Here is a 60,948-nt window from a genome sequence, read left to right as displayed (position 1 = left end):
TAATACAGTACTGAACTATACTGGTCATGGCACTGTATTTCCCTTCCTCCACACTACCCTAATACACAGTATCTACTTTGCTAACCAACACAGTACAGTATCTCCTTCCCCATCACTCACTCTAAAATATTCAATATATCTTCCAATTAGTTTTAACTTTTCCTGTTGTATTTGTCTACACAGAGTAAGATGGTTAAAAAGTAAAAATATCCCTTGTCAGGTATATTAAATACATAAGTAATCTGCCCATTAGCTGGAATCCTTGGTCTCCAGAACTCTCCAATGGGTGGAATAGAAATTGAGACAGAAAAATTCTCTCCATTCTGGGCATGGGAATGAGTTTCCGAGAATGAAAATCAGGCTCATTGCATTTTCTGGAAAAAATCTGAGAAAATCTCTCCAAACCTCTCCATTCTGGGAGTTCCGAGAGATTGCATCATGCCCCGATGTGTCCCCACGTGCTGAGCGGCATGGGTGGGTTAGCTGCTTGGGCAACTTGCACGCTTAGTTCTTATTCTACTGCCATTGTACAAGGCTAGCTGTTAAAGCTATGTTAAGATGTAAAAAGTGATTACAGTTACATATACTATACAGTTACATATACTCTTCTGTACATTCAGCAGAGTGGACATTGTAAGCTGACTGTAGGCTAGTGTGTAGAGGTGTATGTATTGTATAAAGTAAACCCTCAACATTCACAGGGGTTAGGTTCCTGAAAAACACTGTGAATGTCAAATCCAAGAATGTTAAACTTAAGAACTTATGGGAAAATTGGGGTTTGGGGATCAACACCCTCGAACAGGTACCTTTTATGAATAATAGTGTACATGTTAAATACAGTAAATAAAATATATGTAAAAACACAGTAATGTACTGTAAACACTTATGAAAATGATGATGATGATGAGGAGATATTGAAAGGGAGTTAGGTGGATGTGGGGACATGCTCTATTTTCTCCATGTTAGTGTCACGGGTTTGAAGTTACTGTAGCACTTTTTGGGGCAGTTGCAGAGACACTTGCATGAATAATTGCCTCATTTTCCCAGATTGAGCTCACAGTTGACTCATTAACATCATAATGGTTTCCCACAGCTGCCGCACTATCACTCCGAGCAAGGTGATCAAACAACTCCACAATTTTACTTAAAATAATAATTTTCTTCTGCCTCTTTGCACTTGATACACTCACCCTGAGACATCACTAAGGACAAAAAAGTCACCAAAAAGAGCAATAATGGCAGAGCTGCAAGTGTTACCGTGACGGACGCAGGAGACTTGAGAGAGCGTGGTGTCCCGCATGATACGGTCCTGTACAGTAAACACAAAACACGGACGTCCCATGGACTGCGGAGATACAGGAAAACATGACCACAAACAGTGAATAACGAAACCTGCCCGTGAATGATGAGCAGGTATACAATGGTTCTACCCGTGAATAATCAAATTTACCCCAGTACCCTAAAAAATTCTGGGGATGTGGGATTTTTTCAGTGGATGAGAAATTCATCTCAATACCCGGAAATCTCTCATTCCTGGAAGAGCTCTGCACCAATTATTCTGGCTAACAGGGATATCACTGTGGTGTATCTTCACTTACGTGGTACAGTATTATGCTTCAATTAAATCTTATTATTAAGACTCATTTGGGAACCAAGTTGTACTATATGATATAAAAGTGATGTTCATAGCAATAGGAGTGAATTAGATCGATAAGAACGTGGAAACAAAAAATATGACGTAAAATCCATAAAAGAGTTAAGATGTGTTGAGAGGTCCTCTACCAGTTGAATACAGGTAATTAAACATAAAACTTCTTAAACCAACTAGCATGAAAGTTGTATAGTTGTGAATGTGGGTAGACTTGTGTAACTAGATCAAACTTGGTTATTAAATATGAAACTGATGATAAATAGTAATCAATTCTGGTTAATGTTAAGAAATTTAATCCAATTATCATCAAAGGATCAAATCTACTTACTGGTATATACTGTATTATCAAACTACAGTACCAAATTTAATTTTTGTGAAAGAAGCAAACCTATTCAACATCAAATAACCAAATTTAATCATTTATTGCCAAAGACTTTCTTCGTTGATCAGTCTCCAGTCACAGTACTAAAAATTACAAAGAATGGAGCATTAATAGGAAAAATTTCTTCACTGTGAAGACTAAGGACTCACTTTACATACTGAAAATCAAAGTTGAGGATATGGACAAGTATATGTGTGTTGTTGTTTTAATCCTTCCTGTCACTTTCTAAACTTGTCTTGCACCAAACTCCGTTATTTCTTCCGTGTTTGAAATTTCTCTCCCTTTAAATCCACCTCAAAGGTGGGAGAAAATAAAGATTACTAATAGATCATTAATAACATGTAAGTGTTCCTCTTAATCCACTGCATATAAAGGTGGGAGAGAAGTAAAGATTATCATATTGATAGACAGACAATTCCTAAAATGTAAGAAATAACCGAGTGAAGAAACAACAATTAACTTTTAAATGAAGAACATACAATATACTGTATCAAGATCCATATTGTGGCAGTACATAGGTTTTAAAATGAGTGACCAAGAACTGGCCAACAGTTCTCACTATCGACCACTTGGGACCGGTAATCACTCAGCTGACTAATAAAGCTAGGTAAGAGTATTGTGGAAAATGTTATATTTTCTAGTGGAGGTGCAATAGTTAAACAACAGAATTTATTAAAGTAATCCTCAAAGGTGGTGCAAAATGGGATGGTCTTGATGAATTTCCTGTAATCACCAACGTTCTGACTAGAGAAGAAATATATAGTCTCATTCACAAGTATCAGCATCGATGAAAAACTTTACCAGCAACATAATTAACACTTATAAATGTAAGAGTTAAATGCCAGTTACTATCTGGCCAGAGTTTACTTCAGTACCTTCTTTTCGTTATCTGCTACAACAACAGTACTAAAGAGGCAAACACTTAAAAAATAGCTACTCATGACCATGTTGCACTCGAAAAGACTATTTTGTCACATTTAGCATCACATAAAAATTATTTACTTGATATCTTTACAAAACTGATGTCTTTTCATGCACATATAAAAAGGAGCTCTATTCTGTAACTATTTGGCTTGTTCAAAACCTGAAAAGGTATTACCATAAATGAGCTGCAAGCTTTTGATTACACAAAGCTTGAGAAATGAAATGCAAATGAGTACAAGTTGTAGCTACATGAAGTAATAAAGTATTCAGTCAAGAGAATTTTGTTGACAGTTGAGTGTCTCCTTCGACGAAAATGCTAATTGCTGTACAGTACAACATAACTAAGACAAATGCTTCATTTCAACCATAACAACTAGAAAATAGTTTTACATAACAGAAGTAACTGTCAAAACAGGCAATGATTTACCTGTAGTTAATGTAAACTTAGAAGTTAGGAAGTTTTAATTAGTGAAGTTATATGTTGTTATTTCGTTCCCAGCACCAGGTAGATTCTATATCCTAATGTTCATTATTTCTTTGGTTGAGACACACGTACATGTCTGTTATAAACACAATGGTGACTCACCCTAACACCTGAGTCGTGGTACAAAAGAGTCATTGCTTATCACTTAACATTTATATGAAATATGACATATAAATACACTACAGTATAAAAAAAAAAAAAATTATGAACTTCTAAAGTGTCAATTGCACGTGAAGCTTTTAACGGCCATCATTTAAGTACGGTACACCTAGATGTATTACAGAAATGTAAAATTATTAGCTACATGTGTAAAATGCAAATAAAGTACCTGTATTACTTATTAAAAAGACCAAGAAACTGGCAGTACCTCAAGCACTTCTCCACTGTATGAAGGGAACACTGGCTTGTAATACACTTGGTTTTCTAGTTTTCACTGTGAAGAGTAAATTCTAATATCACTAATTCATGAGCATCGTGGTTTCTAATACCATACAGTGTATGCAATTACCCTTAAATTTATTATGATTACACATTTATAATTTGTATAATTAAGATATGAATACTGTACTGTACTGACATATCCATATACTGTACAGTACAGTAATTCATATGCATTTGAGGAGTAACTGTACAGTACTGTACTGTTCTTGGCTTTGATTTTACTTGAACAAATTACAATTATTATCCACAGTACTGTAAAGGGTCATTCAGATTTATACACTGTTCTGTATTTCATTACACTATTTATAAATTGATAAGGTATATAAATATCCATCTAATCTAAAATTTAGTGAATATGAGGAGTACTGTACTGTTAATATCTGTAGTACAAATATACCAGTACTGTACCTCTATACTGTACTGTACAGTACTTCAGTCTTTCACTAAGGAATACTGAATAGTGTATTTTACAAAGGGTTTTTGCATTACTGTTGTTCTTCTGTTGCACAAGTATACAGTAATAGGTTTTTTACTTAATATAAAACTGCATGTTTCTATATTAATAATCATTGCTATAATATTGTTTTTGATGTACAATACGATTTATGTCTGTATTTAACAAACTATGTTTATTAAATTATTTTATTTATTTAATTTTTCAAGATTATGCTTCCTAAATTGTCATTCACAAAATTTACCAATACTGTACTGTACCTCATTTGTGTTATCTTTTTCTCATGGTGACAGTCTCTTCTTGATCTTGAATAGAGAACGACGATACTTACCGCGTCACCCTTCGGCTTGCTTCTGTTTTTTCTTTGGTGAATCTTTACTGTTACTGAGGTCAACATCTTGATTTAAACCAGCTTCCTTCCCAAACTCCTGCTGGCCATCACCCTATTGAGATTATGTAAAGTTCTGTGTTAACAAATGATAGTTTTACCCTTACCTTTGAGCAGAGTGCATCAAAGGGGACTGGGAGGAAAAGTGTTGCAAGTCAAGTGTAGACCGCAAGAGGAATGGATTAAGACAACAAGCAAAAATATCACTCATACTTACTTAAACAATACAGTACTTATACTTACTAAATATATTAAGTATAAGCAAGTATGAGTGATATTTTTGCTTGCTGTCTTAATCAATTTCTCTTGCAGTCTACATTTTACTTTAATATCCCCTCCTCCCTTCAGTAAAGTTTCTGTATCCTTTGATGCAATCTGCTCAAAAGCAAGAAAGCAGCAAAGATAATAGTCTGGTGACAATCTTGTCAACATTTTACTGTACTTTCACCATAGAGTAGTACTGTACAGTATTTTCTATCAGTTATTTACAAGGCAAGTACAGTATAGTCATTAAAACTGATACCATTTCCATTGCATAAGTCCTCTTAGATGCAACTAACAAGTATACAGTATAAGCATTTTTATTAGATTTAAATGAATCACACGTATAATATGAATTTTTTTATACAATGTGTTGAAGCAGAATGAAATTTTTAAAGAGTTTCCTTACTTTAGGATATGTGGTACAGTACTGGAGGGCTGTGCAGTAGTGTAGGGTAAGTAGAGCCAGAGCCTGAGTTCGAGCATCACATTGAGAGATTTGAAGTGCTATGCTGGCTCGGGTCAGAGCATCACCAGCTTCACTGGCTTCTCTTTCTTGTCGTGCTAAGTCCACTCTGACTTCTCCTTCGCCATCAATTGATGTTTGCAACTGTGCCAACTTTAGGAACCAATGCAAGATTTAATAATATATAGGAGAGAATTAATTTGATATTTGAAAATGGCACTTTAGAAACACCACAAAGCACCTATGTATCTGCCTTATGAAATGTTATAAAAAAAACTACTTTGTACTTTACAGGAACTAGTTTTAACCAAAATTAACATTACGTAATTCTAAAGCCTGTAGTACATGTATTCATTGACATAAACACTAATTAAATTATGACTTCAATTTGCTTTTTTTGCTTCCACAAGACATCCTAGTACTGCACTGTACTGGGGATGAGAATTTTTTTTTCAAGAAAACATGAATTTAGTTGTGTACAGTATACTCTCACAACTGTAAATTTATAATTAGTAATAATCAAGCTAATAATGTATGGGAAAAAATGTGAAGCTTTAGCAACACTGTGCAGTATTGATGCTAGAATTCTGGGCTAAGAACCAATGATCATGGCTATATTTAACAAATTAACCCATCTCTTGCTGTCTCTTCAGTAATTATACAGTACATTTACCACTTATAATTGTTGTTATATAAGCATGGGCTAGTTCAGACATGTAATAGTGAAGGGATTAAATTACTGCATCTAATTTATTCAAGACTGTCTACTTAAAACACAATTAATAACTGGAATATAGTCATTCTTACTGTTTCATTGATTTTCTCCATACGTTCTGGCCCAGGTAAGTGTGAGTGTAGATCCTTAGCTGAATCTCTGGCTAAAGTGACCAAGCGCTCATCGTGTGGGAAGAGCAGTAAACGGTCTAACACTGATTGAATGCTGTCTCCTTCATCCCAGTCGACTACAAATAGGTTGGAATTCTCGCTAAGAGATGCCTGTCAGGAATAATGAAACAGGGAGATAGGTAAGTCAGTTGAAATTCATTAAAAAAAAAGAGCATGTAATATTTTTTATCCTCTACAGAATGGAAGAGGTACTTGTTTATTTTCAAAAGCCAGAAAAATTAACTTCTGTATATTTATGGAAAACTATAGAGGAAGAGGGTTGATAATCTAATGAAAATTTCACATACAGGATGGAGTCTTTGTGCCTAAATGATAAAAAGGTAAATCAGAAAAATAATAAAATTTTTGAGTGAATTTAGTTATAAAGTAAGGAGATACATGTATTTAATTTTGTTCCTCAACAATTAATTCAAGTTTAAAGAAGAAAGAGAAGGAGAAGGAAGGTTTTACTCTGCTTTTCTATTTGATGCTCTCTGTTGAGTGGTACTTATTATAGTTGCTGGCAGCCGGGGCTGATCTTTGAAACATCTATACCTCCCCATGACATTCATTACCCTCATTAAGGGAGATTAAATGTTAGGGTTACCCTGTAGTGGTAGGAGGTCTAATTAGAGTCTGTGTCCACCCCGACAAAGCTCACACACTCATTTACATTTACTTAGATCCCAGGACCAATCTGCCATCTTGGATAACATCTAGTCCTCAGCTGACAAGAGTTAAGTGCTTTCACCTCTTCTGACACTTAAGGATAGTTGTTAGGGACTACTTGTACTGACAGTTTTAGGTGTTATCATTAGATAAGATTAATATTTTGTCTTGCATATAACACTTAGTAAGGTTCGTTTACATTTTATCCACCCTTTCTGAGTCTGAATCAACATGTTAGTATTAGCAGCAGTAAAAGAAAGAGCAGACAAATGCCTCAGTACACCTTTAAGGTAGATTTGTATTATTAGTACTTAGCCCAGTTCCAGGCAGGGCATATATAATGCCCACTGTTGTTGGGGTTCTGGATACTGATAATAGCGAGTTATCAGGTTTGGTTTAGTACCAAACTCCATCTATGTTGTGTGGTTGGAGCAGCTTTCCCAGGGTGTATAATTTGTCTAGTCTTAGAGTTTTTGTAGCACCACCTTCCACTTTTCAAGCTGGATGTTGTAACAAGAGCCACTCAGTGGAGGGTATTAGCTAAAAATGGGGTGATCCTAAAATCCGATCTTGTAAAGAAAGCCATGGCTGATCAGCCTGTATACCCTCCCTTGGGATCATGCACAATCAGCTGGGAAACTTAATATGATCCATAATGGCAGGTTGGTCCTAGAATTAGCATTGATGTAGCTGGGCTAGTGTTTGTTCTGACTAGGTGGACATATGTTTAGATTTTGCCTCCTGCCCCTGGAGGATAAACCTTTGTATCTAATCTTCTTCATTTGAGAATGATGAATGAGACAGAGAGAGATGAATGGTTATAGGATAAACCCACAGTGGGGAGTGTGCAGCAATGAGCAACTCGTCTCTGTGGTGTGCTTTGCTAGAAAATAAGATTTTAGGATCAATTCCCATGTATATAATAGGTATGAAAAAGGAGACATAATCTCATATTACACAGGAAATTAATGGAATTAAGAGATTCTTTGTTATTACATGTAACTTCAATTAGGGAACTGGGTATTCTTCTTTTTTCTGCAGAAAATCCATTTAAGGAATAAGAGTAGGATCATTTGCCTCCCTACATAGGAAGAAACTTAAAATTAAATTTATCTACTAAACTGCAAAAGTATTTTAAAATATAACAGCGCCACTTCAAACAAATTGTCCATCTTCCCCTATATAAGAATAACACATGCAGACATTTACTAAAACGATTCCTATTCTATTCTCTTTTTAGTGAAAATCAATACTCAAATGAAAAGCTCAGCAAATCATAAACAAACAGCAATAGTATCTATCTCTTTACTGCATAATTATGTAAGGCTCAGCAGTATGATCACATTAACAAAAGGTGGGATGCATGATGAGTACAGTACAGTATGCCACTAAGTCTTGCAATTAAGGCTAACTTGAATAACTCTCTCTCTGATAGTTCAGTATAAATCAGAGAAAAAATAGAAATTATTAAAATTTCACAGCCAAAAATTATATATACAGTATACATACATACACGTGTATATATATATATATATATATATATATATATATATATATATATATATATATATATATATATATATATATATATATATATATATATATATATATATATATATACTTCTGGGTCAATTGAACCCGGCAAAGTGAACCATATAACATATGGGATTAATTGAAATAGAGACCGGGCCAACCCCAAACTCCACTTTTTCAGACACAATACCTCGTTGTAGTAAAAATAACTTCTTAATGATGGTATGCACACACAATTAATAATTAAGAGAAATATCAATAATATTAGGTTTTTAACACTTACATTAGTAGAAAAGATGGCTGGGCACACGGGGATGGGGGGTTGGTTCCGAGGCAGAGGGCAGATTATTGGCCCTCACCTGTATCACTTGTATCACTATCCACCACAGAGGCTTGCAGGGCCTCTTTGTCAAACCCCTCAAAGTCCATAAGTCCATATCCTCACTATCATTATCACTATCACTGACTTGGGCCGGCTGTGGTGGGTGGCGGGTGAAGAACTCGGTAATGTTTTGATGACTGGGCGACCTTGTGCGCACCCTGCTCGCGCCGCTCTCCGCGTAAAAGGGTACACACACCGCGGAAAGTGAGCATTCCGTGTTCGGCAGGGTACCGCGTAAACGTGGAAACGCGTAAAGTGGGACCGCGTAAAGCGAGGGTTGACTGTATATACATGCCACTAAAAACATGTACAGTACTTTTAAAAATCTGCACACTGCTTGGTCCCAAGGTGTTTGTATTTTTAAGCTTTGGCTGCTTTATGCATACTGTACTAAGCACATAATCTCTGTCTAAAACAAACAACTCTCAATTTGTACACGTTTTCCTATGGGAGTATTAATTTCCCTTTACATGTTTTAATTTGGCATGATACTTTTGTAGGAATGTATTCATCATATTAACCAAGGGAGTACCTGTATATATACAAAGAACATTCACATTATAGTTGATATATTTTGTGCATGTGTGTGCATGTACTGTGTGTATCTTGATGTACATATAACACAAGTACAATACAGTATATTATTAAGAAAAACAAATTCTACTTGGGACCTATTAAAGAAAAAAGCAGAAAATGTCTGTGACATGACCATCAATCATTTGGAAATTCGGAAAGATCTGGAAATATATGTTCAAATGTATTTATGTTAAATATATTAAACAAATAAAAAGTGATCATGTTACAGTCATTCAACAACTACTCCTACCTTCCTACTATGCTGGGGTGAATGGGGAGGGGAAGGGGGAAGTGAACGTGAGAGTGTTCCACCAGGGGATGGGTTTGGGGGGGCCAGGTTATGGGCTGAGCCGGCACGCTTCAAACTACCCTTGCTGGCACTCGCCACCTGAGCAAGCAGGCTGCCGAGGGTACGGCGTTGGGTCTGTGGAGTGCCAAAATGTGGGAGGAAAATTTGTATCATTGATGAATATTTACATGGCTCATATTTTTTTTTCTGAAACCATACATTTCATTGCATATATACTGTATATACATATTTACCAATGAGACCCTTTGAACATCCTCTTAATGTTAAACCCTTTTTATATTATCAATACTGTTCAAAACATAAAATATTAATTTTGACAAATTTGTAAATACGATTGGCTCCGGGATGAAACAATTTCAAAGCAAGGAGAGGTTTAGAGTGCATTCTAATTTTGTGTCTTCAATGGCTGTAGAAAATTTTCTGTATAACAAATTAAACTAAGTATGAAATCATCAAAAATATATATTTTAGGAAACAGTAACATAATAGTGAGTAGAGGACTGAGAAGACAGAAAGAAGCTGAGATAGATCATTATCATAATGGGCTGCAGGCAAATGAGTTCCTGTCCTAAAAGGTCCAAACTAATTCTAGTCTGACCATTAGGACTGAAATCCATTGTTTGGGATCAATTAGGACTGGGTTCCAGTCCTTATGATTATTTTTATGTAGATTAGGGGACTGAGGCCTATTTGACCAGTAATAGTGTTGTGTACAGTACTGGAATGTCTTTTCACATACAGGTATTTAGGTATGGGTACATATATAAATTTTTCCTTATGCATTAAATTACTGGCCATATCCACAACTTCAAAAGTTAAAGACTCATTAACAATACTTGACATAATTCTGAACAATCCTACATGACAATTTGGAAATTACATTAAGTGAGGTGGCAGCCCCTTGCTTCAAAATACAGTAATGAGTGGAAAGGACGAGGAATAAGTTTATGAAAACAAGGGACTAAGGAAAAAAAGGATAGAAAGATATCAATAAGGAGATAGATGAAGAGAAGGAAAATGACATTAAAAAATTCTGTTGAGTCAGGGATGTGGTGCTACTGTGTCAATGTGTGTACCAACAGTAACCATCGACTGCAAGACTTATTACGCTCTAAATAAAACTACATCAATGGCGCTACTGTATCAATGTGTCTATCAACAGTAACCATCAATGGCAACACACATACTCCCTAAATTTCTCTACAAGCAAACAACCTCAACTGATTTACCATATTTCTTGATAATACTGGTACTGTATAAAAAAAAATTAAATACATACACAATATCCCAAAGTGAAAAACATAAAACAAAACAAGACAAAAAGATCCGATAAAACATGAGGACATATATAGGCTGCCACAGGACCAAGGTGAGTCATTCTCCAGGATGACACACGCATGGTAAAATATGGGACATATTTGTTTCTTATATGTGAGAGGCAGACAATTGACAACTATGATAACTTTTGCCAAACCTATTCAACAGATGAAGAAAAAGATACAGGTTGACAACCCTTTATCCGAAATTCCAAAAACCGAAAAGCTCTAAAAACCGAAAGTTTTTTGTGGATCTTTTTTTTTTTTTTTTTTTAAACAGGAATTATTAGCCCACCCAGGCACAGATCACTGACCCACATCAGGGCCTGGGGGCGAAAATGTAATAGTAATAATAATTATAATAATAATAATTATTCATAGTAAATAAATTTTTTAATAAAAATACACCAAAATAAAATAATAATAATAAAAATAATAATAATAGTAATAATAATAATAAAATATAATAATATAATTAATAATAATAATATTGTAATAATAAAATAATAATAATACAGTAAAGAAATACAGTGACCCCTCGTTTAACGAACACCTCGGTTAACGTAATTTCGATTAACGAACTGCCTTCCATAAGGATCTTCAATTCGGTTAACGAAAAAAATTCGGTTAACGAAGTTCTTACGAACCGACCTCAACATGTTTTCGCTTGCACTGACCGGGCAACCAGCTTTAGTATCAGTCCGCCAATACATTAATCGGTTCTAGGGCTTAAATTCCTTACTATTTTAGTAAATATCAAGAAGTTTATACTATTCAATAATTTTAAAAGTTTAATATTCAATTTTTTAGTCATTTTAACAATTATTGAACATAATTGAAGGTAAAGTGACTAGTTTAATGCGCGGCATCCAGCCTCTTAACACAGCAAACAGGAGTTAGTCTCTCTCTGTTTTCACTGGAGGTAACATCTTGCTTGAGACTCTCTTCAACTAAACGCTTTTTTTCTGTGTTTCCAAGCAAATTATTGGTCATTTTGAAATATATTTTACATATTGACAATATATAATGCAGTGCCGTGTTGATATAAAGAAAATAATCTTGAAATACACCAAGAGAACTAAAATTTTATGGATGAAATGGTGCCATGGGGTGACTTCTCTTCCACCCCAATGCCTTTTCTTCTTCCTTCTCCTCCACCCCCATTCTAATTCCCATCATCATCATCATCATCATCCAGGAGCCTTCTACATACACACCTCAAAGTAAGTGAACTTTTCTACCATTTTTGTTGAATTTAGGAAATTTTCGGTGAGCTGGAACCAATTACCCAAAAACCCATTGAAATAATGGTTTCGGTTAACGAACTTTTCGGTTAACGAACGACCTTCTGGAACGGATTGAGTTCGTTAATGGAGGCGTCACTGTACAAGAATGAAAAAAAGATCAAAAGTGAGAAACATGACCTAGACCTATGAATTATTATTATTATTATTATAATTTGTATTATATTTTCAACCCCCAGGCACCAATGTGGGTCAGTGATCTATGCCCGGATGGGCTAATACACATTAAAAAAAAAAAAAAAAAAAAAAAAATAACCATTCTGAAAACCGAAAAATTCCAAAAACCGAAATGCCTCTGGCCCCAAGGATTTCAGATAAAAGATTGTCAACCTGTATACTGTATGTGTTTGTAGTGTATTTCTTATTGCAATGAAAACCTTTAGAATATATCTGGCCACAATAGACATCAATCAACAGTCTTCATCACACACCTACAATCAAATCTCATCAACATTTATAAACCAGTGCACAAACCCACCAGAAATTGCTAGCACGCTTACAGTCATGTTATCAAACACAGGTCAGATACATGAACATTATATACAACATAAAAAATTATCCAAGTGAAATTCCATTGGGTTTCATTATTTCTCCAACTTTTTCTAACTTGTTACTTCATAACTCCCCTCTATCACCACCCAATATAATAATTATATCATGTGCAGATAATATCCTGTAACAGCATATTAACCAGGCATCAATTACCCTCCAATAATACCTATAGAAAATAAAACAATAGCTAAACCAACAGAGCATGACAGCCTCCCCTTCCAAATCCACGTCTTGTATCTGGCAAACTAAAGTCTCGCACCCACCCGCAGGTTACACTCTTTAACCAACCATTACCCCTCAATAAACACCCACAGATCCTGAGCATCATGCTGGACCATCAAATGACTTTCACCAAACACAAACAACAAAACCTACACAAATACACTAAGTCCTCACAAACAATGCTTTCAATCAACAAACAGGAACTATTTACTACACTAAACAGAATATATCCTATCTGGACCACGATAAATTATTCCAGGCTTAGTTGGGCTCTAACTATATAAAAATTCAGTGCAAAATACTACACACTCTAAAAATTAAAAATAAAACCCACACCTACAAATATCAGACACTTTCACATAGGATCAAAGATACAAGGAATCCTCAAGTTACGAACTCCTAATTTATGAATACCTGGACTTAAAACGTGGCCTGGGAACAGCATCCTCTCTCCCTGTGACTAGATATTTACTGGCTTCCTGGAGACTGCTATATTCATGAAGACTTGAACTAGGGCAATATAAAGCACCTTTCTATAAATTTAAAAAAAAACAAAAACAATTACCAGCCACACATTTTTTCTACAAGCTATTTTTATTTGCTTTATTGTTGGCCATTTCTTTGACTCTGGCTAAGTCACTGTTCTGCATGGCCTAGGTGGCAGAGAATTTTATACTTCAAAACATATGGAAAACGGGGCATCCGTGACAATATAAAAAATGGTTAAAGACAAAACTGTGTAATGGAGAGACAACAAAGTGCTCAGTCTAAGGATCTGCATGAAAAATGTAGCAGCTATATATATCTACACAATGTAACATGGGTTTTCATATTTTAATATCAGAATAGTCCTGTGGTCAGAATAAAAGATATTACCAGTCATCATCTATTTAATGTAATAAAGATAAACAAAATGAACTTTGATGTAACTGAAATCTGATATTCTAAGAAGGTTCCCATTTTGGTTTGCATTAATCACAATGAATATTAATTTGTAATTGAATAGCTTATTGTTCTTATGGTATGGCATGGAGATACCCAAACCTTATTCATATGAGTGTTATATCCCTAGGTTATATTTCCTCAATATGTGCAAGATATTTCTATTTGTTTCAGTACTCTTCTGTTGTTCTCTATTCTTCTTTTGTTGTAATCTCTCACTTCCTTTAGGCTCTAAGAATACAGCTCGATGATTTTACTAACCTTCGTAATTTTCACATACAGTACTGTACATTACAACTAGAAAAAATTTATCACCCTTGTATTGATATTTGGTATATTCTGAAATATATCCCATTCAATGGCTATGTAGTATCATAACCCATTATGGTACAACTGATGATAAAGATGAAATTTCTCAGTGGGAAGCTTTGTAACTTCTAATTTTATGAACATATCTCCTGATTACCTTTATAGACAAATACATTTATCTGTAAGAGATAGAATCAATCCAATACTATGTACTTGTCATAGGATGTATGAGGGTTCAAATTTATAATAATCTGACAATGTTAAATGAATACAAGCTAAAATCATCAATATTCAATGGTTAAAACTTCACACTACTGTCTACTTAATACTGTTTGAGATACATACTATTAAGTGTTCTACAACTTCGATTTCTGTATGAATCTACACAAATGTTAATGCTCTCTACACCTAGCTAAGCAGCCTCAATTACGAAAGGTTTTACTATGTATTTTTTTCTTTCACTACTCTTGAAAGTCCCTTCCCACTTCAAATGAAGAAGGGTTCAATCAACACCAAGTACAAAATGCATTCATGATACATGAATTATTGCATTCATTAAATTAATTCATTAATTTTTTGTATACATAGTTTGAAAGCAACAAGATATAATTATTTTGTATGTTAAGGAAAGTTTATAAAAGCAATTACATTGCAGTATCATGTTAACCAGCAAGACAGTACTCTTATGGTTATCTAATAGTACCCAGCATATGAAAAAAACTTGCCTTTAGTTGATGTATTATTTCTTAATCTTATTTTGTTTTGTCTTGTTTCAGTGTTATCAACTCAGATAATCACTGATTATTAAAATCCAAACTGAGGTAATAAAATTTTACAGCATACGTATACAGTATATATCTCTAATGATCCATATGATCGAGATTCTGCTTAGGCAGGAACACCTTTGTGTAGATAAAATGCTATGCTACAATTTAGGGAGTTACAAGGCTTAATACTGTACAGAACAACTTGGACTGATAGTGTCTGAACCTGCAGTTCCAATTCTTTATGTGTGAGCTCTTGTGTTGACAGTGAGTTTTCATTGCGAAGCATCAACAAGGACTGCAGCCTCTGGGTGAACCGTGAACCCATGTCACGCATCTTGGTTCAGACACAATGAAAAACAGGTCGGGTAATAAAATACTGTAAGTACTACAGTATAATAATAAAAATGAATCTGAATTAAGAGACTTGTTACTTCCTCTGATTGGGAGACCTAAATTCAACAGATACCTTACACATTCTTCTAAAGGCAGGCTGGATAGATTTCTTGGATAATAATGAGAATACGTGTAAATATAACGTGTATGTCCATACCATGTGATACTCCACATTAACTAGACATTTCAGTCTTTGACAGGTAATTGAGTTTGAGACAACATCCCATCTTTCAATTACCTTTGCCAGGAGTTATTAAAAAGGCAACTTAAAGATATGACCATGAACACAAAATCATATGCAAAAGGTTGGTAAAATTTGTGATGCAAAACATTTCAATGAATTTATAATACAGAAAGAAGCTGCCTTGTCACTTAATTTTTTAGTCTCTTTTGAATAAATATATCAATCTGACAAGACTTTGCTGAACCCTAACATCATAAATTGGCATACTTATGAGATCAAGTAAAGTACAGTATATATACAAAGAAACTTCCTACTCCTGAAATATAAACAGGGATGAGTGAAGTTTGGCCAATACATTAATTTTGTGTAATATTTCTGAAAAGGATTACTAATTACCCTCTGAGGAAATGAAAAATTCTAGGTCAAAATTTGAAGTAGCAATGACATATCTGATTACAATATAGCAAATATTCCACAGAATGAATTTCAGTAAAGAACAAGAAACTCAGCTTATTACTGAGAGATAGTGAGAAACCAGTTTGACTTATAAATCCCTCACCATTTTTCTCACTCAAGAAATTAATAAAGTGAACCCTCAAAAAAGTGTGAGAATGTGACGGAGAATTATTGTGTACAGTATTTCAAAAAGGTTGGCTAGCTGATCAATGGAAAAAAGTGTTAGTTTATATGAACTTATTGAGGTAAAGTTTGCTTATTGTGGTCAAAGTGCTAGACTATTCAGGGGCTGGCATAAAAGGAAATAACCCTTGCAAAGCATTGTGTTGGCATGGCATGGAAGAATACAGGTACCATTTTCTCTCTCCTTCAAGATCACACCAACAGTCTACATGTATCCTGCTGTTTCTTATCAATTCAATCCAATTTATTATTTATATCAGCTATATTTAGTCGATATGCATTTTGAGTAAAATAAAAACAACTAATGAAAAGTTTAGCAGCAGATATGAATGGTCTAAAAATTCTGTCTAAGCCTTGATTACTTACATGAGGAGACACAGGTGGAGTATTTCCTGGGCTGCCATTATCAGTACCCGGACCTACTGCAGCTGTTGTTATAATTTCCGGTGGCATATCCTTATTATCTCGGCCTTCCCGAGCATCAGATCTCGGAGAATCTCTGTACCGAAGTCCGCCAGCATCACAAACAGTCTCTTGTTCACACTTTACCATGCATTTCTTATGGCAGATTATCCCACATTCACTACATTGATAAGCATCTTTCAACCAGATCTAGAAAAGTAATTAATAAATTATTTATTTATGCATGTAGTGTAGTATAGTATAGTACAGTACAGTACATTTCTCATTACTGAAAATGTAAAATGAAATTTAGCACAAGTGAAAGTGTCTACTGTTACATTCATAAGCTTAAGGGATATGGTTGAAAGTATTCCCGCTCAGTCCAGGAATTACTTGGCGTTCATTTTAAAAAGGACTTATGGGAGAGTATCCGGTAAAGTTGAAAATCCACAATCCGAGTCATCTGTAACCCGGGAAGTGTCTACATACATACTATTACAGTATTACTGTGGTTATCCAACTCCTTCACTAGGGGATGCCACTTTTAATATTTTATTTGGCTAATGAGACAGTTTTATTAAGTAGAAAGAGACAAGGAATTAAAAACTACAGTATAAATAAAAAAAATAAAAAAAAGGATTCTGTGGTTGCTTATATCCCCTCACAAGAAATGAGTGAATAACCCTTTTGTGAAAAAATGAAAGGCTTTTGTGAACAGCATAACACCTTAGCAGAGTAAAATACAATATAACATTATAAAAGTCAAGAATAGTACTGTACCTTCTTTTTACAAAAATCACATTGTGTGGCTGAATGGAAGTGAGTCCTCTTAAAGTCATGATTACGATCTTCCACAATCTCTTGCATTCCCAACAGGTCATCTTCCTCAGACAATGTCCCATCAGTGAGGCTTTCATCTTCTGAGATGGCTGTTTTATCAAAAGTTCCTCTGCCAATGGCTTCACACCTGGTTGGGATAAGATTGATTGATTATGATGAAAGTACTGTAACTTCAGCTTAGATTTAAATAACAAATTTATTTACTTGCTAGGCAGAATTATAGTTTACTGACTAATGCTTGCAGAGATGGCTCTCATCCCTCACCACACTGGTTAAACAGTAAAATCCAGTTTTTACAAAGTGGCCTGGGGTCAGATTAATTGTGTATGAAAGGATTTTTCTTAAATTTGGTATTGGAAATGTGCCCTTAGAATTCTAAAGAAATTCATAAAAATATGATTTAACTTGTAAAATAAACATATAGAGTTGTTTTTCCTTCTTTAACATTGTAATTATGTATTCAATTGCATAATTACAATGAATGATTTACTTACATTATACCGTGAACACAATACAAAATTACTGTACCATCTACTGTACAGTCAACTGACATAGCCACCACTGTCTCGACATGTCTTACCTGTTACCCACAAACTTGTGTACAGTACCGGTATTCACTTTAATCTACCTGGCAATGTGTCAAGCAAAAAATTACTGAAACCAAAAGGATTGAAAATGCCTCAGCAAAATTATGTTTACGGTTAATATTTTTACCTTGCATTGAGAAATTTGACTGAATTTCATGTGTACCAACCAATTCTGCAACTACTGGGCATCAAACTCAAGTTTTACTGGCCAGTCACTTTCATTCCATAAAACTGGCATTTTATTATATTCTTTAATATGGGGGTTATTGTCAGGTCTGTTATTAATTCAAGGTAAGAGTACTGTACTACACATTAGCCAATGAAATAAAGCACAGTAAAATAGAAGATCAAACAAATTCTACATTCAGAGAAACTTACCTGTCCTGTGGTTGGTACGTTAGTGAGAGCATCATGTCCCCATAGCACAGACTTGGAGTGAAACCTTTATGTGGAATGAGTGGGTCTGATGCCACTTCAGGACACTTGGGATGTGGAGGATTCAGAGTCAGTATTTTAATAACATGACCCTGGGTGTTGAGAGTCGTCTCAGGAATCAGAGATATGAGTGGAATGTTCAGGTAACCCATCAAAGTATCATCAGTAAGTCCTGCTGTCACCTTCTCTTCACGTGTCTTTGACTTCTCACTTTCTTTACTCTTTTTTCTTTCTCTTTCATTTTCTTTAGATTTAGATTTATCTTTGCTGTCTTTAGGTTTATCAAAAGACCCTGAGTCACTATCTTGCTTTGATGAAGAAATGTTTCTACTCCAAACAGCTACATTCAGGAATTTGTTCTCCTCCTCCAACCAAAATTCAAAATCACTGTCAAACATTGGATCCTGCAAATTAAAGAAAAATATATAAATCATGAAATAATATAAAAGATTGTGGAACATATTCCATAAATGATGTAGTCAAGTGTTCCAAATGATGAGAGTAAACTAATTGGAGCTATTATCATGCTAAATAAATAAGTCAGTCAGCAACAGAAGATAAATTGCAACAAAGTACAGAACTGCTTCTTTTTCTACAGGTATTGATTCCATTTTCATTTAAGCAAAGTAATTCAAGTGCATAAAGTCTTATAGATAAAATATACATTACATATTTGCAGCACAACTTATTTTTTTGAAGTACTGTACTGTACTTAAAGTATGACACATTCCTTTGATCAAGTCACCCACGCCACAGGGTAGTCTAAGTACCTAAGCACAAGCCCACTTTGATCAGTACTGTACTAGGGAAAAAAATATTAAACAGTTGTGACTCTTAACTCTCTATGGAGGAGTGAAGTGCTGTGAAACATCAACAAATGCTTTGTGAAGTCATGAGCAAGATTTAGAAATTAGTTATTGCTCTCTGGTGCAGCATATAGTGTAATGTATCTCAAACTAGTGACCTGTTGGATACATTGATGCTATACAGAAAACCAATACATTCAGATGATCTAAGAAGTACTTTTGTCTTCTGAGGACTAAAGCATGAGCTGTACTTCACATAAGAGAAAACAGAGTAAGGCTAATAGATTAACAGGCTGACAGCAGATGACCTAACAAGTTTATGTAATCATAAAAAAATTTACAGTATAATGCCAATAAAAGATCCAATAAACCATCAACATTTTCAGCTTTATTGTTCATGATTTGCTAGACCAGGCAGTGTACGGTAAGTACTTATTTACTTAATGGCCACCCACAAGTGGTGGCTATGCCAAGGGAGAGGCCAGTGGCTTGTGTAGGATCCCTCCACTGTTCTTGATAATTTTGTCATGGGCTTTTTTGAAACCCAGTTCTGTTCTTGATTCTACAGCTTAGGCTGGTAGACCATTTCATAGCCTCTGTGTGAAAAAGTATTTCCTAATGTTCATTCTGCATGATATTAGTACAGTTCTGTAGAGTATCTCGCTGTGGGGTGGCAGAGTCAGCGGTCAGAACCCTGAGAGAGCTATGAGCAAGAATTTGCAGGACTCATCAAATCTATACACAACTAAAAATGAAATAAAATTATTGTCAACCTAAAACAAGAAAACTAGGAGGGCAAAAAAAATTATGATGGTCAGTTACTGTACTTGACTTCATTCTTAAAGTCTCAATGAGCTCTACTTTCAATGCCTGGGGATTAAGCAAGCACCAATAATAAGGTTTTTCAAGAAAACTGGCAGCACCACCACACCATTCACCATTCTAAGCTTTGTTGGGTCCAGTGGTGATCTTTATGATCCTAAAATCACTTTCAGATCTCCTCCCACTTCTGCAGCCTCTTGTGGGCTTCCTTACCAAGAGATCTTCAGGTGGGCCCCACATCTTCTAACCCATCTTCCAACATCACCTTCATCCTCATAGCCAACTCAAGAACCATTGTAATTATCAGGAATTGTGAGTAAAATGGATTTTTACACATTACAGCATATTTCTTATTAATGACTAAAATGCTTATTCAGGGGCAGATCCAGGAATATCAAAAGGGGGGATCCAGAATTGTGGGTGGGGGAACATGGCGAGCCCACCCAGCTGCGGGGTTTGGGCGGGCGCTGTAAACCCCCCACCCCCAGAAAATTTTGTGAAATCTGACCAATATCATGGGCATTTTGAAGCCATGTACACTTGATATTAGGAGATATTCTGAAGTCAATAATAAATACTTTTTACAATACAAAAATGTCTGAGTACAATATTACATTAAAGAAAAGTACAGTCTCTCCTCGACTTACGACATATTCGGCTTACGACAACCCAGACATACGACGGCCATGGTTGTATAAAATATTTTTCACATTACGTATTTTCGAGTCCCGACGTTAGTGATTGCGCTGTGTACTGACAAAATTTTCGTTTGTAATTCCCTTTAAAATGGCTGGCAAGCATAAAAGTGAGAGTTCTCGTGGTGCTGAGAAGAAAAACAGACACCCATTTTAGAATTTCTATGTACAGTAATATTTTCTCCTTTTCGACTTTAGACCTAGTCGTCAGGACGGAACCCGTTCGTAAGCCGAGGAGAGACTGTATTTGAATTTTCTGGTGAAAAGGGGGGTCCGGACCTCCAGGACCCCCCCTGGATTTGCCCTTGTTATTGCACTTGTATGTTTATTTTTGTCAGTCATGAACCTTCACCATGATGTTCATAGGAGCAGTCTACCTTACTTTTTCCTACAGCCTTCAGGAATTAGCTTTAGATGATTTAACATTTACACCAATTTCCAAAAATCTAACCTTTACAAATATTGAGTGATTACTGTGTCAGAATTTTTTTAAAGGTTTTTCTTGAGTAGAAATGCATGAAAATAAGCAATTAAAATATGAAATAAGAGCTTTTCACATTGAAATTTTTTAATACTTACACCACTTCCATCAACAAATGGTGTCTGCAAAGTTTTTAAATGTGTTCTGCCTTTCCCCGCATGTCTTCTTATTACTCGTCGCTCTGGATTAGGAATCATCATAATGTCTGGTGATGTAGGAGTCCCTGCTTTGCTGCTTTGGTTTGACGGTGGCTTCTCATTTACAGGTTGAGACACAGGAAAACTCTGATTAACAACACCGGAACCTGGGGACTTATCTTGGTTGATCCCTATTAAAGGTCGGGGAAGGCTTTTATTGGCTGCAGTAGTTACAGGAGATTTGTCCTGATTGGTTATAATTGGTCGAGAATCTGTGGGAAGTGTGTGCAGGTCCAACAGTTTACGCTTCAGCTCTGGACTACTGTTGTGGCTTGAGTCAGGTGTTGATCTTCCACTCCCACTGATATCACCTGCAAGAACACTTGTATTATTTATTTATCATAAGAAATTATTAAGAAAGGAAAAGTGAATGTGGCAATTAGCTGTGTTTGTAAAAGATAACAAAAAACTTTATTATACTTACTTACTTACTATACCTAGTTACAGGAAATACTGTACAGAATAAGGAAAATAAATACTTTTCTACACAATATGAACTACACAAAAAAATGCATTATCACTACGTAAACAAAACTAAGCATTATGCCAACACACCACATGTAAAATGTTTAAGTAGCTAATAAAAAACAAGACTGTGTGTATGTTTACCATCTCGTGTTGAGCTTATACGATTCCTACTGGTGCGCTGCAGGACAGGCGAGCCTGGCAGAGAGCGGTGCTTAGCTGGCCGGCCTCCGTTGAAGGTCCCCATTATCCCAGCAAGCAAGTGAGAGGGGCTAACAGCACGTGATCCTCCAGGCCCACCATCATCATCAATACCACCACTGGTGTTACCTAATGAAGCTCCTGATCCACCACTACCAACATGGGGGGAGGTACCTATATGATCAATACCTTTACTACCACCACCAACACCACGACTACTGCTACCGCCAACACTACTACCACCACCGACTGAGAGAGAGGCAGTAGTTCCTACATCACTGCCACCTCCTCTACAACCACCACCATGGCTGCTACTACATGATAAGCTTCCTCCACCACGGGCATCACTGGTCCCAATACAACTGGAGGTACCACTACTTGAGGTCTCTACCCAGGCACTAGAAGACTTCTCTCCACTATAACTACTGTTGGCAGTGCAAGGTGCTACAATGGACTGGCCACTGGAAGCTATGTGGAGTCTACCTGAAGTATCCTCCCCGACACCCGATGAAGCACCGTCAGAACCAACGGCTCTTTGTTCAGCTATCATCTGAAGAAGTTAGTGGGATGTTAGTGAGACAAACAGAATGCATTATTCTACTGATAAAACTAAGAAATCTAATTCTACTATCAGATCAATGAAGCTATAGATGAAGAAAATTATTATATTAGGTGAGGTTCAGGGAATAATGGCATTATAAATGAATTTTCAAAGGAAAATACATTTGGCAAATATTTCCCAAATATCAAATTCATGAATTGAATGGTTTTTTATATAGCCCAAAACTGGAACCCCCTAAAACCATACAGATTTTAATGTTTTTTTTCCATAATATAAATATTTTGGCACTTTGTATACCTGTACAATACTGATTTGTGTACAAAGGCTAATTTTAAGGTAATTATTTACTCTCACACTACTAGTCTTCACAAATCAGATAAATTTAATAAAATGTATTAGTATACAGTACATGTAAAGAATAAATACAGTACAGTAATCATAATTTATTTTAGAAGAATAAAGGATGAATGCTAAAGTCCCATTTTATGAACAAGTCAGGACTGAGCAAATCAGTATGGCCAGTAAGCCATCATTATGTCACGCCCAAGAGCCACAGGGACCTGACTTGCAAATGAGAATTTTTTTTTTACAAAATAAAATAATACAGTACAGGCCCCCCCCCCCCCAAATTCGCGAGGTTAGGTTCTCAAAATGGCCCCAAATCACCAAATCCGCGAATAACATTTGCGGACCGAGGGGGTACATTTTTACTTGTGTACAAAGAAATGTATACAGTATTCCCTTTATGAGTTTGCCCTTAGGATAATTATTTTTTTACCTGTAGTATTATATATGTGTGTGTGTGTGTGTGTGTGTGTAGACACACACACAAAACACATACTAATAAATAATAATTGGAAAATCCTCTCACAAATAATCAGAAACAAATTTATTAAAAATGTGAGCCTACCCTCCATCCTTGGTCTATTAATAAAGTACTGCAATAGAGAACGGATTTGAGGGTCGACTGTCACATTTTAAATAAATTTCTTTCTGATTATTTGTGAGAGTATTTTCCCAGTATTATTTTGTGTGTGTGTGTGTGTGTAGACACACACACACACATAATTATTTACAATGCAGGTAAAGGAAATTACTGCCCCGAGAACGAATGGCTCCCTGTCCCAGCCGCAAAAGTGTCGGCAACTTTAAAACTACCCACAGACATTCTTGAGTACTTCCAGGGTGTCATTCGCGAATAACCGAGAACCGCAAAGTAAAAATCTGCGAACTTGGGGGACCCCCTGTACTGTATACTGTAATTGTTGAACTTTATGAGGCTCCTGTATGACAGTCACTTGGTAGTTTTAACAATTTTACTGCCAAGTATAAATGCAGACACTGTAATTCCTCCATATACTTGTTGACACCAATTACAAAACTTTACATCAGAACAATCCCCTAAATCCGGCACACCTCAGCACCATAAAGCTATGCATGGAGGTATTGCTAAGTCACTTAATCCTGACTCAATCATAAAATGGGACTTCAAGATCACCTTCCATTTCTATTTATATTATCTTCTGTTTTGAACCGAGTAACTCCATAATATACTTAAGTCAGCTACTGTACATAGGGACAAGGGAGATAGGAAAAGATATCACAATTGGGAGTACAGGTATCTTACTAATATGACAAAGTTAGTTTGAGTAAAACATAAAGGAAGAAGCCTGAAGCTCATCATGGCCAAGCAATACTGTCACCCTATTATGTATCAACTAAAGCAGCTACAGTACAGGGTAATACTTTTAAATTTTCTTATTTTATAGTTTTATATTATAATTTCTTTATTTCTAAATCACACTGGAACACTGAAGTGATAAACATATTACAGTATATTTTCTTTATTTCCAAGGCAAATTAAGAGCAATAAAATGACATTTCTACAACTTTTATGGTCTCTTATATAAGCAAACACTATGGCGTCGGTGCTTGGCTGCGAATTATGAAATTTTGACTGTGAAATTATAAAAGGGGCACAGTACAGTAGTAATAGAAGTACCCGTGAAATAAAGAACGTGAATATGTACTCGTATTTTGTGAATTATTGAGACTCCACTGCACTATATCAGCCTATATGAACATAAAAAGGAGATGTGAAGCAGACCGCTGGTACAGCATAATGTTTATAACTAACCTTTCTGGGCTCAGGCACAACAAGTCGCTTCACTCTCAGGGTGATACTATTGCTGTCACCATTAATGTTGCTTGTTGAGAATAACTTTGCTGCTTGTTGGCCAGAGTTCAAATATGTTCCATTAACAGCTAAAAGTATGTCATTCTTTCTGAGACCAGCTGTGTGGGCTGGAGAATTCTGCTGTACTGATTCTACCATCTGTAATGAAAATAATGATGGATGACTCACACCTATGTCAGTTATTGCAATAATGAATGAAAAAAAATAATTCAATTGCATCTACTGTATATACAAGGTACAAGAGCAGAGAAGAAAGAGTAGACAACAGTTATGATTTTGTTTTGGGGAGGTAAGAATATGAGAGGAAGTGCACAGGATACAAGATCAATGAGTGATTTCACCAATGATTCATCTTATCTCATCATAGTAATATCGTACACAGCTAATGGTATGGGTATAACTATGAGAATTTGAAGAGGTTGGGGATAAAGGAGTTTATGGCTTATGTAGCTGAAATTATTATAAACTGGGATAAACTACTCCAAATCTGACCACTGAAAAGAATACCAATGTATTGTAAGATTAACTAATATTGGGATAATTTTTCTACTGTACTGTATATGCCAAATGAAGACTGTGCTCCTGAAATAACATGAACTGACCCAAACATTAGCTGAAATAGTTAACTTGACTGGTGACTGATTTCTAACAAAAATGCAGGCGAATTAGACAAGAAGAAGAATCCAGCTCACAAGTTGTATATTGGTATTCAATGTATGAAACAGGATTATTATACAGACCTAAATTAAAAACAGAGGATCACTAACAAGTATAACTCACCTGTGTGCCCTCGTCTGAATTGCGCAACAAAATACCGGCTGATGACCCCTGGGGACGTTTGAGGGTTATGTCCTGGATTGCCCACATCCCTGATGGCTTTTCCACAGCACACACAATAGGAACTTCACTCAGTATCACAGTGCAGTACATCACCTCATGGACTAGGGCAGCCTACAAGGTAGTCAGTGTACCAACATTTTAATATGTTATTTCAATGCATGTGTATTTCAATTGCATTTTGTAGTAATAGTCATTGAAAGGTAAATTCACTGTTAACTATAGTGATATCGTAGATTAGTATTTTTCATCAGTTTTCTGTATATGAATTATAGTGGAAAAATAGATGTCCTGAAACAAAACTAATAAAAGAAGAAACCTTTGAAAAACATTATTCCATAAAGCCTAACCAATTTAAATATGCTGTACTATAATAATATTGTCATAAAAATAAAACACTGTAGAAAGTTAAATTACTGCACCTGCAGTCTCGTGCACTTCACAATACTGCCAGTCAATCTTCCTGAGGGGACGGAACAACCTTCTTCGTTGATTGGTTGAGTTAGCCTCTTGATGAGTGGTGGACCTCGAAACTTGAAATATGGCAGGGTGTGCTTGCGTTTCAGTATTCCTCTAAGTTGAGAGATGATGATTGAGTTGAAACGTGGAATGTGAAGACCAAGGCTTGAATAAACCTCAAATTCCACCTTCAAAGAAGATAACCAATAAATTGTAATTAAATTCTTTTGTTACTTGAGTGTATGTACAAGAATTGGAAGTCAATATTCTTTAGTAAGATTATAGAGAGTAAAAAAAAGTGAAAAATGAAAGTGGGACCCATAGGCATGACTGACTGTTAAGGACATTGTATACTAAGCCTCAGGTATACTAGGAGGCATCATGGCCGGTATTGTACTCAACCACATTCACTTCCCCAAGTTGTAAAGTTAGGTATTCACTAACAGCTGGGTGAATTGGAAGTGCCTGGGTATTGAACCACCAGCTGACGGAAGAGAAGGTGAGCACTGTAACCACTCGACTGTAATTTGCTAAGCTCATCAAGGATTTAAAAAAATGACTTACAAATATCACCACTTTCAATAGCATCCATCAAATGATGGCTGCTACTTTGTCAGCAGATTTATGTGTAGCAATATGTACAAAAGAAAAAATCAATATTAGAAGAATTCCAAAAAACATTGCTCTTAAGATAAGCACCAGCTCTTTTGAAGGTCAATATAGATTTTACTGTACAGTACTAAACTTTACTTATCACAGCCACTGAACCCAAGTTTAAAGTAAGCCACTGGTCTGCAAAGCTGGTCAGGTCACTACCCTGTTGCTTCTTAGGGAACATAATCTTGTCATATTCAATTGTAGCTAAATAGTAATGAACATATAATGAATCCTGGAACTAGAGGACAAATATGACAAATATTAGATATAAATACAAATGTAAAAATTAATAAAAAATTAATTTTACCTGAGGTTCCTCATAAAAGGAGAAGCTCCAGTGGGTGAAGGGGTGCCTAGAAAACTGTAGTCGACCATTACCAGAAAGATGAACAACTGTCCATGAAAAATGGCCTCTCTTAGTGATGACAATGATTAATCAAGTGCTATAAAGACAAATGGTAACTTACAGCAGTCATATAAATTCACACATTAATACAGCATTTCCATGAATTCTGCATTATACCAAAAGTGTTTCCATAACCAAAGAAACATGTAAGACTTTCCTTATACAGGTATAGTACAAGCATCCTCAAGTGATGGAGGGGTTGCATTACTCAAAATTTTTTTTTTTTTTTTTTAAGGGGATTAGCCCACCTGGGCACAGGTCACTGACCCACATCGGGGCCTGGGGGGCGAAAATTTAATAATAATAATAATAATTCATAGTAAATAAAATTTATAATAAAAAGTAAAATAAAATATTAATGGTAATAATAATAATAACAACACTGTGATAATAATAAATACAAAGAAATGCAAGAATGAAAAAAAAATCAACAGTGAGAAATGCTATATATGTATGTTGTTTTGTCATGAAATAGAAACAACTGAGACCCTACAATTGTATGTAAATGAGGCAGAAAGTTGACTTTAATTCAAAACCTTTATTCCCACTGACTGCCAACTTATAATTGGATCTGCACTTCACTAACACTACGATTAAAAAATCCCTGGATCAAGGAAGATTAATTGATCAGTACACAGTGCAGTACAGTACATCAGTAAGATACAAACTGAGAAAAATTTTGAGGGACACCATCATCTAACACCTAACCAAGCATTGTGGTATCAATGCATCACATCATGGTTCATGTAAAGAACATTTTGCCTGAGAAGCTTACATTACTTTTTTACTTTTATTCCCTTCCCCACTGATCGGCTTGTTATGCACTGTTGGCAAGTACTGGGTATGTACTGGCTCCAGAATGTATTTGTACCTGCACCAGTGTTGGTCTAGTCTGGTTTTGAAAGAGTTCACACTCAGTGCTGTCACAAAACTCTAGCAGATTGTTCCAAGAGTTTACAATTCTCGAAACAGTAATAGACAACCAGTACGCGGACCAAGGATTATCAGCGGATGTGTTGTACTGTATACATAGATTTCTGTTTGGTCAAAAGCAACAGTACTGGCACATAGATTTTTTATTTATTTCTGAATATAATGGTAGTACCTAAGCCAATGTATTTATAAATAAATCTAAAAACTACAAGAAGTCTGACACTTGAAAAACCCAATTATTTTCTTATTGATATATAATTAATTAACCCTCTTTAAATCATATCATACATGACGTACAGAAAAAAGCTAAAGTAGTAGAGTATTGTTAGGGAATACTGTAGTTAAAGAAAAGTTACAAACCTTTTATCTTAACCATGGCAGCCTTAGAGAACCTTGAGGATGCATCAACAGCCAACTGGATCCCTCCATTGTACTCCACTTCTGCCATGATATCAATTTGTTCCAGAGTTGCAGTATCAGGGTTAAGATTTACATGTTTAGCTGTGACCGCTCGAATAACTGGGAAGTTTGTTCCAAGATTCAAGTCTCGAATCTGAAATTTTAGTATAAATAGTGATTTTACCTTTCTGTATTCTATCTTCTCTCTTCTCCCAATATCGTGTGAGGTAGATCAAATGGAAAAGAAATCTCAAAGAAAGGCAAGGGAGGATTTGATATGGGAGACTTGTGCAAGACAAGTGTATTAAGTGATAGGATAGGGCACTGATAATATATCCTCAACTTGCATATGTTGTACTGCATACAAAATGAATCCTTAACCTGAATTCCTTTTTGTACACTAATTATATTATTGACACGATATAAATGACAATTTGGACAAACAATGAGTGTATGATTTACGATTTTTTTTTGTAATGATTCAATCTACTTTTAATGCAAATACCTGTACAGTATCACACAGTTCTTTCTCCTAACCATATTTTTTATGCTACAATATCTGGTCTGTTCATCATCCATTTGCCAAAAGAAGGAGGCTATGAGAATGGAATACAAAAGCCTTGAAGGTCAAAGGTTGCAATATGGAAATCTTCTCTTGAGAATCTTAGTATGGTATAGAGGGGTTTAGTTAACCCAAGAAATTATCATCCATAAATTTTGTACAGATCATTCAATGTTGGTGTTTCACAGTAGAGTATTCTATCAGGTTACTTTACCAAACTGTACTGACTAATGTATAGATTTTTTGACTGACAAAAAAATTTCAGCCCATTATACGCAGTCTATTGTACAGTATAGGCAATTGTACACTAGGTTTTTTTTTTTTTTTTTTTTGAGGGGGGTACACATGGAGGCACAACACGGCTGGCACTGTACTCAAGAAATTTCACTTTTCCTATCAGTAAAGTAACATGCTCATTCACAGATGAAGATTACAGAAAAAATACAGTGATTGAATGTCTGCCTGTAGAGTACTGTACCTTGCTGACAGAATCTGAACATATGTATACAGATTGTGGTACAAATGTGAAACAGGTTTTGCTCAAATTATTCAAGTACACTGTTAGTAAAGGCAAGCAAAAGTACATATTTAAAATACACCCTCATTTAACCCTTTCACTATGAAGATGCCACTTTTAATATTTTATTTGGGTAATGCCAGATGATTTTATTCATCACAGAGGAGACCCCTGTACATTAGGGGTTAATCAAATTATCAAATAAAAAATGCCCATTTCACCATTTGTCCATTGAAAGAGTACGGTACTAACCTTAACTGTCACTCACCAATTCTATTATCCCGCAGAAGTGAGTTTTTCTTACCTGCATGTTATGGATGAACTTAGAGAGAGCTTTATGTTTCAACAGATCATTAAACTCTAGAGTAAGAATGTTTGTGAGCCATCGCATGATTCCAGCTTCATGACGCTTTTCCTGAGGATTAACAAACATGTTTTAATTAATACGCATAAGACATTTAAAAAGAAAATCACACTAGACAGAAGTCATATATTATTCTACAGTGAGTAAAATGGGAAGATTTATCTTACTTGGAAAAAGAACTGGAGTATCAAGTTGAGCGCAAGGCAGGTCTCTCGACGGCGGAACCCATCTCCCTGCTTTAGCTTGTCCACCAGTTCCTCAGGCAAGCTGGTGTCTGTTACAGTTGGCTTCTTGGCTTCTGGTTCTGGCAGCTTTTGTGTCATTATCCACCACCATGCTGATACCACTATGCTCATAGCACCCGCAGCAAATACAAAAATATTCCACAGTAGAATACCAAGCATTCTGATGACAGCTGATGGCCAGACTTAATTTTACGTAGTTACTGTTCTCTCTTGGATCCACTGATATTCATTCTCACTGAAAATATATCACTTGGTCATAATTCAGTGGTATAGTAAGTCAACCTGTGCAATATGTGAATCACTGGTCATGAGTCATACTCCTTTATTAGTGAGCAACATTAAAACCATGAAATTTAATTCCGTTATTCACAAAATGAAGACACATTACTCTCCAACAGCAAGCTAGTTTACCCAGGAACACGTGTGAACACCCAACACCAACAAGCTCTTTGCATGTCTAGCTTATGTCAATATCAAAGAGTATGGTAAAAAATATGCCTGATATCTCATAACCCTCTTAATTACTCTACTTAATTATTTTTTACCACTTATACATGGAAATTAATGTTATAACCTATACAACTCACTTAAAAAATACAATGTGAACAGTTTCTCACCTCATTAATCATTCACACACACACAGCGTCGGGTCAGAGACGGTCCGCCATCCTCACAGCTGACGTGCAGACGATGACCACCACGAGTTGCTCTCCTCGCCGACAGGTGGCACCACCAACCTGAACGATACATTAACACAACTAATGACACTTGATGCATATTGTTTCGCATCAAAGATTTATTTATAAAATCATATATAAATATATAAAATATAAAGGCAAGTGTTTGCTGTATTTTAGCCAGAGTGTCTTTCGGGTTCAGACAAGCTATTCAGTATTAAATGAAATTTAATTTAATTTATTTAAACAGAATTATCTGTTGTATACAACCCAGTAAACAAATGCTCGAGTGTTCGGATAGTGTTGACTGTGGCATCGTCTGAAGTATTGATACTGGCTATAAGATAACAACTAAAATGTATTCATCGTAGCTTCTAAGTGATCATATTCCAAATGTAAATGTTAGAATTATTCCATAATAACAAATCCAGGACGACTCCACTGGCATTATATAGACATGATCGATGGGAGTCAGTCGTGACTATATCCTAAGCCACAGCTGGAGAAGTTGATAATATTGTTCAATGTGTCATTAATTATTTGTTTGGCCACCCATCACCTTACTAGCCATTAGGTCCGGTTGATCTGTTCTTTTCTATGAACATTACTGTCCAGAGTTAGTACGAGAGGAAAGCCTTCTTACATGTCCTGGCCCGAGCTGGGGATTGAGTAGGGGTTTACCAAGACTTGAGTTTTGCTGCCTGAGTCATTTGTAAAGTTACTCTTAAGCCAGGTTCGCCTAGGGATTGATTTAATATAAAGAATGCCAAATACCCAAAGTCATAAAACATAAAACCAAGCAAGTGGTGAAAAGGATAAAAGTAAAATTAAAAGTTTTGTAACTAGAAGATATCATACGAGTCTCCACCCGTGGCTTAGGACAAAGGAGAGTACAGTACGTGTGAGGAACAAGGAAGCCTCTGCCATGGTGTCACCTTTGGGGACATGCAAACAACTACTCTGGCGGCTCATAAACCTCTCATTGAGGAATTAATGTCATTCGCCATTTCTACAAAAGATTATGTAGTTGTATCATTCATCACCCCCAAGCTCAGTATTTGGATCCACCTGTGAGTAGTTATATTTTTGACCTTGATAAATATTCTTTGGGCTTTTCATTATAAGGTAATATTTTGGTTTTCTTGTCCACCTAAAGCATAAGTTTGATGGATTGGTAAAAAATCGTTTTTATCCCAATTTCCCATATTGGTGTTTTTTAATTGACCTAACCTAACCTAAAAAAAGAATCCTAGTGATAATGGCAGAAAATCTGAAATACATATTGGGATGAAAACGATTATTAACCGGTGGGATTTTGTAAAGAAAAATTCCTTATTTTAATAATTGGTCAGATCATGAAAATATTAAAAAACCCAATAATTAAAACTTTAAAATGTTTGTACAGCTTTCATGGTTGTTTTCCGTAATACAGCATACAGTACTGTATAGGTACTGTAGGTACTATATTTGTCTGAAATTTTGTTGAAAATCTTTGTTCTTAGGATAAACATTACAGGTAAAGTTTTATCCCAAGTGGCTAACAAGCAGATCAGTGGCAAAGAGGATAAAAGTAAACAATAAAAGTATCACCAATATTTAGCGCAGTTACATCCTTCGAGTAGCATTGCCTTTTTGCAGCATTGGTTTCAGATAATATCATCTGGCACTTAAAGGAGTTTGGCATAGTTGGATAATTGGAACTGTATCTATGTTGTATTCCCATTATAAAACTGTAAATTTTTCAGTCTGATTCCTTGTACCTAGTGTAGTTCATAGTAGTTTAAGAGTCCTTGATGAAACATGTCCCCAAATAATTGTGTTTGTGCAGTTTTATTATCTACAAGTAAATGAGACACTCTTGAGTACTGTACAATACAGTTCCTTAATTAAGATATTTTTTCCAGCTGTAACTTCTTCATCATGTTTCACAATGGCGGGGATATGTACACCATCCTCCCAACCACCATCAAGCCTCGTAGGCTCCAGCCAGGAAAGCGTACTGTACTGGTTTCAATTCTGTTGTCGTTATTGCTGTTGATATCACAAGTTATGCGAGCCTTGCAGCTAGACCAACCTCCAAGACTAACCAATGTCAATGTCATGCAGGTAGGTTATTAACAATACAATACAGTTTAGTACTGTACTTATGACATCATTTCTAGGGACATCTGTTTTTGACAGATGTGACTTAATAATGAAACAATAATAAATGGGAGACATTAAGCAGGGTACATGTCACTGTGTATGTACAGTAGAAAGTTTCATAACACTGTACATCTATAGCTTCACAAAGATGTTTCAGAAGCCATCATCTTATTTTTTGGATAAATGTCTGAAAAGGAGGTCTCAAAGCTTTAGGAATAAAGTTGAAAGTCTTGATTTTGTTTTCATACTGCGATTGCTATTTTTATTACAGTACATGTGTCTGTCATCAGGGATATTTACCACCAGTTTCATGAATGTTAGGTTGTTGTTTGGCAGCAGAGTTTTTAACAGTTATTTGGCTCATACACTACTGTACAGTGTTTGGGTATCATTGAAAAGGACATTAAAATTAAAAGAATCTCATGTTAACTCTTATGATGGATTCTGTAAGGGACATATGGATGGTATTTAATCCTGACATGAATATTTAAAGCCAAACCTATTCTAGTTTAGTCAGTCATATGAGTATGAGTTATTGTATGCAATCAGTAAAAGTTGTAACATTCTCAATATTGCACTGTACTGGTAATATTTTAAATAAAGTCAATATAACAAGTTTCAGTGGAATGTAGGTTCAAAATAATCAAAAATTTTTCTGCAATGTCTTAATTTTCAGTCACTAGGAAGTCTCAACGAGGAACCCGATGTACCGACATGTATTAAAACACATCTGGGAAAATCTTTTCGCCACCTGGGCTCCCATTCCACCTCATGTCGTCACCTTCCTCCACCACGTGGACTGTGTTCACTTGTGCAAAATTTGTTCTTTAGCAGCAAACCCCAGGGCTGCAACCATCAAACAAAAGTCACTTTTTGTGTCTCGGTAAGTAACCTTTATGTTAAAACATCGGCTGTAGATTGGTTTTCTTTCTTTACTATTAGGAAAGAGAAAGGTAGAAAAAATGTTGGTCACACTGTCTCCTTGTGTATGGAAACTTATTTTTCATTGTGATGTATTTACTGTGCCTCTAATTGGCTGTCAGGCTTACAAAACCCACTTTCACATTTTCTCTACTACCTTGATGGTAGTTCTTTGTGTGGAGACAATTTATGTTACCTTAGTACCAATTTCTTATACTGTATGAGAAGTCTTTATCTTCTTTAGAGCCAGTTCTACATGACAATATTCTTGGAATGCCAATTCTATGTATAAAAAAGCCTTGTATCACAGTAATTAATAGACACCAACTACTTTAACGTCTCTATTTCCAGATATACAGTATACAGTACATAATTTCAAGTTGTTTTGCTAATAAAAAAATTGTGGTTTGCAGAAGGAGTTTAGGTAAACAATAACTATTTTCTTATTAATTGCTGTTAATTAATTTTAAGAGTGATATATTCCTCTGGATTTGCTGCTCCAAAAAAGTTTTGATTTTTAGATTCGTCTTATTTGCTCTAATCTAGACTCTTGTTTATTTTCTAAAAGTGTGCTGCAGAGAACCACTGATAGCGTTGGATTTAGGTGTCTAGACTCCACTTCTGTATAAATTGAGTCTAAAATAGGTACTTTTGTCTAAGGCTTGTTGCACTTGATACTCATGATGGCTGTGACCAATTGTATGGCCCAATCTGAGATAAACCATTAGGATTGGTGCCCACTTCTAGTGAGACTTGGAACTAGTGAACCTCACTCCTAAAGGGCCCTATGTTAGTTAGGTTGGTTTGGTCCTTAGCTGGACTGGGGCTCATTTGATATACAATTGTTCACTCTATATAAGGCGGTTATTGTAAGGCGTTTTCGATGCACGGAATAGCTAACGTGTTAGCTATTCTATATGCACAAACGCTGCTTTTGACTTGTGCGCATGACACTTGAGCTGACGCCTCGATGAGGCGTTAGCCTTTCGCAGCGACCAAGCAGCACAAATAGCTAACAACCAATCAGTGATTTCTCCCGGTAAAAATAACACGGACCATGGCCGCTTATGGAGAATATTTTGATTAATATTGAAGAGTTGGAGGCATTTAAGGCAATAAAAAACTGTGATATATAATAATAACAATAATACTATATACGGTAGTATATTGGATAGGACCTAAAACAAAGTGTATGGCGTGAAAGACTTGGAAAGGATTGCGCCTAGTTGAATCCTGTTTAGGCTCCGCCCTTTTTACGTGGGTGCTGTCCGATTTCATTAGCATTTGGTGACTTAAGTGTAACAATATTGATAATTACTCAAAAATGATTAAAACCATAATATCATTACTCATAAGATACTTTAAATAAGGGGTGAAGAAGTTGATTAAAGTTCTGTAAATGCAAAAATTAAAACTTAAAACAAACCTGAAATTCGTCTTACTACGTGTGTATGTATGCGAACAGCTGCAGCGAGAAGAGAGCGTACGTAATGTGGTTTAAAGCTCCCACCCCGGACTTCCTGAGTCGTAGACCACCCAACCTTTACAACGGGTCCGATCTTTTTTTGTTATTCTTATTTATTGTTGATTGATTGACTTTTTTCCTTTTTTGCCTTTTTTCCCATAATTTTCAATATATTTTCTTCACTATTTCTTTCCATATTGTGTCCAAATAACAGTTCTCCTAATTTTATTGTTTTCTGAAGACTGTGTTGTACAACAGTTATTCCCAAGAAGCAGTACAATGTCGTATTTTTTAATGAAAGTCTGGGAAAGCTAACGCATTAGCTATTCAGTGTCACTCCGGGAAAGCTAACGCATTAGCTATTCAGTGCTTTTTAAAACACCTTACAATAAATGCTTATACAGTAGTTAGGAGAAAATAAATTCTCCTGAATACACTGAGAGAAAATTTATGCCATATTTATTCCTGTGATTATGTTTAGTATTATTTTGCCTTTTTTTTAGACAAATTTAAGAAAATTATGAATAGGAAAAAAATACTTATACAATGCTTTTAATTTCAGGAGTCAGGAAGTATATCCTGCAAGTCCCCACCACAGTGTGCAAATTTAAATCATTACATAGGTGCTTTTAGTGAAGAGGAAGCGAAGATTAAGTGGACACAAATTGTGCAGAATAAATTGAAAAGGAGAGTTGAATCCCATATTAACCAAGAAAAATACTTTGGCTTTATTTTCATAAAATGTTCGAACACTTCTGAACAATTAAAAGACTTGGGACAACCTCAATATGATGAAAACTCTGCTAATGATTATTTTGAGTCATATACCCAACTTTTTCTTTATCCAAGGAAGTTTAAAAAGTTTACACAAGATCCAAAGGTGAATAGGCCTAATGTGAATATAAATTTAGTGATGATTGATTCCTTATCACGACCTCACTTCTACAGGTCATTACCAAATACAGTTGAATTGTTTGAAGGCCTCTATGAGGGAGCTCACCCCAGAGTGTTTGATTTTCAGTTTTTCCAGGCAGTGAAACAGAGAACTTATGAAAACTTTCAGGCTCTTTTCTCGGGTTATGTAAATTCAACAGAGATTCCTTTTGGCACATATGATATTCCAAGAAATCCATTACCAGTGTCACAACTATTTAGTCTTTATAAGAAAAGTGGCTACAGGACACTCTGGCTTGAGGATTTATGTTGGAACTGGGAATGGGGATTAATCAAGGACTTAAAAGTAATGAATGAGACACTGTATGGTCCAGCTTTGTGGCAAAAATTTAAGAGAGCCCTTGCTGTTGCAAATATTGATGACATTGATCTCACACTTGCTAGCTGTGATATTCTTAATTCTAATGGTAAGAAGGATCCTTTTCATGATCTACCTGCTGTGTGCTTTAATGGTCGACACCATCATGATTATATGTTAGAATATGTCCAGATTTATCAAGAATCTATCCAAAAATCAGGACAGCCTTTTTTAACACTCACTGTCACCGATGTTGCTCATGATGAAACTGGCTTACGGGTACAAACTTTAGATGAGCCTCTTGCTAAGTATTCAAAGTTTGCTGTGGGATTGAAAAACACCATAACCATCCTTTTTTCAGATCATGGAAGCACATATGGTAAGTTTATTCAATCTAGTCCAGAAGCACACGTTGAAACTTTCAATCCATTTTTTTTCATGATTGTTCCAAAAGATGTACAAAATCTTTTAGGAGATGTTCAGATGAGAATTTTAAGAGATAATGAGAGACGATTAGTCAGCATGATTGACGTACATAACATGCTCATGCAGTTATTAGGCGAGAAAAGCAAAGTTGATGACAAAGATTTTGTCGAACGATATGTGACTCCTGGTGGACTACTAAGCAGCATATCACCAACAAGGACTTGCAATGATATCCCTCTCCTGCAGCCAAACTTATGTATATGCCAGAACTTTGAGACATCTGTGGAACCATCTCACATTCACATGGCTCTTGCAGACTTTGGACTTGGAGTTTTAAACAATGAGATTTTAAAGCAACATCGAGAAGAAGGGAGTATTGGGTTTGGGAACTGTAGGCCTCTAAGAGCTATTCACTTGAGGAAGGTTCTTGAAACACATATATCAGTGGAGTTGATCCGCTATAAGCTGGATGTTGTTGTACAGAGTGCGCAAGAAAAAGGTGATGAAAACAATGACTTATTTTTCTTAACACTAGAGGTGGGATCCAAGAAAGCAGCATTGCGTCTTTTATCCTATGAACGCATGAATATGTATTCAGTTTACAATGTTTGTCAGGATAAAAGTGTTGAACTTAAATTATGTATTTGTAATATAAAAAATCAGAATCAGAATGCTGGCCTTCTTAGTTCTTTACTGTTTGGTAACCTTATCCCTGAATTTAACTTTTTTCAGAGGGATGCTAATTTAAATTCCAACATACAAATGATTGATTTCCTTACTGTTCCACTTTTAGGTATAAAGCCCAAAATAGATATTGCTTATCCGAGCCAAAACCCTTGTCTCTTTACGGTCATTCATAACTACAAGTCAGGCATTACCTTGTTAGCTGCAAATTTTTGTTCAGCTTTGCATGAGGTAGAGATAATGATGGAGGTAAACAACCTGAACTTGTCGTGTCCAAAGCACTCTAAATTTTTACTACATTCTGGTGATGTAAAAATGCTTTTTGGTGGTACTGTTGCCAATCCAAAAGTGGCATGGCAGTGGAGTCATGATATTAGAATTTTGTAAAGTAAGAATGAAAATTGAGGAATGCAGTTGCTACTGCAGTCCTAAAATGCAAAAATCACAGGAATAAGTTTTGCATCTGCTGGGTAGTGTCATTATTAAGAGAGTTGTTACATAAATATAGTGTGTAAGTTCAAGAAAGGGACTCCATGTGTTGATCAAGTGTTTACATTAGGTTAGATAAAGAAAAAGCGCTTAGGGAAGGGAAAGAATTTGTTACGAGAGATTCATGATTTGAAAACCATATGATAGAAATGAATGAAAAGAAGAATGGGAGATATTAAAAATATACAGGACAAGTGGGAAATTGTTTAACATTGTTCTGAGTGTCAGAAATAGCTGTTCAGGGCATGCTATGGACATATTGAGAGAATAAGAAATGAAAGGATGGTAAAAAAAAGAAAGAAAAAAAGAGTACACTTCAGAGGAGGATGGTAAGATGGAGGGAGGAACACCTGAGGATGTGAAAGGATCAGGCAAAGAAAGTACTAGAAATCAGGAAATTGCCACCCAGGAAGGAGCAAAACACATGCATAATAAGAAAGCAGAGCAGCAAGTGGTATTCATGGTGATGGTATACTGTAGTATTTAGAATGAGTGAAAGGCAACTAAGTGTAGGTAAAATTGTGAATGATATTGTTCCTAAAAGGGGGTTGTGTGTAGAAGTTTTGGTAAGGGAATCACTCGGAACACTTAACTAAATGAACAGAAGAACTTAAGTGATTCTTGCTGCTGTGGATAGATAGCTGTGTAACAATTTATTATTATTTATAATATTGAATTTGGTTTCTTGATAATTTCAGCAATTTTCTTGGTAAAAATATATGATTAAAATATTGTTAAGGACTGTGAACAAACTGATTGTTTGATATCTTGATAATTTATCAGTTTCCCTGTGTTGGAAAATTGAAGATATTCTGTAGACAAAATCTGTAGATAAATATACAGGGGTATAGACTTAGAATAAAATAAGGGACATATGTGCCAATCTGACATTTTGAGATATCGTCAATTTTCAGGGATTTGTAGCCACATGAGGACTTGGGGAAATTATTTTTCAAGCCTAGCTTCACATGCTTTGAGCATGCTGTGGGTATAAGATGTATAATGTACCAATCAACATAGAATTGAAAATAGACACATGTCATGGGAAATTCTTATCTCAAATTTGAATATTTGGCACTTAGGCCCCTGCTTTAGGCGATGTCTCATTTCTTAAAATTTTTATTAACTTTCTTTCTTAAGAATAATGATATCAATAGACTTATGGATAAAATGTTCTAGTCATCATTTCTGTATCTCCATAACTGCTCAGGATGTTGTTGCTGTTACCAGTACTGTACTATACTACTGTATACTGTACTTTAAGGGTGCATTTCCAGTTATTTTTATGTGAACTCTTACTGTGATATAACTTTAACTTGTAAAAGGCAGATAAGGGATTTTTATATCTAATGAATATTCTAATACCCTGTATATTTATTATCAGTTACTTGAGTCAAATACTTTACTGTTAAACTAAAAAAAAAATCAGATTACAGGTATAATTTGACAAGGGTGACAAAGAATTGGTCATCAGCTATGTTACTGTTGCACACAATGGGAAGTTTGAAGCATGGGTGGGCTGGGGGTGTGGTAAAAATGTTCTTTTATTGCTCACAAAATGCTTTAGTTAAAATTACTCTTGATATTTTGAATGTCAATAATTATGGTACTGCTCTTTCAAATAACTACTGCACTGCTTTTGTAAATATTGTACAGTACTGTGTTTTGTTCTCAATTTCAATTGTAAATATTTTGTTCATATATTACATTAAATATTTGGTGCATATGTACAGTATACCACTGGAAAAACACTGGACAATAGAATTTTTTAGACTTGAATGAGTTGTTTTTTCATTATACAGTAATTCCCATGTAGATGTTTACCAGTTCAGTTACATGGAGTTGTCTGTAATTTTTTGGGCATATTTAGTGCACTCATCATGCAGCATACAGGTATCAAATAATAATAATAAAAAACTGTAACAGGTTTTTAGTTATCTTTATACGATTTTTTACATTAGATAGTACTGTACTGTACTATGCTTTTTACTTTTATCCTCTTCACCACTGATTGGCTCGTTAGCCACTTGGGCGATCGGTCATTTCTCTGTTAAGCACTGTTGGCAAGTACTGCACATACAGTACTGTAGTGTCCAGTACTGTTTTTTGTTTTTATATCTTTCATTCAGGCAAATTTAAAGTGACATGAACTTTTCTGCTATAAACATGTGTTGTGATCTTTAGATAACCTTCATTAAATTCATAAGCACATACAATATTTATGTTTTTTTCCCTCATTTTATTTTAAAGAAAGTTATTGATGTACCTAAGCATGAATGATTTGCCTGCAGAAATAATAATTAATGTACTGTACTAATACAGTACTGTATAATGACAATTAAATACTGTACAGTACAGTGCATGTACAGCTACCACTAATTTTATACTGTACTCAGTGTACAGTGTATGGTAAATGATTTTACAGTATAGTGTTCACAAGAACTTTTGAAATACTTTAAGATGCTTCTACACCTAATCCACCTATACTGTACAGTTCTTTCAATTTGTTTTACATTGAAGGCAACTATTTCTCACGTTGAGAAAACTGCAAATTATGATGGGGTATTGCAAGTTTCATATTTTTATTTGTCTAGAGCTGTTCTTGTTATAAATAATGGACTTCCATCTGTCATCTTCAGCTGACATCCTTTTTGATGCTTGATCTGTTAACAAATAAATGTTTACCTACAAATATATTTAAAGTGGCTGCTACATTATATGGTTTATACAAAATAAGATGAACCAACTTCCTACTGTATTAACCTCACCTAACAATGATGTAATATATATAGTGTCTACAGCGCATGTGTGGAGGGGTGAAGTGGGAGTTTCTTATTGGCTATAGCGATAGGAGTATTTTTAATGGGCAATATGTTTTTGTTTTAGCCAATGAACAATGAGTGGGTGGGTCGGGAGCAGAGATTTGAGTTGGAAGAGCTGTGCCGACATTGTGAAAATGATTAATTAGCATCAATTCAAAGTTACACAAAGAAAAATAGTGAAGCAATTTCTTTTTTTTTAGAAAACACGGTATACTATTACCGAATATAGTTCTTTGTTCAAAGTGTAATAACAGTGTACACTGCCTGAAGAGCAGCATATTTGGCAGTGTCACAATAGTTTTACAGATTAAAGGCAAGATGTGGGGCATGAAGAATGGGGGGTTAGGTAAGGTTGTGTTGGTTGGTTGGTTAGTATTTTATTTATTTGATTTATTCGAAAAAGAAAGGAAATCCGACTTTTTTCGTTATGATTGTTGGGGGATCTAAAAACAAGTGATTTCCGGAGGAAATGGATATCAAATTCGTTGGAAACTCATCATAAACCAAAGGAAAAACCCATTTTAATATAAAAATTTAGAACGGTGTGATACTATACAGTAAATTGACACACACACACACACGCACGCACATATATATATATATATATATATATATATATATATATATATATATATATATATATATATATATATATATATATATATATATATATTTATATATATATATATAGTATATATATTAAATTTATTGGCTATAGTTATGACATCAAAAATAGTTACTCATGAAACAATCGTTTTCTATGATTGCTTTTTTTATGAGTAACATTTCTATTTGATAGGATTCCAAAAACTGTATATTTGTGCTTTCTTTTAGCACTGTGAGGAAAATATGTATATACACTGCGTATCAGATCTTCACAACGACGGGATAGAAATTTTGCTGTCATATGCATAGAGGGATAGTGATGTCCAGTACCTCTGTCGTAATGATGGCTGACAACGGAATACATGATAACACTAATAACTCACATATGAATACGATAAATAAAGTACTTTACGAGGCTACCAACACAATCACAAGCTATGCCAGGCGTTGCAAATTTATACGTTCAGTATTTCATTTTTTCATATTATAAAAAAAAAACTCGGCTGTTCGTTGTATTTCCTTCCTTCTGAATTGTGTAAGTAATCAACGAAACAATCGATAAAACTGAGGTAAATTGTCAAAATTTTCTCCGGATCATCGTAAGATTAGACACCCCTTGCTTATTCTACCATTAAGATTAACTATCCTAACACTAAACAGACCTACGCTAACCTAACCTAATTCCCAAGGTAACGTTAGGGTGATTTATCTTAAAGTAAAATAAGCTGGGGTGACTAATCGTTTTAGACTGTGTAATTATTCCTAAATTATTTACTTACTCCTTAAAACGATCACTCAATGTGGGGTTAATTGAGACCACCTACCCCCCCCCCCTCCGGTAGCGTTAGAATGTTTAATAAATAGGTGAAATAAGCTTCAGTTTCTGGTGAAGTGTATAGTCACTCCCAGTGGCGGCTCGTGCATAGGGCTGCAGTCCCCCCAGACACTCACTGCCAGGCGTATGATTCCTTTAGAGAGACAGCTGAATAATACACTACCAACAAATATATCATTTTATATGTTATTTAATTATTTTCAATACGTTGCTAAGTGAATTTTCATTAAAATCAGACCAAAATTTAAGTTACTTTCATAGTTGCTGTCAATGCTGTACGATTCATGTCTGTTATTAATTGGCCGCCGCCGCCGCACTTGAAGCAGCTCAGTCTCGTACAACGTGTGGACGGTGTGGTTAAATCGTGCTTTCTTTAATTACCCTTTGACGATGGAAAATCGAGTGAAGTATTTGCAAAACATCAACTTTTCCCAGCTGACATCAACTACAACTCATACCTGAGGTAGGTCAAATTTGTGTATCCTACTGTTGTGTGAGGCTTGCAGTCCCTCCATTTTATTTTTCAATAGCCGCCACTGGTCACTCCTAAAACAACCTGGATAACCCCACTTTCTAAAGCAACCAGAAAAAAATTATGATAGGTTCTGACATTTTCCTTTCCATAAAAAGTCTTTCTTGCCTCCTGTATTATGCATATATTTCCTAAAGCAATGAGAAATACAGTAGCGAGTCGTAAAGTACAGCAAAAGACAAGAACTTACCACAAACAGAAGGACAGCAGGATACAGTTGTGGGTACAGTCTTCAGCACGCCTTGGTACTCAGTGGCTCTAAGGGCCTGTGGTTCTTCACTCCTCCGCCATTCTAAGAAAAACCAGAAGGATTTTTTTTTACACTGAGCAAGAAGTATATAATTGATTTTTCTAATGTCGCAAATGTATACAACTCAGACTTGGACCCCACATCATGGACGCCCCTATATACCAGCCGAGCTCGAGTAGAGTATAGAATATATTAACCAGAGAGCTGGAGAGGCTAAACAAACGACACACACTAACCAATCTTCAGCCAAGGTGTGTGTGTGATTTACGGTGGTCAGTCACTACCCCAGTCTCTCGACCGACCGGTATCATCGTCGTGTCTTTATTCAGAAACACCTCAGTCCTGTTAACAATCATGCAGTCCAAACATTTGATGACATAAAAGTGCTAACTGCTAATGAGTCCACACTTTTGATTCTCACTGTAATACACACACAAGTGTGTATTATTTATATATATATATATATATATATATATATATATATATATATATATATATGAATAAATGAACAGCTTCATTACTAAACAAACTTACACCTAACCTTCCCTAAAACAGATATAATTTAAGGATATAATTATAGTAAAAGGTCTTTACTGAAAAACAGCAAATTTTACCAAATATGATCCGACTTCCATTATTTTATAATAATAAAACACAAGTTATCTATGTTGGTTAAAGACAGAAAAACTAGACACTGACAGACCCTCACACACACGCAATGTTTTAATTCAAAAGAAGTAATGAACTGTGCAGTTTCTCGTGATGAGTCGTGACCTTGCCCTCATAACTTGGTGTGGGCAGAGCTGGACGACTAACACTCCTTCAATATTTTCCATAATACGTTCTAAGAATTGCATTTCTAATCCTTAAGAACCGAAACTTCCTCATACAAGTGAGCAGAACAATTATTTAAACCATTTTCATTCATTACTTTTTTCTTTTACATCGTCTCGTATTTCAGCAACATTCATCAAGTTGTCGAATACTTTTTTAATGTTTTTTGTGCCAAGACACAGAAAAAAGAGAGCCAGCGGCGCGAACATGGAGTAGCGGTCCTTGTTGCCGCTCACCCGTCAACAACAAAAGACTGTCTGAGGAGCTGACGTGACGACTTCTGTACACAATGACCTTAACAGTAAACTTGAGTCAAGAGGGCAGAGGCGAGGAAGAGTTATTAGCTGATGTGGAGCTGGATGAGGTGCGGTTATGAGGAGGTGGGGGAGAATGAGGAGTGTTAGATGAGGTGGAGGTCGATGAGGAGGTGGGGGAGAATGAGGTGCAGGTGGATGAGGAGTGTTAGCTGAGGTGAAGCTTAAACCCTTGAGTACGATGACTTAACCCCTTCAATACGATGACTTTACCCCTTCAATACGACGACTCAACCCCTTCAATACGATGACTTTACCCCTTCAATACGATGACTTAACCTCTTCAATACGATGACTTTACCCCTTCAATACGATGACTTAACCCCTTCAATATGATAACTTAACCCCTTCAATACGACGACTCAACCCCTTCAATACGACGACTCAACCCCTTCAATGCAATGACTTAACCCTTCCATAAGATGACTTCTCCCCTTCAATAGGATAATTTAAGCAACCCTCCCTTGTAGTTTTTATATCTATTTTTATTTTCATACTTTTTAATACACACGTACCCCCCCCAAAGAAGATATTGACTGGTGAAGCGTCTCATGAGGGGTAAAAGTTGGAAGGGTGGGTGGGCCGCCTTCTGTATTCCCAGTAACAACTCGCCACTTGCCTCCACTACCACACCACCAGACTGCCAATGAGATGTTCTACCCATCTATACAGTGATACATACAGTGCCTTGGCCAGAAGGTGAGGCTACAGTACCAATCATTACTATTACTACTACTACTACTACTACTATTACTACTACTACTACTACTACTACGTTCCTACATTATGTTGAAGGAGATGGATTGTTTCTAATCATAATTTTCTGAGTGAGAGAGAGAGAGAGAGAGAGAGAGAGAGAGAGAGAGAGAGAGATGATGGAACATTTCAATTATGTGACTGTTTGTAACCTTTTGTTGGATCAACTGAAAAATAGACACCCCAACTTATTTCACCTGAATATTAACCACCCTAATGCTACCCGAGTACATTAGGTTAGGTTTACGTTAGGTTTACGTTAGGTTAGGTTATGTTAGGTTTGCGTTAGGGTGGTTAATCTTCAGGTGATATTTGGGGGGTGTCTAATTTTCAGGTGATCCCGTTTGTTTTTTGACACCAAGTAATTCACCAAATAATAATAATAGAAAACTTAGTAAATAATTAAGAAAGTTTGTGGGTATAATAATTTAACGTGACATTTGGTGTTTGTTATATGAATGTGTGTGTGTGTGTGTGTGTGTTCATGTGGGTAGACACATTACTGTACAAATAACTCTTTATCATTACATCATCAGGGTAATGAATAACACGCACACACACACACAGTAAGATTTCTTCACACTTATACACCTCTGAAGTTGAATCTCCCTTCACTCAAGTTTCAAGAGAGCTGATTAGCTATTCTCCATTACGTTAATTACTGCCGCTCCCCCACTGCTGAACCAGGCGAGCATTAGGTTAGGTTAGTCGAATCAGGTTAGGCTGCCTAAGTAAAGTTAAGGTAGTTTAGGTGAAATCATCCCATTTATAAAGATAGTCAAGATAGTTTTTATCTAATATTAAAACTGGAAAACTTTATGCATTTTATTTACTAATTTAAGCTTTTTGTTTTTGTTTACTAAAAAAAAATATCCACTTATTTCAAATCACATTTAGATATTTGTTTGTATACCAACACTTTAGTTTGTTTTTGGTAAATTGAGTCTCTTACACACCGACTATATTAATCTAACACAACTTTTTTTTCTTCAAAGATTTAAGTGAGGAAATAAGTTGGTCCCATAAGCCTGATGGCCTGTTATGGGCACTGTGGATATAACATACAGTATACTACGTCTCCAGTACACAGGGAGGCAGCGTGGTCAGTTAGGTGGGTGGTCCTGGCGAGAACCACCAACCATTGGGACAGCGGGCGAACACTATCCACTCGGCCACCGCACACCACCAGTTATAAGTATAATACACTCAGGTTCACCGGAGGAAACTAGACCAACAAACTGGTGAAATTATTCTTCTAATAAAATTAACTTACAAGAAAAGTAATTCATTTAGTAACGAAAACGTACAGCATTGTAGAATTAAAAAAAAAAAAAAAATATTAACTTATAAAACTTACAATCTGACGAAAGACTAACTTTACAAAATTTACAAGTTACAATACTTATCAAAGTAATATAAGATTAACTTTACAAAACTAACAAAACTGACGAGATGTTAATTTTATAAAACTATCAAACTGAGATATTAATTTCTCAACTTTTATCTCACGTGTCGTGGCGAGAGGATGATGCTCCGAAGAACTTCACATGGGCGCGTGAGTGAGTGTGAGTGAGAGTGAATGAGTGAGTGATTGCTTATAACTCTCCAAAACCCAAAACGCGCGCCGCCCATCAGCACCCACTACTTACTATCATCGCACATGGAACTTGAAAGCCAATCAAAAATAGTGGACTCGTTGTTTTTGAATCTTCCTCGTCACCCCATTGGCCACCTGTTGGATGCGATGGGATGTGATTGGTTGTTTGGGGATGTGACGTCAGAGTATGAAGGGTGACGCCTGGCGAGCGCCCCTCTCTTCCAGCATCTCGATATTGATCTGTGTGCGCGAGAGGAGGGAATACGTGGCTCCTCTCGCCCCAAAACCCAGCCACAATGTTTCACACATGTTCGGTTCTGCCAACTTGTTTTATATCAGCGGAGAAAAAACATATTTTTTTGTTATAATGAACTTTTGGGCTCTTATTCAAGTCTACAAAAATCACACTTGCCCTCGCCACGAGTCAGTTATGACCTGGTTGCAAAAACAAGTGACCTTATTCCGCGGCGTATCATGAGACAACCCCGCCGCCCGACGAGCCATCTAGCGGCCGACGACAAAACAACAGATGCAGGTAGTTGAGCAGCCAGTTGCGCTCGGATGCCGGTGTGGTGCCGAGGTCTTGCTCGTGGCTCCTCCTTCAACCTCGCCCTCGAGCAACAACCGTCCCATGTTAATTTGTTGGACTCGTGGTGATCCGCTAGTGACCCCCCGGTACTTGGTCACGGGACGAGCAGTATGAAGGACCACCTGAACTAGTTACTATTAGTGTGTCCAGGAGTAGCCTTTTTAGCAGTTGACTGGTGAGGATCTCTTTCTCACTTGGCCCTGCCTGAAGTGAAGACATCTGGAGAGAGGAGGACCAGCTGAGGCCACGGAGGAGGTAGGTGGGGTGGATGAGAGGGTGGGGCACTGGAGGGAGGTGGGCGGGCAAGTGGAGGAGGAGGGGGAGAAGCAACAGGCTGATGTGGTGCACTACTTGAAGTAATGTGTCAGCACCTTCATGACACCTCCCCCCTTTAAACAATATCAACAAACCCTCGTCTACTTTGTGGCCAACTGTTGCCGCTGCTTCACCTAACTCACCGCTGAGTGACGTCCACTGTCAATCTCACAACAAGCGTGTTACTTGTTTACTCTAAACCTCACGTAAATAAACAAGCCACTCTGAAAGGTTCGTTGACTTTTCGGTCTAAAACAAACTTGCCGACTTTCTACTACAGTAAACAGTAAAATATGAATTCTAGAGTAAGTGAGATCTAATTCGAGATAAAGTAGATGATATTTTTTTTTATAATTTCATCCTTTTATTAAGTGATCCGTAACTACTGTACATATAATGTCAAACATCATTAAATTAAGGCATCAAACAGCAACATGATTTCGTTCTTATCTTAATGATACAAAAACAAGTAATAATTCTATAACCGACCAAATAAACATAAGAACTTAGTTCACAAAAGAGGAACTAAAATATATCAGTAACATCATCGTTTGTCAGTACTACAAAATGAATACTAATATTAATGACAACTATATTAAGGTGAAAAAATTAAACCCTTGATATTATGGCCCGCTTTGACTTCTCACCGTGTAAGGACTTAATGGTTCACAGGAATTCATTGAAGACAAAACTCGCCCCCTTTTCACCCGGTTCTGCTTACTGTGAGGCGGACTCCTGAAAACTCTACCCAGGTACTGCGAAAAGGGTGTTATGATGTTATGTTGTCTGTAGTGTTTGTTATAGCATTACGGATTCATCTATAGTCTTTAAAAAATTAAAAACAATATCAGATCTGTTCTCTGTTACGATTTCCTGTTTATTTGGGAATTATATATATATATATATATAATATATATATATATATATATATATATATATATATATATATATATATATATATATATATATATATTGTATTAAGTCTTTAGGTAAAAAAATTACAACAAGCTTAACTGGATTCTTAGGCGCGTCGTCCTTGTTCATTTGTGAAAGTAAACACAGAACAAAAACATTAACATAACTGATGTATCAAGTCTTTCATAACAAAACAAACATATTCTGGACGGGATTTTTTGGCGCCACTTCCCGAGGATTTTACAGACATCAATTTTTTTTAGTCTTTCAAAACAAGAACGACAACATTCATAGCTGGATTATCTGGCGCCGCTTCATGTATTTTTTTACGGATTCATCTGAAATTTACAAAAACGACAACATAATTAAATGGATTCGTAGGTGATGTTAGAAACCGTATTATCTTTAACCAGCTGATAAGTAACCAATCAGATTATTGCATCAACTTAAGACATGATTTTCCCAATTGGTTGACATATAACCAATCAGATTCTTTCTTTTGACGTGCGTACTTATTTTAGTTGGCTCTGATTGGTTATCTCCGTGGTAATTAGACATTCAGGTAAGTCATCATTTACCTGACTGGTGAGTTCTGAGTACTGGGTGAGGCATTCAAGAGGTGTTGAGTGCGTTCAATCAGTGTTTCTATATAATGTTAGGGGGCGTTCAGCTTGTACCATGTGGTTTAATTTAGCATTGAGTACGTTTATGTAAAGTTGAGTGCGTTTATGTAAAGTTGAGTGCGTTTATGTAAAGTTGAGTGCGTTTATGTAATGCTGAGTACGTTTATGTAATGCTGAGGAAGCACTACAACTGTTGGTCTCGTTCATTTAGTAAAAGGTGCGTTCATTAAGTCGCATACGTTCACTTTGCGTTGAGTGCGTTTATGTAATGTTAAGTGCGTTATGTAATGTTGCGTGCGTTTAAGTAGTGTTGTATCTGTTTATGTCGTGTGCGTTTATGTAGTGTTGAGAGCGTTCATTTAAAATTGGGTGCGTTCATCTAGTATTAGGTGCGATCTTCTTGTATTGGGTGCGTTAAATATGTGTTGAGTGCGTTAATTTAGCGTCGCGTGCGTTCATTTAAACTTGGGTGCGTTATACTAGTGTCGGGCGCGATTAGAAAAGCCTAAATATTTTTATAATGCACCAAGAGTGTGTCCATCAACGCCTGAGTCTGTTTATCAACGCTAGAGTGTGTTTATCAACGCTAGAGTGTATTATTCAAAGCTAGAGTGTGTTTATCAACGCTAGAGTGTATTATTCAAAGCTAGAGTGTGTTTATCAACGCTAGAGTGTATTATTCAAAGCTAGAGTGTGTTTATCAACGCTAGAGTGTGTTTATCAACGCTAGAATGTGTTTATCAACGCTAGTGTTATTAATCAACGCTAGAGTGTTATTAATCAACGCTAGAGTGTGTTTATCAACGCTAGAATGTGTTTATCAATGCTAGAGTGTGTTAATCAACGCTAGAGTGTGTTTATCAACGGTAGAGTGTGCTTATCAGCGCTAGAGTGTGTTTATCAACGCTAGAATGTGTTTATCAATGCTAGAGTGTGTTAATCAACGCTAGAGTGTGTTTATCAACGCTAGAGTGTGTTTATCAACGCTAGAGTGTGTTTATCAATGCTAGAGTGTGTTAATCAACGCTAGAGTGTGATTATCAACGCTAGAGTGTGATTATCAACGCTAGAGTGTGTTTATCAACGCTAAAGTGTAGTAATTAACGCTAGAGTGTGTTAATCAACGCTAGAGTGTGATTATCAATGCTAGAGTGTGTTAATCAACGCTAGAGTTTGTTTATCAACGCTAAAGTGTGTTTATCAACGCTAGAGTGTGTTTATCAACGCTAGAGTGTGTTTATCAACGCTAGAGTTTATGTGTGATTATCAACGCTAGAGTGTGTTTATCAACGCTAATTGTGATTATCAACGCTAGAGTGTGATTATAGAATGTGTTTATCAACGCTAGAGTGTTATTAATCAACGCTAGAGTGTGTTTATCAACGCTAGAGTGTGTTTATCAACGCTAGAGTGTGTTTATCAACGCTAGAGTGTGATTATCAACGCTAGAGTGTGATTATCAACGCTAGAGTGTGATTATCAACGCTAAAGTGTAGTAATTAACGCTAGAGTGTGTTAATCAACGCTAGAGTTTGTTTATCAACGCTAAAGTGTAGTAATTAACGCTAGAGTGTGTTAATCAACGCTAGAGTGTGATTATCAATGCTAGAGTGTGTTAATCAACGCTAGAGTTTGTTTATCAACGCTAAAGTGTAGTAATTAACGCTAGAGTGTGTTAATCAATGCTAGAGTGTGATTATCAATGCTAGAGTGTGTTAATCAACGCTAGAGTGTGATTATCAACGCTAGAGTGTGTTAATCAACGCTAGAGTGTGATTATCAATGCTAGAGTGTGTTAATCAACGCTAGAGTTTGTTTATCAACGCTAAAGTGTAGTAATTAACGCTAGAGTGTGTTAATCAACGCTAGAGTGTGATTATCAATGCTAGAGTGTGTTAATCAACGCTAGAGTGTGTTTATCAACGCTAGAGTGTGTTTATCAACGCTAGAGTGTGTTTATCAACGCTAGAGTGTGTTTATCAACGCTAGAGTGTGTTTATCAACGCTAGAGTGTGTTTATCAACGCTAGAGTGTAGTAATCAACGCTAAAGTGTGTTTATCAACGCTAGAGTGAGTTTATCAATGCTAGAATGTGTTTATCAATGCTAGAGTGTGTTTATCAATGCTAGAGTGTGTTTATCAACGCTAGAGTGTGTTTATCAACGCTAGAGTGTGTTTATCAATGCTAGAGTGTGTTTATCAACGCTAGAGTGAGTTTATCAATGCTAGAGTGTGTTTATCAATGCTAGAGTGTGTTTATCAATGCTAGAGTGTGTTTATCAACGCTAGTGTATTAACCAACGCTAGTGTATTAACCAACGCTAGAGTGTGTTTATCAATGCTAGAGTGTGTTTATCAATGCTAGAGTGTGTTTATCAACGCTAGAGTGTGTTAATCGACGTTAGAGTGTGTTAATCGACGCTAGAGTGTGATAATCAACGCTAGAGTGTGATAATCAACGCTAGAGTGTGTTTATCAACGTTAGAGTGTGATAATCAACGCTAGAGTGTGTTAATCAATGCTAGAGTGTGATAATCAACGCTAGAGTGTGATAATCAACGCTAGAGTGTGTTTATCAATGCTAGAGTGTGTTAATCAACGTTAGAGTGTGATAATCAATGCTAGAGTGTGTTAATCAATGCTAGAGTGTGATAATCAACGCTAGAGTGTGTTTATCAACGCTAGAGTGTGTTTATCAACGCTAGAGTGTGTTAATCAACGTTAGAGTGTGATAATTAATCAACACTAGAGTGTGTTAATCAATGCTAGAGTGTGATAATCAACGCTAGAGTGTGTTTATCAACGCTAGAGTGTGTTTATCAACGCTAGGAGTGTATTAATCAACGTTAGGTGATAAGAATCAACGCCCAGTGTGTTAATCAACGCTAGAGTGTGTTAATCAACGCTAGAGTGTGTTATCAACGCTAGAGTGTGGTATCAACGCCAGGTGTTTATCAACGCTAGAGTGTGTTTATCAACGCCAGAGTGTGTTTATCAACGCTAGAGTATGATAATCAACGCTAGAGTGTGTTTATCAACGCTAGAGTGTGTTTATCAACGCTAGAGTTTGTTTATCAACGCTAGAGTGTGTTAATCAACGTTAGAGTGTGATAATCAACGCTAGAGTGTGTTAATCAACTCTAGAGTGTGATAATCAACGCTAGAGTGTGTTTATCAATGCTAGAGTGTGTTAATCAACGTTAGAGTGTGATAATCAACGCTAGAGTGTGATAATCAACGCTAGAGTGTGATAATCAACGCTAGAGTGTGTTTATCAACGCTAGAGTGTGTTAATCAACGTTAGAGTGTGATAATCAACGTTAGAGTGTGATAATCAACGCTAGAGTGTGTTTATCAACGCTAGAGTGTGTTAATCAACTCTAGAGTGTGATAATCAACGCTAGAGTGTGTTTATCAATGCTAGAGTGTGTTAATCAACGTTAGAGTGTGATAATCAACGCTAGAGTAAGAGTGTGATAATCTAGAGTGTGTTATGCTAGAGTGTGTTTATCAACGCTAGAGTGTTAATCAACGTTAGAGTGTGATAATCAACGCTAGAGTGTGTCATCAACGCTAGAGTGTGTTAATCAACGTTAGAGTGTGATAATCAACGTTAGAGTGTGATAATCAACGCTAGAGTGTGTTTATCAACTCTAGAGTGTGATAATCAACGCTAGAGTGTGTTTATCAACGCTAGAGTGTGTTAATCAACGTTAGAGTGTGATAATCAACGCTAGAGTGTGTTTATCAACTCTAGAGTGTGATAATCAACGCTAGAGTGTGTTTATCAACGCTAGAGTGTGTTAATCAACGTTAGAGTGTGATAATCAACGTTAGAGTGTGATAATCAACGCTAGAGTGTGTTTATCAACGCTAGAGTGTGTTTATCAACCCTAGAGTGTGTTTATCATCGTGTCTCTCTCTCTCTCTCTGTTCCTTTATTCTTGTTTACGGTATGTGTCTATCTCTCTATGTGTGTTACTTCCTGTGTGTGTCTGATCTTCTCTTTCTTCATCTATCAGAATGTTTTTTCCTTGTCCTTTGATTTACCCCTTTCTCACTTCCTTCTTCCTTTCTCTGTCTTTCCTCCCTTACCCCTCACCCCTCTCTCTCTCTCTCTCTCTTCCTCACTCCAGGGGTTGTGAAATAAGGGAAGAGAGAGAGAGAGAGAGAGAGATTGGGTATGTGTGTGAAAGTGAGAGCAAAAGAAAGTAAAGGATGTGGAAGTGGAAATAAAAATTCTGTGTGTGGACTGAGAAAGAAAGACAGAAAAAGAAAGTGGAAGAGGATGTGAGTGTTAGAGAAAGGAATAAAAGAAAGTAAAGGTGGAAGTTTCCGTGACTGATAGAAAAGAAAGTACCTGTAAATGTGAAAGTGACGGTGGAAGTAGGACAGGGATGAGAAAGTGACAGGGAAAGAAAGTGGCAGTAAGTGAAATTAAATAAAAAAAATGTTAGCGATGAAAGTTGTTATTAAAAATGAAAGTGTGAAGAGAAAGGAAGAGAAGAAAGTAGCAGTGCAAAGAGAGTAGCAATAAGGGGGAAAGTTTCTGTACAATGAAGGAAGTAAACGAAGGAAGTAGCCGTAAAGGACAAAAAATAGCGAAAAAACAACGAAAATATTAAGGGAAAGAAAAAAAGTGGAGAAAGTAAAGGGGTAAAAAATAGAAAGTATAAGTGAAAGTAAAACTGAAAATAAAACAAAAATAATGAAAAAGTGAGAGAAATATGAAAGTAAGAATAGGACGAGAAAAGTTAGTGAAAAGATTGTAGAGTTATAGAAATGCGAAAGAAATTGGGAATAAATAGACAACACACAATTTAAAAAGTTGATAGTGAAATAACATGAATTTAAGAGAAAGTGTAAACGGAAAAAGAAAGTGACAGTGAAAAGAGAACGAGAGAAAGAGAGAGGAAAATTATCAATAGACAGCAAACAAATTTATCCATTATTTTTATTAATCACTATTTTTCCTAGTATAATATTTAAGTCTTTACATCAGTAGCCCTATTGTATTTCCCAAAGTGGTATATATTCGTTACCCCAGTTTTTAATGGTGTATCCGTAGCCCCTATTGTTTACCGGTCGCTAGTATTCATAAACATTAACCCAATTTGTTCTTTTATATCCGTAGCCCCTATTGTTTACCGGTCGCTAGTATTCATAAACATTAACCAATTTGTTGTTATATCCGTAGTCCCTATTGTTTACCTATAACGATTTTGATTTAACGTAGCCCCCCCCCCCCTACTATAAGTATCAATTGTTTTTATGCCCGTAGCCGCTAGTTTTCCTCGTTGTTCAATATATTTTTATTACTGTAGCCTGTGTTTTCCCGCTATACCTCACTCTCTTTTTTTTATATATAACTAAACGGGGGATATAGTTTTATTTTTTATTATTTTTTTTAAACTTTACAATACCGTAACCCCTATTTTTCCAATATGGTGATCGTCTTTTATTTACTTTCCACAGTTTTTATATATTGTTTATGTTGTTGAATGTAGTTTTAGATCGAGTTATTTATTTATATTTTTTATCTTTTAAATTACATTCTTGTTTTGATTATCTTCACTATTGTTTTATTATAATCGTTTGTGTTATTATTACAATGTTTATTATTATTATTATTATCATTATTATTTTTTTATTATTACTATATTGGTATTACAGGTATTTCCATTACTATCTAGAAACTATTAACGTGTACAGTATGTTAACAATGAAATATTCCTCACAAACGATCTTCCTCAACTATATAATTATCCTCGTATTAAGTACTTATAAATTACTTTACTATCCAACACTTAACACCTACTATATAATCATCGTCTTAATAAATACTAACACAAATTACTTTATTACCAAACACTTGTAACGTGTGTCGATTTTCTAGAGAGGTTCATTGACCTACTGTAACGAGGTCACTTTTACCGTGTATGTATGTATGTATGTATGTATGTATGTATGTATGTATGTATGAGATCGAAATAGTAATCACCTTTTAACAATCAATGAAGAAAGAAAGCAGGAATATTGACAGACAGAGAAACACACAAAAACACAGACACATTAAGAGACAGACACAGCCAAAAATAAAAAGACAGACAGACAGACAGACAGACAGACAAACAGACAGACAGACAAACAGACAGACAGACAGATGAGTAAACAGGCAGACAGGTTGCAGGAACAAGACAACTCCTTACCAAACTTATTTACTCATTACTCCTACAATAAACAATTAAGGTCCATTAAGGAAATTATATGCAAGGTTTACTAATTATAACCCCCGGGTCTCGCTCACAACTTGGGCTAATTGTTGTAGTGTAACTCAATTGTTCAGGGACTAATAACCACGTGAGGCAAGAGTCATGGGAGGGTGTAGGGGGTGGTGGGTGGATTGGTGGGTGGGTGTAGGGGTAGGTGGATTGGTGGGTGTAGGTGGATTGGTGGGTGGGTGTAGGGGGGTGGTGGGTGGCTTGGTGTAGGGGTGGTGGGTGGATTGGTGGGTGGTGGGTGTGGTGGTGGGTGTGGGGGTGGTGGGTGGATTGGTGGGTGGGTGTAGGGGGTGGTGGGTGGCTTGGTGGGTGGGTGTAGGGGGTGGTGGGTGGATTGGTGGGTGGGTGTCTCGTAACTATATCGAAAAATAGACAAATTAAACCTCCCAGATACAGAGACAAACAAACACTACTTTAATACGGTCTTGAACATACAGTGGTAAACAAGATTATAGAGACAACCATTAGAGTGAAAATCCCAGTCTAAACAAACCCTACCCTCACCTTTACAGCCTCACCCAAAACCTATACGCCTGAGGGCTCTCTTGCTCGTCACGTTCCTTACAAAATTAATATTAAAGGACACTAAAAATAGATAACTTACCATACCAGTTATAATTACTTCAGTTGGCGAGGAAACCCTTTTATCTCTCATAATGAAGACTTAACTAGGAGTGTTTGGCGGTGGTAGTTAGTTAACGAGGTAGAGAGTGGTCACGTGGGTAAACAAAGAGATATTGATCTGAATATAATGGTTGTTTACTAAATGTTCAGTAATGACCTCCTTAACACTAATGACTTAAATATAAAAGGTCAAGAGGTTATGTATCTAAACCATATTCACATAACGATGATGACCAAACTTGACCTTGGTTGACCTTTTGTTATATATATATATGTCTTGTGAAAAAGTAAAAAATTAATCTTCATATGACAACGACCTACAAGTTTTTTTATTTTCTTACACTCGAGATGCTTCCTGGTGGTGGTGGGGGGGGGGGTAAGCCTTAGTTGTTTGTCTGTGTGTTATACTATAGAGCTGGTGTGAGAGATTATCTTATTGTGAAAGAGTTAAAGCGTTTTTCTTTCTTTCTTTCTCTGTCTGTTTCTCTCTTTCTCATATTTTCTTACTCTCTTTCTCCCCCCCTCCCCCTCCCCCTCTCTCTCTAGTTACTATGGATTCTCACCCGTGTCCTCCGTGAGCCTTAAAATATGAAGAGCAATGAGACTGTTGTGCAAAACCAGGCAACACTCCAGCAGATTCTTACACGAGAGCGACGCCTGGCCTTACTGGATCACCGTCCTCGACAAATGAAGGGAGAGAAGCGAGAGGGAATTTGATTTTAGAAGACGTCCCACTCAACTCCTCCTCTCTCGTGATGATGATGATGATGATGATGATGATGATGGGTGTCATTATCTAGTTGGTCGAGTATTTCTTTCTGCCTCAATGAATCGGTACACTTGGTTTTGATATTGTCAGAATTCCTCGACCAAACAAAGATGCAGAGGCCAGAGAGAGAGAGAGAGGGGAGGTGGAAGACAGAGAGAAAGAGACACTATTAAACCTATCGATCCGCTGGACGATAACACACTGATAACACGAGATAAAAAGATAACAGCGACAATTTTCTACCTCGCTAGATTAACTCTCTTGGCAAATTCTGTCGCGACGCTCAGACAAGAAGGCGATTGGCAGGGGAGGGGGGAGTTAGGGTGTTGGTTCTCCGGGGGTTATCGGGTGGGTTGGGGTGGGTAGGGGTGGGTTGGGGTGGGTTCTTTAAGTTATGGTGATGATATGGGCGACATTATTTAACCTATCGTTGGAATTTATACAAGGGGCTGGTAACATCAGGTATTCATAGGGAAACATTTACATATTGGATTGCATAAAAGCGATCTAGGAGGGCCGGCGAAACGTCTAATTTTACGTCAAAGTTTACTGTGTTGACTTTTACCATTTGATTTATAAAGACCTGTGATTTATAACGAGGTATGGTTTATAACGAGGTATGGTTTATAACGAGGTATGGTTTATAACGAGGTATGGTTTATAACGAAGTATGGTTTATAACGAGGTATGGTTTATAACGAGGTATGGTTTATAACGAGGTATGGTTTATAACGAAGTATGGTTTATAACGAGGTATGGTTTATAACGAGGTATGGTTTATAACGAGGTATGGTTTATAACGAGGTATGGTTTATAACGAGGTATGGTTTATAACGAGGTATGGTTTATAACGAAGTATGGTTTATAACGAGGTATGGTTTATAACGAAGTATGGTTTATAACGAAGTATGGTTTATAACGAACTACGGTTTATAACGAACTATGATCTATAACGAACTACGGTTTATAACGAACTGCGAAGGACTAACACCTCCCCTATAATCTGTATTACTGTAGCCGTGTTGACGACAGGTAATAACCATTTGAACACCAAATTATACACCAACAATGATCAAATTAATAATAGATGACTCTGATGGTGATGATAGCATTCCATATTATACATTAAGATTTTATATTAGACAAAATAATATATTAAATGATTATATATCTATTTTTTCCTGTCGGTTAAAGAGCAATTATTCGCCTGATTAAATATACACACACGGCCAGAGAACACGTTATCTAGTCTACTTTGTGGGGGAAAAACAGGGAAAAAGTAATGTTAGGTTAGGTTAGGTTATGTTTAGGTTTAGGTTAGGTTAGGTTTAGGTTATGTTAGGTTTAGGTTATGTTAGGTTTAGGTTATGTTAGGTTTAGGTTATGATCCATGTATATAGATGTGATACTTCCTTACCTTCAGTGTGTGTGTGTTTGTGTAGTGGAGGCCTCAGTTATTTCTGCCCTCGTTATCTTATCTAACCTAAACCTAACCTAAACCTAACCTAACCTAACCCATGATTTTTGTTTGAGAATTTGGGTTTTATTGCAGTCTAAACACCAGCGTGACCAGGGCTGGGGGCGAGGCACTTTACCATGGCTGGGAGCGAGGCACTTGATCAGGGCTGGGGGCGAGGCACTTGACCAGGGCTGGGGGCGAGGCACTTGACCAGAGGCACTGGGGGCGAGGCACTTGACCAGGGCTGGGGGCGAGGGACCAGGGCTTGATCAGGGCTGGGGGCGAGGCACTTGACCAGGGCTGGGGGCGAGGCACTTGACCAGGGCTGGGGGCGAGGCACTTGACCAGGGCTGGGGGCGAGGCACTCACCCTAAAGCCAACATCTACCTTACTGCCTCTCGCACCTGCTGCCTCCAATCAGATCAAGTTCCTTCTCCACCTGCCACTCCCTCCATTCCTCTCCCTCTCTCCTTCCCTCCCTCTTTACCTTTCTCTTTCTTTCTCTCTCTCTCCTTGGCTGACCTCTCCATCCGTCTTACCTCTCTCCCTCTCCTCTGCTTCCCTATAGATATCCTACGCTCTATATAACTCCTCCCTGCCATCCTACATGTATCCTACGCTCTATTAAGCTCCTTCTCTGCCTTCCTATGGACATCCCACAGTCCCTGCCTCTCTATAGGTATCCTGTTCGTTCTCTACAGCAATATCCTTCCTCTCTCTCTCTCTCTCCCTACCATCCCTTAGGTGCTCTATCCTTTCACTCCTCCGGTCTGGCCTCCTGCCCTTTACACACCCATCAAAGGCGTCCCTGAATAGGATCTCCTGCAGGCCTCCCGAGAGAGCGAGTGAATCCTATACAGTAAGGGAGGGAGGGAGGGTGCGAGGTGTCATAAAGGAGGTCCTGCCAACACACTTGTCCACGATCTGTCTGTCGTTTGTGTCGCCGCCGCCGCTGTCCCCCCCTATGCCTAGTGCTGGGATTTAGGTATTTGTTCAGTAAAATAGCCATACAAGTTAACAGTGATTCAGCTTGTACTGTACAAAGGCACTGTAAGTATACAAACAACGTACATAGACTGTGCAGGAATATAAAGTCCACAGACAGTACAGGTATACGGTCAATAGTAAACAGTGATAACCAGTAAGTCTATTCGACCAATGATAGCCCTTACAAAGCCACCATAAGCTTATTTCTATGAGGAGCCTCTCACTCATAGAGCCATAACTCGTAGAGCTTTCCCTTCAGTTAAGCCTTGGCTCATAAGGGGGGCAGTCCCTTGTAGAGTCCTGTCTTCATTGAGCCTTTTATCATAAGTCCCTCATTGAGCCCTTAACTTGCACAGGGCCCTCATTGAGCCCTTAACTTGCACAGGCCCTCATGGAGCTCTCCCCACCCCCCTCTTACTAAACCCGACTCACGGTAACCCCTCATAAGGCCCTTCTTCCCTGAGGTACAAGAGGTCCTCTTAGGGTCCTCTGGTTGCAATATATTTTCTTTTGATAAATTTCGCATTATTTTTTTCATTATGATGTTTGTTGGTACGTAATTTATGCTTATTTTATTCTTGCACATATTTTATATAATTTTTAGGGCATCTCCCGTCGACGTAATTTGGGATTCCGAGTTTTTTTTTTCGTATTTTTTTATCCTTTGATGTTTGTTATTGCTTCGTATGTTTTGTTGTCTTTGTATTATAATTGTTTCTCTTTGTTTCATTTAAATTTATTCTTTTAATTTTGATTTTTTTTTGCATTTCTTGATAATATTACGTTCGTGAATATTATGTGAAACGTTTAATTTTGTTGGGTGTGATTTTTTATAAATATTTCTACATCTCTTACAGTTTGTGTTTCAATAGTTTCACGTTTCTTTTTTCCCAGGAACGGTAGAATTTTCTTAATTTTTCGTATTAAAAACAAAAATCTATTCCTAACGATTAAAAGTTTCCTCGTTGTTTCAGTGCTATTATTAATATTTCTCTTGCTGGTGGAATTCTTAGTTCCGTGAAAGCATGAGCCTGTAATTCTGTCACATTTAAATATATTCGATACCTTTAAGTCCTAAGTCTTCAGAAAAGTTTGTGGGTGGTTCCAGCAATACATCACATAGTCCGTACTACTAGCGAGCGACACCAATCGAGGTTTATCAAGTCTTTAAGTATTTATTTATAAACTTTTTGTATATTTTGTATATTTTCATTCAGTTTATATCGTCCGTAGTATCTCCTGGCTTCGCTCTCACGTACAATGGTCCGTTTTTTCGTA

General features: G+C 36.5%; 2 protein-coding genes across 4 annotated transcripts; one reads left to right on the top strand and one right to left on the bottom strand.

Annotated features, from left to right (window-relative positions):
• Positions 1–1,135: 1,135 nt before the first annotated feature.
• On the bottom strand, positions 1,136–31,243 carry LOC121866049 (PDZ domain-containing protein 8-like). 3 transcript variants are annotated; one of them, XM_042365624.1, is made up of 17 exons: positions 31,121–31,243; positions 30,426–30,738; positions 30,199–30,309; positions 28,777–28,969; positions 27,385–27,470; positions 26,384–26,608; positions 25,905–26,075; positions 25,065–25,262; positions 22,309–22,915; positions 21,601–22,010; positions 18,642–19,102; positions 17,617–17,803; positions 16,801–17,046; positions 9,747–9,920; positions 6,259–6,447; positions 5,395–5,604; positions 1,136–4,779 (listed from the first exon to the last, which is right to left on the bottom strand). In XM_042365624.1, exons 2-17 carry the CDS (start codon positions 30,660–30,662, stop codon positions 4,672–4,674), a joined length of 3,813 nt encoding a protein of 1,270 aa, XP_042221558.1. In that variant the 5' UTR covers positions 30,663–30,738; positions 31,121–31,243; the 3' UTR covers positions 1,136–4,671. The 3 variants fall into 3 exon arrangements, with proteins under 3 accessions (XP_042221558.1, XP_042221561.1, XP_042221560.1); XM_042365627.1 differs by having other exon boundaries at positions 22,849–22,915; XM_042365626.1 differs by lacking the exon at positions 9,747–9,920.
• A 414-nt stretch (positions 31,244–31,657) lies between these two features.
• LOC121866048 lies at positions 31,658–40,778 on the top strand. The gene is made up of 4 exons (XM_042365623.1): positions 31,658–32,250; positions 33,085–33,286; positions 34,002–34,208; positions 36,274–40,778. The coding sequence occupies exons 1-4, from the start codon at positions 32,126–32,128 to the stop codon at positions 38,458–38,460; spliced, it is 2,721 nt and encodes a 906-aa protein (XP_042221557.1). The 5' UTR covers positions 31,658–32,125; the 3' UTR covers positions 38,461–40,778.
• The last annotated feature ends 20,170 nt before the right edge of the window (positions 40,779–60,948 follow it).

The sequence above is a fragment of the Homarus americanus genome, unplaced genomic scaffold, assembly GCF_018991925.1.
Source record: "Homarus americanus isolate GMGI-L3 unplaced genomic scaffold, GMGI_Hamer_2.0 scaffold4854, whole genome shotgun sequence".
Taxonomy (NCBI): Eukaryota; Metazoa; Arthropoda; class Malacostraca; order Decapoda; family Nephropidae; genus Homarus; species Homarus americanus.
Note: the sequence above shows the minus strand (reverse complement) of the source record. Positions and strands in the feature narration are given on the sequence as shown.

What these genes read in the sequence shown, in the direction of transcription:
- LOC121866049 (XM_042365624.1), bottom strand. Translation starts at nt 30,662, where the DNA reads ATGCTTGGTATTCTACTGTGGAATATTTTTGTATTTGCTGCGGGTGCT. An exon ending in CCTTTTATGAGGAACCTCAG is followed by an intron (nt 26,609 to 27,384) that starts GTAAAATTAATT and finishes TCTTCTTTGAAG; the next exon opens with GTGGAATTTGAGGTTTATTC. An exon ending in TTGTGCCTGAGCCCAGAAAG is followed by an intron (nt 22,916 to 25,064) that starts GTTAGTTATAAA and finishes TAACTTCTTCAG; the next exon opens with ATGATAGCTGAACAAAGAGC.
- LOC121866048 (XM_042365623.1), top strand. Translation starts at nt 32,126, where the DNA reads ATGCAAACAACTACTCTGGCGGCTCATAAACCTCTCATTGAGGAATTA. An exon ending in CCAATGTCAATGTCATGCAG is followed by an intron (nt 33,287 to 34,001) that starts GTAGGTTATTAA and finishes CTTAATTTTCAG; the next exon opens with TCACTAGGAAGTCTCAACGA. An exon ending in AAGTCACTTTTTGTGTCTCG is followed by an intron (nt 34,209 to 36,273) that starts GTAAGTAACCTT and finishes TTTTAATTTCAG; the next exon opens with GAGTCAGGAAGTATATCCTG.